At 37.1% G+C, this 72,089-nt stretch overlaps 2 protein-coding genes across 3 annotated transcripts; both read right to left on the minus strand.

Annotated features, from left to right (window-relative positions):
- Nucleotides 1-16,501: 16,501 nt before the first annotated feature.
- Nucleotides 16,502-21,133, minus strand: LOC107760966 (clathrin light chain 2). The gene is made up of 3 exons (XM_016579118.2): nucleotides 20,631-21,133; nucleotides 17,283-17,436; nucleotides 16,502-17,166 (listed from the first exon to the last, which is right to left on the minus strand). The coding sequence occupies exons 1-3, from the start codon at nucleotides 21,011-21,013 to the stop codon at nucleotides 16,738-16,740; spliced, it is 966 nt and encodes a 321-aa protein (XP_016434604.2). The 5' UTR covers nucleotides 21,014-21,133; the 3' UTR covers nucleotides 16,502-16,737.
- Nucleotides 21,134-26,794: 5,661 nt separating this feature from the next.
- LOC107812197 (RNA polymerase II C-terminal domain phosphatase-like 1) lies at nucleotides 26,795-36,736 on the minus strand. Of its 2 annotated transcripts, XM_016637245.2 has the most exons (18): nucleotides 36,598-36,736; nucleotides 35,920-36,230; nucleotides 34,556-35,032; nucleotides 34,089-34,299; nucleotides 33,846-34,003; nucleotides 33,688-33,758; nucleotides 33,334-33,439; nucleotides 33,096-33,179; nucleotides 32,299-32,883; nucleotides 32,142-32,205; nucleotides 31,338-31,468; nucleotides 31,185-31,238; nucleotides 30,804-30,900; nucleotides 29,332-29,567; nucleotides 29,152-29,235; nucleotides 28,052-28,117; nucleotides 27,886-27,959; nucleotides 26,795-27,591 (listed from the first exon to the last, which is right to left on the minus strand). In XM_016637245.2, exons 2-18 carry the CDS (start codon nucleotides 36,205-36,207, stop codon nucleotides 27,480-27,482), a joined length of 2,898 nt encoding a protein of 965 aa, XP_016492731.1. In that variant the 5' UTR covers nucleotides 36,208-36,230; nucleotides 36,598-36,736; the 3' UTR covers nucleotides 26,795-27,479. The 2 variants fall into 2 exon arrangements, with proteins under 2 accessions (XP_016492731.1, XP_075106396.1); XM_075250295.1 differs by lacking the exon at nucleotides 29,152-29,235 and having other exon boundaries at nucleotides 35,920-36,720.
- Between the last annotated feature and the right edge of the window lie 35,353 nt (nucleotides 36,737-72,089).

Genomic DNA, 72,089 nt, shown 5'->3' on the forward strand with positions numbered 1-72,089 from the left:
GAAAGCTTGCCTTACACTCATCCGACCACTTGAATAAAGCACCTTTTTGGGTAAATTTGGTCAAGGGTGATGCAATATATGAAAATCCCTGAACGAACAGACGGTAATAACCCGCCAACCCAAGAAAACTGCGAATCTTTGTGGCTGAGATTGGTCTGGGCCAACTCTTGACCGCCTCTATCTTCTTCGGATCAACCTGAATACCCTTACTAGAAACCACGTGCCCCAAGAAAGCCACCGCACTGAGCCAAAACTCACACTTGGAGAACTTTGCATAAAGCTTCTCCTTCCTCAACTGTTGCAACACAACTTTCAAATGCTCGACATGCTCCTCCTGGCTACGCTAGTACACCAGAATATCATCAATAAAAATAATCACAAACGAGTCGAGATAAGGTCGAAACACGTTGTTCATCAAATGCAAGAACGTTGCTAGGGCATTGGTCAGCCCAAAGACATCATAAGGAACTCATAATGACCATATCGGGTCCTGAAAGCCGTATTAAGAATATCCGAGTCCCTGATCTTCAACTGGTAATACCCTGACCGAAGATCAATCTTGGAGAACACTCTCGCTCCCTAAAGTTGGTCTAATAAATCATCAATACGAGGCAAAGGATACTTGTTCTTGATTGTAACTTTGTTCAACTACTTGTAGTCAATGCACATCCTCATCGTGTCATCCTTCATTTTCACAAATAGAACAGGCGCACCCCACGATGACACACTAGGCCGAATAAACCCATTTTATCAAGGAGTTCCTGAAACTGCTCTTTCAACTCCACCGGTGTCATACGATATGGTGGAATAGAAATAGGCTGAGTGTTCGGCACCAAATCAATACCAAAGTCAATATCCCTATCCGGCAGCATGCCCGGTAGGTCTGCAGGAAATACATCAGGAAAATCCCTCACTACCGGAACAGAATCAATACTAGGAGTCTATGCACTAACATCCCTCACAAAAGCTAAGTATGAGAGACAACCTTTCCCAACCATCCGTTGGGCCTTCAGAAATGAAATCACCCTACTGGGGACAAAATCAGTCGAACCTCGCCACTCAATCTGTGGCACACCCGGCATAGCCAATGTCATTGTCTTAGTATAACAGTCCAATATAGCACGATACGGAGATAGCCAATCCATGCCTAATATCACATCAAGTCCACCATACATAGCAACAAAAGGTCCACTCGGGTCTCCAAACCCCCAATAGTCACCACACACGATCGATATACGCGGTCCACAATAATAGTATCGCCCACCGAAGTAGATACATGAATAGATGTAACAAGAGACTCACGGGGCGTATCCAAATAACAAGCAAAATATGATGACACATATGAAAAAGTGGAACTAGGATCAAATAATATAGAGGCATCTCTATGGCAGATTGAGACAATACCTGTAATCACAACATCTGAAGCAATAGCATCTGGTCTAGCTGGGAGTGCATAGAAATGGGCCTGACCACAACCTGATCGACCTTCCCCTCTGGGGCGATCCCTAGTTTACTGACCCCCACCCTTGGCTGCTTGAGTGGGTGATAAAGTAACTAGAGTTGAAGTCGAGGGCTGATTCCTCTGCTGAGCTAGACCCCCATGAAGACAAGGACACTGCCTCCTTATATGCCCAAACTCTCCACACTTATAACAACTCCCTGGTGCTGGAGACGGGGACTGAATGGAAACCCTAGCACCAGGATGACTAGAAGAAGAACCTGGTATGGAAGAGCCTCGAACTGATAGAGTACGGGATGAACTTTGGGCTAGAAGGGCACTAAGTGATGAATGGCCCTAATGAGAACTGTGAGAACCATGTCCCGGTGATGCCCCACGATGAACTGGATGAGCAGACTAAGCATGTCTGAATGGACGGCCTTTGCCGTGCTGAAACTGGCCTCTCAAAGGAGCGCCACCAAAACTACCAAATCCTCAAGACATCTTGACCTCCCTCTCAGCTCACTCCTGGCGACGAAATGACTCAATCTGTAGAGCAATATCAACAACCTGCTCAAAAGTAGCGCCTGACACCCTCTCTCTGGCCATAAGAATCCAAAGCTGATACGTGAGGCCATCCACGAACCTTTTGATCCTCTCTCTATCCGTAGGAACCAACCAGACAGCATGACGAGCTAGCTTTGAAAATCTTATCTCATACTGCATCACAGTCATATCATCCTGACGCAACTGCTCGAACTGCTTGTGCAGCTCCTCTCTACGAGACTGTAGCACATACTTCACAAAAAAGAGAGTGGAGAACTGCTGCTAGGTAAAGGGCGCTGCATCAATAGGTCTATGCCTCTCATAAGCCTCCCACCAAGTAAAGCCAGCTCCTGAAAACTAGAAAGTAGTGAACGAGACCCCACTGGTCTCCAAAATACCCGCGGTCCAAATCATCCTCTCACACTTATCCAAGAAACCCTGGGCATCCTCGCCATCTGCACCACAGAAAGTTGGAGGCTGAAGTCTACCAAACCTCTCCAATCGACATTGCTCGTTGTCAGGCATAACTGGTACCACATAATCCTGAGCTGGTGCAACCGACTGGGCTGGAGGTTCCCCCGGTGTCTGAAGTCCCTGCACAACTTGCTCAGGGGTACGAGCAGCGGGAGTCTGAGCCAGGACAGTGCACACTGATAGAATCTGGGTTAGGGCCTCCTGAAGGCCTGGAATAACAATCGGCACAGTTAGTGCCAAAGTTGGTCCTGCTGGAGCATCCGCAACTGGGACCTCACCATGAACTGGGGCGGCTGGTGGATTTGTAGGTGCTGCCCTAGCTGTTGTGCGGGCTACACCCCTGCCCCTACCACGGCCTTGACTGCGACCTCGGCCTCTCATGGACCCAACTGGTGGTCATCCGTCCTGACCAGTAGCACGTGTCCTCACCATCTGTGAGAGAATAGAATAATAGAAATTTAGTACTGGAATCAACAGATTCGCACGACAGGAATTTCAAGAATGTGAAGTTTTTCCTAAAGGTTTTGCAGCATCCCGAGGATAAGTACAAACGTCTCCGTACCGATCCGCGAGACTCCACTAAACCGGCTCATGACCCGTGAGACCTATGTAACCTAGGCTCTGATACCAACTTGCCACGACCCTAAACCCCCCGGTCGTGATGGCGCCTATCACAGTACTAGGCCAGCCAAAACAATACGAACAATATAAAGATCTTTTGTAAATTTATTTTTCTTTCGAAACAGAATAAGTCTCAAACCTTTCATTTTTAATATATTAAAAGAAATACGCGGAAACAAGTACGTAAATACATCAACACAACCCGAATCTGGAACTAGTCATGAGCCACTAAATACAACTCAACATTGTATGCTTATTACAAGATAAGTCTGATATATAAAATACTAAGGATAGGAAGGAGAAAGGCAGGGTTGCGAACGCTGTACAGCTACCTTGCAATCTCCGGATAAGACTTTGAAGGCAACAATCATCTCTCACTCGGAGGCTCTGCCACCCGGATCTACACACAAGGTGCAGGGAGTAACGTAAGTAACTAGAGTAAATAAAGTCTGAATGCAGTGGCGAGCATTTAAAATCATATATGTACTCTATCAAAGAATTTCATCGGAAATATCAAGTCAAAATCTGTAGTTCAATAAACGAATATCTCGTAAAATTTCAGTTTCAATGAAAATCCTTTAAAGCATTTATTCAATATTTTTCAATAGAGGCTCAGTATAAAAGAAGAGTGAAAAACAGAAATCTCATAAACAAGCCCCTCAGCAAACCTTTCAGTCACTCGTGACTCAACTCTCGTCAATCAATACTCACACTCAGCACTCCCACTCAATAGACATCTCATAATAATAACTGTTGCGGCGTGCAGCCCGATCCGTAAATATATAGTCGACTACACTCATTGGGAGTGTACAGACTCTGGAGGGTGTCCTACAGCCGAAGCGTTATATCGCTACGGCACACAACCCGATCCAATACATATCGTCGTGACGTGCAGCCCGATCCACATATATATATCGCTGCGGCGTGCAGCCCGATCCGTAATATATATAATCCTCACCATCAGGTCCTCGACCTCTCTCAGTCCTCAACCTCACAACCACTCGGGCATTTCAATAAAAATCAGGGAACTCAGCCCAAACAACTTTCATATTTTTAAAATAGAGTAGTGGAACTGAATCAAAAGTAAACAGGTAAAATCATGACTGAGGATATGCTTTCAAATCAAAACAATGTGAGGAAAGTAGTAAAATACCCCGAAGGGTCCAAACAGTTCGGCACAAGGCCCCAAACATGGCATCCAGCCCAAGTTAACAGATTCATTTCTAAAACACATGGATATCATATAAAGTTTATCAAAATATGCAACTCTACAGTCGCCACAGGACGGACCAAGTCACAATCCCTACGGGTGTACGCCCACACGCCCGTCACCTAGCATGTATGTCACCTCATTTATCAAAACAGTACAAAATTCTGGGGTTTCATACCCTCGGGTCTAGATTTACAATCGTTACTTACCTCAAATCGGATGAAATCCTACTCCGCGACGCCCTTGCCTCTCGACTTGACCTCAACTCGCTTCGAATCTATCTAAAATCAGAATCATAATATCAATATACACTAAGGGAACAAAGCCTACGCGAAAATAATTAAATTACATCAAAAATCGCGAAATTGGTCAAACCCGACCCCCGGACCCACGTCTCGGAATACGATAAAAATTATGTCAATAGAATCCTTATCCTCCCACGAGTCCATACATACCAAGAACATCAAAATCGGGCCTCAAATAGCCCTTCAAATCCTCAATTTTACCTCTCCAATTTCAAGCCCTAACTTTCCAATTTTTCACCCTTAATCTCATAAATTTCCATGTTTAATCTATTGAAATTCACCATAGATACAAGTATAAGTTCAAAAATCTTACCTTAACACGAATCCCTTTGATTTCCTCTTCAAAACCCTCCAAAAGCTTCAATCCCGACTTCAAAAATGGTGGAATTGGCTAAATTTCGCGAGGGGGAACTTATATACTTTCTACCTAGTGATTTCCGCACTTGCGGACAAATTATCGCACCTACGAACCGCTTCTGCGGTCAAAATAACGGCACCTGCGGTTTTCACTTAAGGGTCAACTTCCACATCTGCGGTTAGAACCTCGCACCTGCGGCCCCGCAGGTGCGCTAGAAGCTCTGCACCTGCGATCCAGCTCCAATTGACCAAAACCGCTTCTGCGACCTCCTCCACGCATCTGCGACACCGCACCTGCGGTTCCCAATCCGCAGGTGCGGTTATGACAGAAACAGCAGTTGAAGCTGCTCAACTTCAAATTCTAAACTTCCCGTCAACCTTCCGAATTCATCTCGAGGCCCCCGGGACCTCAACCAAACATATGAACAAGTCATATACCACTATTCAAACTTTTAGTAATCCTCGGAACACTCAAAACAACGCCGAAACACCAAATCACCTTCGGATTCAAGCCTAAGGATTTCAAAACTTCCGAATTCCGCAAAACAATCAAAAGTCTATCAAACCTCACCCGAATGACCTGAAATTTTGCACACATGTCACAAATAACACAACGGATCTACTCCAATTTCCGAAATTTTATTCTGACCCTGATATCAAAATTTTCACTACCAACCGAAAAACGCCAAAATTTCAATTTCGCCAATTCAAGCCTAAATCTACCACAGACCTCCAAAATATATTCCGATCACACTCCTAAGTCCCAAATCACCTAATGAAGTTATTTGAACCATAAAAATTAAATTCTGGGATCATTTACTCTCAAGTCAACTTCCGGTTGATTTTTCCAACTAAAAGGCCAACTTAAGAGACTAAGTGTCTCATTCCTCTACGAAATCACTCCGAACCCAAACTAACCAACACGATGCGATGAAATACAGCTAAACAACACATAAAGAAGCAGAAATGGGGAAAACGGAGCGGTAACTCATGAAACGACCGGTCGGGTCATTACAGGAGGCTATGACAGTATATGAAAGACTTAAAAGATCTCTTCTCATCTATTGTATTATTCTCCCTTTATATTTTTTTCTTATTAGGAGTGTAACTATATAAATTAATTATTTATAACCATAAATTGGTCCCTTATATATCTTCAAAGTGTGTAATTTCATTATTTATTTAATGTCAATATTATCAACTTTCACATGCTTTTTAGATTTATTTACGCACGATTTGTTTAGCAATCACATGTTAAAAGTGCAATTAAAACTAATCTTGAAAAGACTTTGCAAGGACATGAAAAGGAGTTCAAGCTCTTTAAGCCTTAGGGGTGCAAGTATTAAAGAGATTTTTATGCATCAAGAGAAAAGGAGCGAGCAAAAAGAATCAAGAACTCTGTTTCGTGTATGGGCAATTAGGACTCTATAGGACTAAACAACATTTGTCTTTTGATTTGGCTGTTAACGGAACCAAAGTATTATTCTTTTTCTATTTGTCAATTTTAGAGATTTGGTTGAATTGATAAATATTAGTAGTTGTTATGGTTGTTGGGAACTTTCTTTTAATTTCTATTATGGTAAATTTATGCTTTAGATCAGTAAAATTCTTTAATGTTCTATAAATAAGCACCGTCACATACTTTGTTTGGCTTTAAAATTTTAGGATTTTGCATGAAGGAAGTAACTAGACAAAATTGTTCATTTTTACAAATTCAAAAGATACCCGTTTTTTTTTTTTTTTTGCATTCAACTATTACATCAATGTAATAACCAGATGTGGTGTACGCAAGAATTTTTGTAATCGGTGTCAAAATTTGAAGAAGTGAACAAATAAATAAATCACTATAATGATAAGCGGCGTCATTTTTTATATTTATACCAAATATTTTTATTTTTTTATTATGATCTATACATACATATCTACGTTTTGATTTTGACAAAGCGGTGTCACGTGACACCGATTGAAATCAGATGCCTATGTCCGTGGTAATAACACCCGATTTTAATGCTTTAGATAAATAGTTCATTATTTTCAGGAACTCAAATTTTTTTTAGTTTTATTTAAAATTCAGACATTTTTTTAAATAATACCTATAACGTGGCTTTTATAACTCGAACAAAGGGGGTACACTGAGCAAGTATGAGAAATTGGCGCCGCTCCGCTTTTTTAAAAGCAAGGACCACTACGGGAGGTCAAACCAAGGATCTATGGAAGTGAGGGCTCGTCCCCGGTCAATATTGGATCAAACAATAGGGGGTCGTAGCATTGACCTCTTCTTCTTTTTTTTAATTGATTCAATACAATAGGGGAAAAGATCGTACAGTTCCCTACCGAGACAAACTCTCAACGGATCCTTCGCGTGCTGGGAATACCTCTTTCGTGCGTCTTTCTCGTGGCGGGAACAGAACAATATGGAAAGACCCGGCCCAGGGCGAGCTTTATTTATTTAAGAGATTATACTTATTGATACATGGTACACGCGCATCGCGCGTATCCTTAGACTGGTCTATATTATTATAAAAGCACGAATAATTTATGCTAAATGTTGAACGACTAAAATATCCCTGAAATATTGATTGACTTTTATGCCCTTAAATATTTATATAATTTAAGGATCTAATGGTAAATTACCTAATGATAGAATTCTTTTTCGATTTAAACTATACATATACCCGACCCTACAACGTTGATCCTACTTGAATTAGAAAAGTACTGTTCCTAATTACAATTCCTTTATAACAAGGAATGTAATAAAAGAAAGATACGTACTAAAGAAAATTTTAGTACTACGTTAAAGAAAACATCTATAAAATTTTAAACAAAGTTGAAATTCTTACTATTCTTTAAAGTCTTAATTTGTATTTAATACATATAAAGCTACAACTAAATTAAGTTAGTATCTTTGACTTAAATATTAGGAGTTACTGCATATTTCAAACAAATTGAGTTAATTTTTAAAATATTAAATAATAAGAAAATAATTAAATGATAATTTTTTAAAATATAAAATCTAATTTTAAAGTTTTAAAATAATAGGGGAAAGTTTAGATGAATATTTTTATTTTACATGATAATAAAGTGGTGAGATTGTGATCTTTAATTTATTTATTTTTACTTCAGTATGAGTAATTGATTCCTTTACAAATTTCTCAAAGAAAATCAATTGATGTTAGTATAGATTAGGTTTCCTAAAACAAGTTCGTCCAAGTCTCCAATATATCGAAGTTTAACAATTTTTTTCTTTAATTGATTTATTTTCATTAGATGCTCATGTGCCATAACTTGATAAAAAAATATGTATATTTCTCCTAAAAAGTATGTAAAATAAGTATACTATATATAATACGCATATATACAGAAAAAGATTATCTGCTATTATTTTTTGTAATTGTTAAAAATATATATATATTTCTCTAAAATCTTAACTAATCATGGACTTGATTTATCAAACACGTGTATGATTAACATTTTATTGCTTTGAATGTGATAAAGTAGTACTAATCTACTCGGGTTATATCCGACATAACTTAAATTTGACATAATTTTATAAATAACTGAGACAACCTTCACAAATATGTCAAAGTACAATAGTGAAAAAGTAATACTTTTTGGAGGTGATTCAAAGATGGACAACTATATATTTTACTTTTGAGATGGAGAAGCCAAAGTTATAGAAGGAAACATACACCAAAAACGTCCTTTATAAAGTATTAGATATGATACTACCACATTGAATATTTATAGACTAGAAATAGAATATCATTTAACTTAACTAAATTGATCATCTTTGTAGGTTAAGAAGATATAGTTTTGAATTCAAGTATTCTATCTATGTAATAACATTATTCTTTAGCATTTAAATGATTGTTGTATTTTTATCACGTTAATAACTTTACAATGATTATATCATCTTGTAAATAATTACTTACTAAATTTAGTTAGTTGTTCTTTCACATAAAAGTTCCGACTAAATATTTACGTGCAATGCACGTATATAGTAACTAGTTATATTAAAAGTGGGAAGTCCCAAACTAAAAAATTAAATTACCAATATGCCCTTTTAAAATAATAACAATAATGATAATTAAATAACTACCTACAAAAATATTGATATCTATTGTGTAGTTGTGCTCCTTCAATATTGTCAACTACTAACTTTTAAACTAAAGACAGAACTTTGTTATACATTACCGTCATTTTTTAACAGATAAACAAATACTTTTTGGTACTATTTAATCCTTTGAATTCTTTTGTCTCTTGGGCTAACAAATATAAAATGAAGAAATAAAAGTGACTGTGGGCGTTGTTCATGAAAGTTGCCATATAAACTCCACATTTTATCCCAAGTAATATTTTAATAATAAAAATGTCATGAACATTCTTAGCGATGAATCAAGAAGAAAGTAATAAAATCGGGTTCTAACTTTCTTAACTCGCTTTTTATCTTTGTATTTGTTACTATTCTATGTGAATTTTATTAAGGTGTATATATATATATATAAGCATGAAGCTCATAATTTTTTTTTATCAAACATCCTTCTTTTATTTACCTAAATGATCAATTTAACTTAATTAAATAAAAAACTTACAAATAATCGAAAATGCATAACAATAAAATACTTAACGCCTAACCAGATAAACCTAACGCCTAACAGCTTTATCCAAAGAGTTGCCACCATTTTATGTGGCTGATATAGATGTCTATTGTGCTTTCTTCCACATCCATAATATATTCAAGTTCTGTATTATTTTAATTTTTTTTTTTTTTTGATAAATTGGACTTTTATTTAATAGTAATAGAACTAGGGATTACAAAATATGATCCTGGGGTTCATTACTAGTGGTGGATAATCCATGCATGGCATACTGATTACCAATTCTTGCTAGATGGCTACAAGTAGTAATGGAGACAGTCTTTACATAAACATTTCTTCCCTTGTCCGCCAGCATCCTGGCCATGACAAATGGAGGAGGAAAATACAAAAATCTTAAATTATTGAAAATAGTAAGGTGGGCTACTTCATTGCCTTGTTTGAAATTATGCTACATCATCACCGTGCCCATTTGGGATAGAAGCAACCTGCATGAGTAAATAATAGAGTCGTAAGTTATGCAACCTTCTTTGATATACTTAATTACCTGTGTGGCATCCGTCTCTATTTCCAAAGGATATAGTTTCCTTTCCTTGCAATACGTCGCCTTTGGTAGAGGGCCATGAGTTCCGCGTGGATTGGAGCTCTTGAAATTATTTTCATAGTGAATCCTAAAGTCCAATCTCCCTTTTGATTCCTAAAAATACCTCCTAGGCCGCCACTAGCATCGTTCCTATTAAAAGCTCCATCAATGTTCAGTTTGTACCAACCTGGACGAGGAGGAGTCCAGTAGAATTTTATTTTAATTTTCCTATCCCAATTGGATTCACGCTTCATTAGTAACTTATACTCAATGGCCTGGTTCATGATCCATTTTAAGGAGATAGTGTTGGAGTTGTTCTTTATATTATTATTATTTCTATTTAACCATAAATTTCATATAATGAAGGGGAATAAGTTGTACCATGATAGGAGTTTATTTGTTAGGGGAGGGTTTTTTTCGTGAAGGTAAAATAGCCAATTGTCCCTGTTTGGTTGGTAGTTAGTTGTGCTAATACCTAATTGGTTCCAAAGGATTCTAAGAAAAATATGGGCAATTATTTCCGGCTCTTTGCGACATATTGTGCACTGTTCATTGATATTAATATCTATATGTGCTAGGTAGTTTTTAAAGGGTAATTTATTATTGAAGCATAGCCATAGAAAATATTTTATTTTGTTAGGACACTACAAATTTCATATCCAATTGCATTTCACTGATATGGGCAAGTCATTTTCTATGAGATCATAACAAGATTTTGTAGAGAAAGAACCGTCTTCATTGATGTCTCGTATTAGGGTGTCTTTATTACTATCTAGGGGTACAAAGGTGAAAATAATTTTTTGGTGGATCTCGGAAGGGATATTGAAGGAGATTTCACTAAGATTCCAATTGTTATTAGTTCTAATATTACCAATTGTGGGAGAAGATGCTTGTTTGGTTAGAGGACCTATCACATAACTTCTAAGGTTATTTGATTTAGGGATCCACTTATTTTCCTAAATATTAAGAGAAGAAGAGTTGTGGGTAGACCATGTCATACCTTGTTGGCAAATTGTCCAACCTTTGATAATACTTTTCCAAATGAAGGAGGTATTTTGGCTAGGTCTAGTAGAATATTTTTTTATTAAATTATTAGCCCACAAATTCAAAGTGTTATTAGCTAATCTCCATGCTAGGCTGGCTATCAGGGCTTCATTTTTTGTTCTAGCTTTCTTCAAACACAACCCACCTTGATCCTTCTTCCTTGTTACCATATCCCAACTAATTAATTAGGTGTAATTTTCTTTTTGTGTTGTTTGTATACGACACAAAAAATTCCTTTGTATTTGGTCAATTGCTTTAATTGTTTTGGAGGGTAATAGGGTATATTGCATGTAATATGCTGGTTGGCTAGGCAGTGTTGAAGAAATTGTAGTGTCTCTACTTGCTAAATTTAAGTTGTTAATTTTCCAGCCAGAAAGCTTTGTTCTCGTGTTATCAATAATGTGTTGGTAGTCCTTGTGATTAGGATTACCATCAATTATTGGGAATCCTAGATATTTACCAAAGAATTTATAACTTTTTATGCCTAGGTAAGAGGAGATATTAGTAGTGGTGGTGGTATTGCAGTTTTTGAAAAAAATATTCTACACTTCTTATAATTAATAGATTGCCCCGAAATTTCACTTCTTAACTTCTTTCACTATTTCTCCAATTTATGAAAAGACATGCTTTCGTTTTCTAGGTACACATTGGTTCATGACTAACGTCAAAACACTAAATTGTCTCTTATATTGTTGTTTTATCTACAATCAATCAACATGGTTACCTTACTGAGTTCATCCACTGGTGAGACACCTGCACAGCTTGTATACATATTTTTTTAAATATACTATAATTATTGAACTTAATTCTTCCGATTTATTTGTCAGATATTTTAAATATTTATTTGCATGCTCTTTTAAATTTCGTGGTCATAGTGCATGTTTGACGTAGAGGAGAGGTAGAGGTAGAGGGAGACCTAAGAAGTATTGGGGAGAGGTGATCAGGCAGGATATGGCGCGACTTAGGGTTACTGGGGACATGGCCCTAAATAGGGAATTGTGGAGATCGAGCATTAAGGTTGTAGGTTAGGGGAAATTGTGATGTCTTTTCTACAGCGCACTAGAGTGAGACTAGCCAGTTAGGAATTAGTCTTAGGATGTTATTGATCAACTACTGATGATGGGCTTTATCTGCTGTGTATTAATACCTTACATCTTTCTCGTATTTCCTATATCTCTTATATTGTTGTTACTTTGTTATTTTATGGTATTTATGTTATGTTATGGATTTTATGGTATTTTATGTTGTTTTATTATGAGTCTATTGATAGTACTAATATAGTGTCTCTTGTTGCCTCTTTGAGCCGAGGGTCTCCTGGAAACAGGTTCTCTGCCCCTCGGGGTAGAGGTAAGGTCTGCGTACATATTACTCTCCCCAGACCCCACTTGTGGGATTACAATGGGTTGTTGTTGTTGTTGTTGTAGTGCATGTTTGACGTGCTCTTCTTATTTTTTAAATGTTTGCGTGCTTTAACTTTGATCTATTTGCGCTTCTATTCTGGCTTGTGGTTTTGGTTTGTTTCAAAATTTCTCCAGTTGCGTTTTACTTTATCTATGAAATCTGCAATATTATATTTTCTGCAATTTATCTTTCTTCTTTATTTGTTTATCACACTATTTATGTGTTAGTTTTTGTGTTCTTTTATGTTGATTTGTTGGTCGATTTTGTACAACAAAAGGAGTAGCTGACAAGTTTAATCATTTTGTGGAGTTCTAGCTAGAGATGTGGTTGACGTCATAGATGGCAGTTCAAATAATTTCTCAACATTAAGAGTTCCGGTACTTCTATGTCTAATACATAAATTAGGTGAACATTGGTCATATTTTCATAACGAAACAAAACAAAATTTTCTTTACTTTCTGTTTTGTGGAAATGTATTCTCTCACGAGTTATTTAGTCTTTTTTCCTTAGATTAGTGAATTTCACATGAAAACAAATCTTATGTGCGAGAATATATGAGTCGGAATCTGGATTGAAGATATGAATTCATTAATTCTTACTTATCAAGAAAAAAACCTTTGATTTTATGTAGTGAATAGAAGATCAAGTTTAGTTTTTGCTACTGCAAAAAAATGTTACCTATAGATATTTCCTTGTTGAATTTAAGTTGTCTTTATCTGAGTTCTATTTAGTTAAACAAATAAATGGGGAGAGAAAAAAGAGCTCACACTACTGAGAAGAAAGGACCATGGTCATTTGAGGAAGATATCAAGCTCTAGAGTCTTATTTAAAAAATTAGATATCAAGTAATTTTTAATAGTACATGGCATACTTGGACATTTTCCTTAATTTATCTTACTTGATTACCTACTTTGTATTTAATAGATAAAGAATGACTTATTACACAATTCAATCTTTCATAATCGCTGATAAAATTTAAACTCCAGCTAACACTTATCGATGAATAAATATACATTTATTTGATGAAGTTGAAGAGGAATGTACATCAAAATATAAAAAGGAGGCTTGATATTTAGAAGAGAGCAATCAATCTTGAGACGATAATTATGTCGAGGCACAAATGATATTGTTATGGCAGAAGGTATAGAGAAGATAAAATTGATTGAAGAACGTTGCTTTCTGCATTGTCTATTGGAGCAATCAAACTTAAAACTGAAAATATACCAAAGTTTAATTGGAAGTGTGATGGCTAGAAGAATAGAGACAAAGTTGATTGGAGAGTATGTCTTTTGACTTTATTCATCAAACGTCTTAATGTTAGGTGACAGAGTCGGATTTTGGTATCTTTATAACTTATTTTTTCCGAATATATACGCATATTATTAATTATATTTGGTATATATGTTATTTTACTAATTTGTGGATCCTTTGACTCGGCATACACGTGCAATGCACGTGCCGAGAGACTAGTATATATTAAATTAAAATAAAAGATAAAATAGAAACTTTAAAAAATAATTAGGTAGTGAGGGGGTGGGTGGTGGTGAGGGGTCGTGAGTGGCGGTGGGGTGGTTGGCAAGAGGGTTGGGAGTGGGGTGGGGGTGTGATTTGGGTGTGATGGAGGTGGTTGGGTGGGATGGGGGTATAATGTGAAAATGAATTACCTAATCATGCAAAAAATCCGGGCATGGCTGGGTTGGGACGGGGACCGGCCTGTGCCCCATAGATTTTTGGTACCGGTTAACCAGACCGGTACGACCTGTTATGGTCAAGTCATTTGGGAACCGGTTAACCGAACCGGCCCGGACCGGTTCAACAGCTATTTCGATTATTTTTTTTATAAAGTTGATCGTTTGGCAACGGTCAACTGCCATTTTGATCGTTGCCCAACGGCTAATTTGCAAGAATAGCCCTTTTTGGGTTTTTTTCAAAAATAACACTTTTATTATTTACTAATTTAGCCCTTTGAAAAACTATAAATAGACCCCCCCCCCCCTTTCTTCTTCATTTCTTCACTCGTCTCTCAATTATCAAATCCAAATTCTCAATTCAAGTTAAATCATGCCCCGTGCTAGCTCATATGTTTGGGAATAATGTGAGGTGGTAGAAGAAAATGAAGAAGTCCGCAAAGTAAAGTGCAAGAACTATGGTCGAGTCTTAAATTTTCGTCTAAAGCAGGAGGGCACAGGCTGTTTAATGAGGCATATGAAGAGTTCTCTTGAGTGTCCTCCAGAAACTGTAAATATAGCACGGGCTAGCCAGTTTTCGGACAGGTAATTGAAAAATAGCTAGGGTTTGCAAAGTCATTGAAAAATAGCCACTATTTTATTGCAACACGAAAAGTTCCAGCATAATATACTGGAGATTGGTGCACATGTGTATGAATTTCCAGCATATTATGTTAGACCAGTATATTATATTGAAAATTCACATGTAAAAAATACGAACTCCAGTATATTATGCTAGAATATTTTTCGAATTTTGAACAGTTTTTTCGTTCAGATTTATTTTTACATGAAAAGTGGCTAAATTTCGATTACTTTTGAAACTGACTATTTTTCAATTACCACTTGTAAATCTGGCTATTTTTTAATTTCACCCCAGAAATTCGTATTTAAGTTGATTTTAGACAATTTGTGTTATTTTAAAATTATTAGACTTATTTAAGCTTAATGTTTTAGTTTGTTAGATTAATTTGAAGTATTATTATACAATGAAAATTTGAAATGAAACTATGAAATCCTTTGAAGTTTGATCCTTACATATCAAGTTATCAACACTCCAGTATAAGACTTATATTACTCCCTCCGTTTCATATTAAATGAGGTACTTTCCTTTTTAGTCTGTTCCAAAACAAATGACACATTTCTAAATTTGGAAATAATTCAACTCTAAACTCTTTCATTTTACCCATTTACCCTTAATGAGAAGCTTTTATAGCCACACAAATGTCATTGCCCCATAAACTTTTTACCCCTTAAGCTTTTAAGACCACAAGTTTCAAAAGTCTTCTTCTTTTTTCTTAAACTTTGTGCCGAGTCAAACTACATCATATAATATGAAACGGAGGGAGTATAAGTTATATTTTTTTCATGTTCATTGTATTATCTTAAATTCGTAATGAATTTTTCAAATATAAGCCTTTTAAAGCCTTTGAAATTTATTCAAACATTCTTTTTATACGTTAGTTTTTAGTTTTTACATTTTTACTTTATCTTAATTTGTTATACAAAAACAAAAAACAAAAACAAAAAAAAAAAAAAAAAAAAAAAAACCGGCCCAGCCCAGCCAATTAGGCCCGAAATCGTTCCGGTTAATTTTTGCACCAGGGAAGCCCAGAACTGGTAAACCCAATAAAAAATAACCGGAAACCGGCCCAATAACGAAACCGGTCGGTTCCCTTTTCCTCGTTAAAATAGCACGGGCTAGCCAGTTTTCGGACTGGTCATTCAAAAATAGCCAGCATTTGCAAAGTCATTGAAAAATAGCCACTATTTTGCTGCAACAGGGTCCAGTCCAGCATAATATACTGGAGATTGGTGTACCTGTGTATGAACTTCCAGCATATTATATTGGACCGGTATATTATGCTGGATTTCCATTATATTATGCTTGAGTTCCAGTATACTTATGATGGAACTCCAGTATATTATGCTGGAGTATTTTTTGAATTTTGAACAGTGTTTTCGTTCAGATTTATCTTAACATGAAAAGTGGCTAAATTTCGATTACTTTTAAAACTGTAGCTATTTTTGAATGATCACTTGTAAATCTGGCTATTTTTGAACTCCCTTTACCTCTACCCCGACCGGCCCGGCCCGTTGACACCTATATAACATATTCATGACCACTAACACCCAAGGCCCAAGCGACAATGGGATCGTACTTGCACCACAAAATCAACTTTCAAGGAATATAAGGTTCCTGTGAACAAGAAAATAGTGAATTCACCTCCAATAAAGAAAGACCTAAATAGTACAATAACAGATCTCAGACGTTCAGTGAAACAAAATGCAGCAGCTATTGTCAGTCTCGAACCAATAAAATAGTAGTAGAATGGCACAGAATGTAGTAAGTGATACAAAATTCATAAAGAAAAGAGTTATTTTGCAGAGGACAACACATAACACATTAAAGATTAATGAAATGAGGCACAATGGCAATCATTCTGCAGCAGCAGGTTCTTCTGATGTCTGAGTAACTTTGGCATCACTGGGAGGTGCATCTGAAGTTCCATTTGGTGCTTCATCTTTAGCATTCTTGGAATCTTTCCCCTTGCCGTCTTTTACATCCTTGGTGTCTTTTCCATCCTTCCCAGCTTTGGCGTCCTTGGCAGGAGGGGGAGGGGGTGGTATCATGTGAGGTGGTGGGCTGTGCTTAAGCTTCAGCAGTATGTGGCGCATCCTTGAAAGTTCGGTAGGTTTCCCAGGTTTAGGCCCTTGGACAACTGTGATGGATGGCTTCTTATCTTGATCCTTCTTCCTTCCCTTCTTCTCAATGGTGGCCACCTCCTTAGGAATGAGCTCAGCTATGGCTTTCCAATATTGTTTGTCAGCTTCTTTATGGAACTTCTCTTGATTACTCAAATACAACTGTCAGAGGCGAAAGAACTTGTCAAAGTTAGAGATAAAAAAGCTTTTAAGCAAGAGTAGGAAGGATCAAATGCAACTCCAGTTAGTAAGAGTAACTATACTCTCTAAAGCTTCACCTTCTCTTTCTCACGGTTTGTTGACTGGTTGGTCTCAACAGTGAGCTTTCTTTTCTCATAGAATGCTTTCTTATATTCTTCACCTTCCTCAATAATTTGGTTTCTGATTTCCTTTTCCCTCTTCTCCTTCTCCTCAAGACGGATAGCATTTAGCCTGCATTCACCAAAAAACAAGCGAAAAAGGGATTATAGCAAGGCACATATATACGAGCACCTTCAAAATTCCCAACAGAGAATTGCACACATATCCATTATTTGATCTAGTATATGCAAATTAAACCTCCAAAATTTGTCACTCATTTGACATTCTAAATGCATATGAATTGCTCGCTATTCCTCCTTTCAACTATGGGGAGTTAGAAAAATCTGTGGCCAATAAGAAGCATGTGCTACTGTCATGGGATTCTTTTTTATTTATGGGAGAAAAGCAAAAAGAAACATCGCCTAGATGGCTAAAATTCTCTTCTCCAGCAACAGTCGTTCTGCCCTTCATTGTTATCAAAGGCAGCGACTGGTATAAAGCCAAATTTAATGGGACTGTAAATCACAAATCTCAATAAAGCATGTGCTCTAGAGAAGGAAGGCACAAATTTTGTGTGTGTGTGGGGGGGGGGGGGGGGCATAAAAGTAAAAAAATAAAAATGCATATATATTTATTATTTAATGCAAGGAAAAATAACTATAAACACAATTAATAACCATATTGGGAAAGGATTGAGAGAGCTATAACTAAGTGAAAGACAAAGTAAAATCATGTCAACCAAATTCAAGAGCTGTATACCTTTTTTTAATGAGGTGCAATGCAGTTTTAAGTTTCTAATTAGGATCTTAAGGCTAATTTTATTGCACTAAATTTCTAATTTCTTAATTCTAATAACTAAAAACTCATTCACATTAACAATTAATATGTGACTTCATTTACTACAAAGTGTCATGGCGTTCAAGTCCTTCAATGATCTGTAGTCTAAACACGATAAAGAGCCCAACAAGTAGTTCCCTATAGGGGTGGCCATCGGCCGGTTCGGTTCGGTTTTCATGAAGTTCGGTTCGGTTTGTTAGGTTTTCTATTTGGTGCACCAATAACCAAACCAAAATTAGTTCGGTTTCTTCAGTTTTTTCTAATTCGGTTCGGTCGATTTTTGGTTCAATTCGGTCGGTTTGGACTTGTCGTATTGAGCTTTTAAATTGAACTTTTTCTACTAAAAATATGACTAATTTATGTTTTAGTGCAACTAAAACTCGAATACGTAACACTTATAATATGATTAGCTAAATCATTTAGTTGATATAGGAAATATAAATTTATTTGACAAAAATTACTTACAATATAACTATCTCATAGATCGCAACATCGGCAGCACGCAAGTAAAACAAAGATTTGGCAAACATGTTGTTGTTTATTTTTCTTCTCATAAAACAAAAGAAAAAAACGAACTGACAGTGTTGGATATGACTCGGGGCGGAATGGATAATTTACAGAACGTGGGACTTTATTTGATTTTGGGCTTCATATTTTAAACATGTGGAAAAGTTGGGCTAGACAACTTAAGAGGAGCCCAGAAGCTAGGACCCTTATTAGAAAACTTCGGTGGTTTAACGAAAAACCGAGCACCGAACCGAACACCGAAATTATAGAAAACATAAACCGCAAACCGATCGAATAAGCCGAAAAGCCGAAAAACCGAAACTGAATAAACCGAAGTTTACGGTTCGATCGATTTTTTCGGTTCGATCGGTATTATGCCCACCCCTAGTTCCCTATGCACCTAGTTTCAAGGCTGAAGGCATGCATGCCTCAAGTTAACATCACTACTCCCCATTCTAATGTGATCGACAACAATCCTATCCCTTTACTGGTTCTCGTTTATTTCAATCTTTGCTTCTTGTTTTTGTTGATGTAAATGCCTTCATGCAAAAAAAAAAAACTCCCCTATCATTTATTTGAACAATTATTATTAACTACTACATTTGTATAGGTAAAAGGATGGGATCTTGATGGATCAGGAGGATAAAAAGGTCCTGTTGAGCCATTGCACCCCCAGCTCATTTGTTACTACTACTACTACTACTATGACTGAGGTTTTGTCTTTTTTTTTAAAAAGGCAAAAGTATCCCTTTGTTTCGTTCACATGAACTACATGCGTCTTTGTTTAGACTTAAAATGCACATAAGAATAGTTGAAGGTTATATTTGTAATTATTAAAGTACAAGAGGGATATTTTCTAGAATGTCCCTTTAACCCTCTCTATTGCGATAAAGATCAACTGCTATGGAATAGGAGCAACATCTGGTCCTAATCCTGCCAATAGCACCAATAGAATGCTACTCCATATGTATCACCCCCACGCCCTACCTCCTCCATTTCTCTTTTTCCCTTTTTGGAAAAAGTCCCAACCCCCAATTCAAACAAATTGATGATTACCAAATGGAAAAGGAGTTGTACAGAACCAATCAGTCTCAATAAAGAATTAGCCAGCGAAACATGGCCTGATATTTTCCTAAGCTAACTTTCCAGAATATGCTCCTTTAGCACACTACTACCAATAGAACAAAGTCAAATCAACTTTAGATCTCCATTAACAATGAGATGCAACCACTAATTTAGAACTTTGTATCATCTGTCTAAGTTCTTTCTTAAGTTCTTTCTCCATACACGAAGATCTATGAACCAATTCCAGAAATTAATGTAGCTCTTACAATATCTTTTTTTAGCTTTAAATATAACTAACTAGTTATTGCCGCAAACTTTACTTAATTTTACCACTAAAGAATAACTAACTTATTGGGGATATACCCCACTAAAAATTATTCTGTCCCATGGCACAAAGAAGTAATCTTTACACCACTCAATGCAGTAGAAAATCAGCACCAATAAAGGTCTCACAAATTTTTGATCGTTATGCATCACCTCCGGCAAAAGATGACTAGCAACAAAATACTTGAAAAGATAAGATCTAAAGAATCCAATTTTTCTATTTTCAGTCTCTTTTCTCCGCTAAGAAATCATAAGGATGAGCCGCTTACACAACTAAATCTCTTTAAAATGAGCACAAACCGAAAACTAACAGATCTATTAGTACCATCACCAGATCTGCAAATCAAACCATAAAATAAGAAATTGCGGAACTAAAATCACAGTTCGATATAGCTCACTAAAGAGCTTACGAACTATAAAATAAAACTGATCTTATCAATGAACTGGCATTTACAGTAATTAACAATAAGCAATAGATCTGTTAATATAAGTTAAAATCTAAAAAAACAGCTCAATTTCCATTTTTTTCCAATTTTGGCAATAGAGTGAATTAAAATAAATTCGCAATAAAATAAGAATGAAGTAGAACAAACCTACGCCATTCGCGGAGTGCAAAACCTTCCTCACGCATTTCATTAGGAGGAGGAAGGACGGGTCCATCGGAGCTGAAAATTCCCTCAGAATCATCACCTAGATCGTAGGGCTTACCATTCCCATTCGGGATCGGAGCTCCGAATGTATCGGTTTGGTTATCCGACCCGAACCCGTAGGGATCGGGACTATCGACGGTATGAGAAACGTGTTCCACCGTCACTTCCTCCTCATACTCTCCACCGAATCCGCCAGAGCCGTGGTACGGCGGCGTGAAAGAGGATTCTTCGTAGCTGCCGTAGTCTCCGTCGTCGAACGGAGTTGATGCCGCCGGTGGCGGTGCCGGCGACTCACCGTCCATGCTGAACGCATCGAATGAAGCCATTCCTCTTCTCCTTCTCTCTTCTTTCTCTCTCTAGCTCTGCAAAATCCCTGGATTAAGAGATTTTTCCTTTCTCTCTCAATACATATATATATATATATAAGCACACACATAAACGTGAGAATCTCTGTATATATATGTGTTAATTATGTTCTTATACTGTTTATTCGTTTTTTTTACTTTTTGCTTGCAGTCAAAAATGAGGAATTTACTATAGACAAGGGTAAATTTATTACAAGAAGATATGTAGTCAACTTTAAGTAGTTGGATGGAGATTTTGTTGACTAAAGAAGATTTTATTTGTGGTTATGCATTTTTTACTTAATTATGAATAATAACATTTATTTCATGAAAAATATATAAATTTTGTTCGATTTGGTAAAACACCTCGAATGAAAAGAAAAAAAACATTACGTAAGAAGAAAAGAAGAGAAGAATCGTATTTACCTTTTGTTTTCGTATTAATCAAGGAAGAGAAATAAATATTAATTGTCATTGAACACTAATAGCATTAATGAAACCACTTTGCTAGAAGTTTATGGATTTCACTCTTTCAATCTAGTAATGCCTTTAACATTCACAATGTAATTGAATATGCTTCTGATAATAGTTTATTTTGCTTTAATTAAAAATCTATAAGACGAATATTTTTTAAAATTGTTACGATAATTTTTTAACATGGTATAAGGCATGTACTTTTTCAATTTACTTATTTTAATTTCGTTCACCCTTCAATGAGTAATCTTTGACATTTTAATTTTTGTCCATAATCTTGTTATCTCCCTAAAAAGCAATATGAATTTAAATTTATCCATTAGTTATCCTCTCCTCTCCTCATTTTCTTCAATGCAAAAGATCGGAACTTTTAACTAACTATTTCATCTCTCCTCTAAAACAATCATTACTCGTTAGAAGATTGTTGTTTGCATATAGATTCTTCGAATAACATGGTTTGAAAGAAACATCGTTTTTCTTTCTTTAATTTGTTAGTGCCATATTTTCTGTTACTTGTTTATCTTCCTTGGATCACCCCAATTTCTCTATAAACAAACTAATTAGAATTTAGAGCGATCAATGTACAAAAGTGAAAGAAACAATAAGAAGACAAGACAAAAAAATATACTACAAGTTGTTATTATGAAACAATAAAGGTAGAAGAAGAGTATTACAAAGAAAAGTAGGGATAGAAAATTCTTATTTATTTGGAATGATTATAATAGAATAGGACACATCTATTTACAGCATGTTTGGCTTATAGCATGTTTGGCTTATAATAGAATAGGACACATCTATTTACAGCATGTTTGGCTTAAAGGTAGAAGAAGAGTATTACAAAGAAAAGTAGGGACAGAAAATTCTTATTTATTTGGAATGATTATAATAGAATAGGACACATCTATTTACAGCACATCTATTGGCTTATAATAGAAAAGTGACTTATAGCATGTTTGGCCAAGCTTTTTTTTGGCCAAAATTGAGGTGTTTGGCCAAGCTTTTGGAAAGAAAAAAAATGCTTTTGAGGAGAAGCAGGAGTAGTTTTGGAGAAGCAGAAAAAAATAATTTCTCTCCAAAAGTACTTTTTTGAAAAGCACTTTTGAGAAAAATAAACTTAAAAGCAGTTTTTTAAAGCTTGGTCAAACACTAATGGCTGCTGAGAAGTGATTTTCAAATTAATTAGCCAAACACAAACTGCTTCTCACCAAAAGTACTTTTGAGAAAAGCACTTTTGAAAAAAATCACTTCTCAAAATAAGCTGATTTGTGCAGCTTGGCCACAAACAGGCTATTAGCCACCAAGTAACAATCCTTAAAATCTCTCTAAATATAGACATTCACCTTAAATAGAATTATATTTATAACACTCCCCCTTGAATGTCTATTCAACAGATAATGTGCCTCGTTAAAACTTTAACTAAAATAAAACCCAGTGGGAAAAAATTCTAGAGAAGGAAAAAGAGTACACATATCTAACAATACGCCTTTTGGTTGCCTCGTTAAAAACCTTGCAAAGAAAACTCAGTGGGACAAAACCTTGTAAGGAAAAAAGAGTGCAACGCTCATTAACTCCCCCTGATGAGAGTATCAATTCACATCCTTGAGCCTTCGCATTCCAATCGTGTGCACCATTTTTAAAAGGTCGTTGGTAGAGATTTGATAAACAATTAGCCATATTAACTTCAACGAATTTGTTTTACCTTGAAATCATCATCCCTGATAGATGTATTGTCTTCATATGATTTTGTTGGAATCATCATTTCAATATCTTCACATAGGGGTGAAAAATCTTGCTAAATATTATCATACTTATAGTTACAGCAAGATGCATTTGTGCAGAAATTGCACTGAGGAAGTGGTACTTCAAGATCAAGAATTATATATGCTTCAAGCAACTTAAATCCTTCATGGATTGTCATATAAGTTAAGTCATATAATAGACTTTAGTTAGATGCATATTAAGTTCTCGTGTCATGCTAGACAAATAAGATATTGAAAACTGATTGCACATATCATCGGCTTTGTACTTTCAAGTGTTTGAACTACATGTCCAAAAATGTATGTCTTTCATGTGAAACCAATTCTATTTGAATTGTGTCTCTTCTATTTGGCCAGTATTTTGTGTCTATATTCGACAGACTTGAGGTCCTCATCTATACTTAGCGCTATGAGATGCCGTCAACGAACAATTTATATCGGTTCCAGCCTTTTTTTTCATGAAGACATGACATAGAGATATCTTCATTCATATTTTCAGGTACCTAAACCTCTTTTGATATTTTATGAAGTATTATGTCATATGATCTTCTGGATCACCTGACTCCTTTATTATGATTATTTTGATCATTTGCGCATCTTCTTTATCAAGAAGTTTATTTGAAACCGATTTGTCTATATGCTTTAAGCGTACCATAGACTTTGTCCTTCTAGGACTTAATAGGAGCATTTGCAACGACAATATAGTTACTTTTTTTGGGTCAGCAAATGCGTTTGTCATGCTTTGCAATATATTGCAAATGAATTATCTTTGTATGAACTTCAAGTTCATATTATCTTATTCGAGGTTCTAGATGTACAAATGATAATTCATTCCACGTAACTTTTTCTCAACTGTTTATCATCTCTCTCCCTCATGTTAGAAAGACTAACTTGCTTCCTCAACTTTGAAAATTCATCTTTGTACGTTATGGTATTAATCAAAATATACCCCCCACGTTAATAATGATAAGATAGAATTATTTGGTTCTTGACCCTGAACCACTTGTGAGGAGAGAAAATAATATACTTCTGTGAGGGGAGAAAATAATATACTTTCGTATATCAAACTGATATATATATATAACTTTGTTCTCATAAGCAATTGTTTAGCTATTAAGTGGAGGTATTCAATAAATTATTTTGCTAAACCAACTGTGATGTAAACTAACTTATCAAGATGAACTATCTTGAATAAAAAAAATCTGGAAATTATGCTCTAAATCAAATTATTGAGCATGTTACCTCGCAAATACCATGTTGCGGGTTAATAATAATCGCACGTGTAACGATCTCATGGATGCATCTTATGTGATATACATGGCAGGTGAATGAGCTCATATTCACCTTTGATATTTCCAGCATTCATGAGATTCAATCCCAATTTTAGTTGGTCAATTAATTAATGAGAACAGGCAATATAAGAGAATTCATAAAGAAATTTCTAGTTCTTTAATATTTACACATGTGAATTCTCTATTATTTTTGCACATCATACTTAAATTGATATAGCCAAATCAATTATGCCAACTGAATAAATTATCAATATTGATAAACTTCAGGTTTACACCATGACGTGTGCAATTATCAATAAACTCCAAGTTTATTATGATATGGGTTTTTATATCAATAAACATCCACTTTAGTGTGGTATTCTTTTATTTGTATAGTACAAACTGGAGAATAAAGCGGGTAGCTTTTCACATACATATTATCCCACTACAAGTTGTAGTAATAGAAGATATTAAATCTTTCATTTATTTATAGTCTCAATATAATCAATCGTTTTCGCGTATACTTTGGAAACTAAATAAGTTTTTTTGAGACTTACTACAATACAATATCTTATTGGTAATCAATTATGTTTCTCCAAAATAGTATAATTGGCTCTTGTAGAGTTCTCAATTAATTTTGTAATACCACATATTCATCAACATCCATATGGTGAATATCTTTTTTAAAAAGAAAGTTATATCATTATGGTTATGGTCAAAATTATATGCAAGATCTGTTTCTTGCATTACCGTTGTCTTTTAATAATCACAATGCCAAAATATTTTGGCGTACAATAAGTACGTGACGAATAACCATTTATGCCATAATAATGACATTATTTTCTTATATTATCTCAAACCTCCTTCTAGAGGTGAGTGTGGTATATTCACTACTACTAGCACGTTTATATTCTTCCAAGAATGAATATGTATTTATAAATCAGATGTTGTCACATTCACGTCATGAATGGACCATAATCATCTATATGTGCTTTATAAAATCTCATGTCAAATCGATGACAAATATTACTTTTAAAAGTGAAGGATTATTGAATCCTTATTATTCTCGTTATCACAATGATGACGATTATAATTTCGTCTATTTTCACATCCATTGATACCTTCATGGTAATAATTTTGCCTTCTTTCAGATTTATCACATATTGTTATCACATTCTCTTAAGGGAATGAGAATTAAGCAAATTTAATGGGACGGGTTTTCACTTGTGCTCACGATCATACATGATTTTGATCATGGCAAGACATAGAAATTTTACCACTTCGAGTGGTTATAATTTCTTGCTAACTCCATTAGAGTTATAATCAAAATTTATTTTCTTTACTTGTATTTAAAACCAAATTATAGAATAAAAAAAGAAAAATACAATAAAATACTTACCTTAAATCCAGAAATTTAATCATGAAGGAAGTTCATGATACAATTGACAATCATTATGCTCAATCTCAAAGCTTCTACTCAATTGATTAGAGTCTCGTGCTGATAACGTGTTATGAGACAATAAAAGAAGAATAAGAGTATTGCAAAGAAAAGCAGGAAGAGAAAATTCTTATTTATTTGGAATGATTACAATAGAATAGGACCCACCTATTTATAGGGGAAAAGTGGTTTAACCACCAAATAACAAACCCTAAAATCTATTTAAATATAGACATTTACCTTAAATAGAATTCTATTTATAACACAAGTGAAATTATTTTGTGGTTGGTCTTGGTGTTATGTCCCCCTCCTCTGTATCGATAGTTTAACTAAAAAATAGTATGAGTGAGTAGAAGATATATAATGGAACATAATATATATATATATATATATATAAAAGCAAACAAAATATATGATATAATGTGTCCAAATCTTTTCACCTCCCATCCTTTTCGCCTTTATGTCGATTCAACCACAATTTTCCCTCTTTATTCACATCTTTCAAATCCTTGCACTCCAAGTGAAGGGAAGAAAACAAAAAAAAGAAAATCGGATTAAAAGATACACTTTTATCCATAATAACCTTCGGTTTCACCTCTTTCAGTTCCACTCCCATAGTCCCATTTTATTTATTTCCTCTTCATTTTTCATCATTCATTTCCTTCTTTTCCTCTTCTCTGCATATGGAATATATCCAGAAGCGTTTGAAACTCACAATATTTAAAACAAGTCTGTTCCATTTTCTCAGTTCCATTTGACTTTGCTTTTGTTCAAGATTCACCTTTTGCTTTGCCCCGTCAAAATATCACAATTGGGGACTGTATAAGAAATTAAAGGATGTATTGATCAGTTATCCAGGGTTACATTGGACAGTAAATTGTACCTCAGGACTAAAGAAAAATGCAAAAACTAGACTACAATAACCTAATTATAGCTTCACAAAATTTTCCGCTTATCCTATTTGGTATTCTACACCAGGAGAGGACGCCCGAAAAAGAAAAGAAAAGGTACCCTCAATTAGCTATGAAATCGTCAAAATTGAAGTGTCCTCCAGAAAACCCATTGGGCATAGCCATAACAACTTTACATCCCACCACAATTTTGCCTATCCAAATGTACGATGAAAAGGGAATTCAATGCATGTAAGAACTCCCCAAGTATGTGGCTTATGAAGTGGACCTCATTCCAAGCTCTAAGTTGGTTTTGAATCTCAGGGTCAGAAATCCCCGTGGAAAATCACAGGACATCCACACTTTACAGATTTGAACTGCTTGCAAAGGGTAGAGAATCCACCTAGCTGGCTCCCAAGAGGTGGATTCAATTGCTCTGTAAGTCCAGAGACTTGCTTCTGTTGTGGGAGTGCATCCGGATATAGTTGAGCTGGAACAGCAAGGAGAGCGATTCGTGGTAAAGATCCCAATTGGCTTCACACAAATCACAGTGACATACATTCCCATGTTTACAATCTCCATGCAGTTGATGTACAAGCGGAGGTCTTTATATACAGTTCATGGCATAGCAGAAGTGTTCTTTGGGAATCTACCAGAAGATGGTAGTCGCTGCATACCCCGAGAATACTCAGGTCTCAATCTTTTATTGGAGAATCCCTGCTGCAATGATCTGGATCAAAAAGCAACATTAAAATGCATGCAAAGAAACAATAACTGGTTTGCCTCAAACAAAGCCATGAAGAACGCAAATCCAAAACAAAGAAAACATAAATTAGGATCAGATGGCAGCAAAAAAACAAATAAGCAGAAGAATCTGTATATAACCACCCCCACCCCAAAAAAAAAAACCCCAAGACACAGTTTCATTTAGGTTCTCTCTGGGAGGCGACATAAGTAAATCGCCTTCCAAGTAGAGCAAAATACATTAGTCTAGGAAGAAAGTCAAATGGCAGAAATCACTTGCCTCGGAGAACCCTGACGCTTGTGAGAAAATTGACCCAGCTCTGACTTCAAAGCAACTAGAGCCCTTTCAGCAGCCTAGGGAGACAGATGTTCAGCCAAAAATTTTAAACCAAAGAGAAAAGGGATCAAAGAGGAACTAAAAATGTAAGCTCGACAATCTAAGGTACCTGTGCTTTAGCATCATCCCATGTTGAACCAATTCCCTTGCCAAATACTTGTCCATCTATTTCCACCTGTTATCACCAAGGGACACAAGTAACTAAGCAAAATGTCAGCAAGCTAAAAAAAGTATTAACATACATGGCAACTCCGCCATCTCAAGTGCATACTTGTTTCTTGTAACTATGAAAATCACTACTTTGCAAACAAAATTACAAACATATCTCCACCGACCATCTATGCATTTCTAATATCGACCATAATATTAGCAAACAATGCTTTCCAGAAACCTCGATATCAGATTTAACATTAAATATTATTTAACCTACAAAAGAGAGCACTGGACACAAAATTCTTCTGTTGGTGCAGGAATTTCAAGGCAACAACAATGAGGACAGTTTTCCAAGGCCAGACAAGAAAGGTGAATTTATGGTAAGATCCTATGTAGGAGCTTTCCCAGTAGAGAATGTACATGAACAGTTAGCCATGGAGAAATACTGGAAAACTAGTGCACAAGGTGGAATGTTTTTCTTGGTTGGCAGCGCATGAATGTTTGATTGACACACAACAAGTTGCATAAAAGTGGGCTAGTCAATATTCATCCACAACAGATGTTATCCATGTGAGAAGAATAGAGGAAAAACAGTCACATTGAAGTGCGACAGTTTCAAAAATGTCTTCAAGGTTAAATGAACAATGCCAAGACCAACCAAGAAGTAATTTGAATAGAATAACAGAAATGCTATATCTCATCAACTCCCTTCAGGATTAGCAGGGGATTGTCTCTTGAACTTCTGTTGTACATATTCAAGCAATCTCATAGTGATACCTCTAAATTAATAAAAATCTTTTCTATACTGATTATTAAATAGATAGATAAAACAGACACACACACACACACAGAGAACTAAATGCCAATGATAAAAGATGACCAAGATCCACTCCGCCAATGAAGCACAACGTCACAATTAGTGCAAAATCATAAATGGTACAACGCCTCTAAACCATGAGTAAACCAGATGTAAGGAAGAGTTCCTAAAACTACAGCTGCGCATGTTGTTTCGATCGAAAAGCAATAGCAAAGAAGAAAGAGAAGTAAATAAGCAACCTGGGCATATATTTCAGTTTTCCCAGGATTAGCTGAAAGTTGAGGCTGAGTTTGGAATGCCAAACCAAGTCCTTCAATCGCACACTGAAGAATCAAAATAATCAATGGCATAATCCAAGACCTCAAAGAAAAACTGAGGTAAATAGGGTACACTAAAATAGCAAACTTATAAAATCTTACCAGTTCTCTAAGGGAGGCAACTGAACCCACTGACTTCTTCAAGACCTCCAGCCTTGGATCCAACACTCTGGAAGGCTCTGATGCAAACGAATGTGACACACGATCCTCCTTGAGATATGATTGATACCCAAAAGGACTCATGTCGTCAACAAACCCATTATCACTTGCATTTGGAAACCTAAATCCATCCCCTGCTGTGGAACTGGGATCAGGTTTGAGACGTGACAAGTATTTGTCTGCAGATGCAATATGAAAAAAAGTAAGAAAGATCACACACATGGCAACATTAACATCTGACCACGAACATCAAAATCCCCAGATATTGCATATTGCCGGTTAATTTAAAAAAACTGCTCTGCACCAAGTGTCCCGTATTAAGACTAGTAGAGATGGGTATCATCACCAAGAGCAAAGATAATTCGTTATTCCCCCTTAACCCCAATCTTCCCCAACCACAAATCTTATGGCTAATTTATATTTATACCAAAAATAGGTCACATTAGATACCTATAATATCTCTCAAAGTTCCTTAAGACAAGGATTCAACAGCTAAAATCAACATTAAAAAGTCTGAGCAAAATGAAGTAATATGATCACTAGCTGTTCCACTAAAGAAAGAAACTTTCTTCTCTCTCTGGCCTTCTTTCGGGTAAGGGGCTGGTTAACTGACATCACTCACATCGTTCATAGAATATTCTACTGAAGCATTAGGCATACGTAACTAGAAGGATGACTTCTTGAAAGAAGGAAAAAGCAGCATCTATATACACTGCAAAGCCTTCTATCTTTTCTTTTCTTTTCTTTTTTTGGGGTCATTTTGGTTAGGAGGGAAAGGCGATGCGAGGCTCATTTACAAGTGATAAAGGTCACCATCAGCTGAAAATAAAGCATAAATGTCAGAGCTCGCATTGGAGTAACATATGCTTGTAGCTACCCCGGGGGGGAATACGTGTAATAGCCCCGAACAACTTAGTAAATTAGTAGGAAAAATCGAACTCTGTGGCGCGGCGGCATGAAATCCTTTTAGCATGACTCTTTTTATTCCCACCAGGCTTTTCAAGCTTTTTCTTTTTTTCTTTTTCTTTTTTGATAAGGTCCACCAGGGCTCTTCAAGCTTATTCTCAATGTTCAAATAATATTCCCATTAGACCAAACAGAATTCACAAAGCAAAATGTCACTGTTAAGAGGCATCATTTACTGAGGAATCCCTTAGAGAACTTCAAATTCAGCACAAAATGAAAAACCCCAACCCTCTCTGAAGACTGCACAAGAATACTCATACTTCCCAGCAACAATGACATCAGTTCAGAACTTTACTCTATCACCATGTTTGCTCAAAGTACCCTCCATGACCATGGAAATACATATTTGGTCACAGCTAATACAAAAAGATGTGATCTAATTGCAGTAAAGCCATCTGCAAATGCCGAATCATTCCCTACTGTCAATTGTGACAGACAACACAACTTACCTGCCAGATTCATAAGAGATTCCTCAGCAGCCTGACGCTGTGCTTCCCTTCTCGTCCGGCCAATTCCTTCTCCAATTTTTTCTCCAGCAAACCACACCTACACAAGCAATACAAACCACGATTCACTAAGATGGCTAGACCTCAGTAAAAAGAAAGTAGAAAATCAGGAAGGAAGCTCATCTTAACAAAGCTGATGACGAGCAATTACGAGCACATCAATTTTTGACGTTCATGCTACTGAAACATGGCATTACAAAGCTCACCAGAGACACAAGCAAGATCCATAGGAACTTGCAGATTGTGCTCCATGCTCCATTAAGTAAAAGTGAGACATAAAGCTCATTGGAATAGTGGAATGCGGATATAAATGCTCCAACATACCTCCACAGAAAACTGCAGTTCTGGACTTGAAAGCAAACCTGACTTGAATTCCACCTACAAGTATTTGTCATAAGCATTCAGAGACCTCACAAAGAGGAGGGAGGAAACTATATTATAGTGCTGCATGATGATTGGGCATAGGGGAGAGAGTACCTTTGCTCCACACTTGAATGCAATATCCTGTAAAGCTCCAGCAGGTGTTTCTAAATATGGATCATAATGTCCAGGTTCAAGGTCAAGATCCCTGCTGCTGGAAGATGACCGACCCAAGGAGACTTCCTCGCCTGTGAAACTAGAATTTGTGAACACAACATGATGTTCTGGACATAGATTTAGCTTATTTCATGACTTTCGTCCAATGACATTCACTCATTACAGTAGTAGTATCAAAAACCTGTTTGTTATCTTGTTTTTTCTTCCAAATTTCATGTGTACTTTATTAGAACAAAGTGCAGTTAATTAGGCTGTACGCATAAAACACTTCTATTTAGATCAGCACGAATGATAATATCTCATCACCTATTCATGGGCAGAAAAACGCATGCAAATACGCACTCCTATAAACCAAATCACATTTCCCTTTTATACAAGAAGAACTTTTTTTTTTTTGGGGGGTGGGGGGTGGAGGAGGTTAAACCAAAGCACTAAGCACGAGCCCGGACTGCTTAGTTTTGTGTCTCTGGATGTTATAGGAGGTCCATACCCCACAAACTTTGTAATTTCTTGTAAAATAGCCAGTCACTTGTCAGTTAGCTGTTTCCACTTCTGAGCTCTGAGAAGGATTATTGCATTAAAGCATCTATTATGGTGAATTTCCAGTACTTGACAGGCTTTCGGATAGCAACTTAAAAACTAAGAAATAATATTGGTCAATCAGACACTGTCCAAGTTAAAGTGTCAAAACGGTTAGGAAAGATTTTACAGGATGGTGATCTCAAGCATGGTTCATGAGTATACCTGGCATTGAATGAAAACTAGGTTGTGACTGAGAAAATCTCATCCTGTCATCCCGAGGGATTACCTGGAAAAGGAACGCAAACAAACCACAGGTCGTCCATAAGTTCCTCATAAATGAATTTTCAAAGCTGTTGCCGTAAACAAATAGATGATTTACCTCTTTTGGCAGCCTCTGGCTTTCAAAAAGAACTCTATCAGATGGGACAGAGGTCTCCATTTTGGGAAGAAAAGGTGGATGAGGAGGCCGATTCTTGTTAATATGCATAGACTCTGAATTTAAAGGAAATTCCTTGGGAGGCAAGGCTCGATTAAGTTGTCTAGGGCTCATCTCTTCCTCCACTGGAAACCAACCGTGCGGCTGCACCCGAGGTGGTACAGACACTTGTAATGGAGTCCCCATAGGAAACTGTGGTTCACTTGATACTTGGTCTCTCGTGTCTTGACCATGTTGCAATATAAGCAGTCTCCTCCTTGTATCAGGATCTAGTTCAGATTCTGGTACCTCGCCCTCTTCCCTAGCAGGAGAACTTTGCAAGCTTGTGTCCTGAGGACTTAATTGAGTCACTGATGATTTAAGAACAGAAGTGACTTGAGGGAGATGCTGAGCAGGAAAAGGCACCACTGGCGCTTGAATTGTCGATTGTGAAATAGCAGGTGGGACGGGATACTGGAGAGCTGGTGCAATTCTTGGATCCGAATTTGTCATTTGAGAAGGAACACTGGTTGAAGCCAACATTGCTTCCTAAAAGGTCAAGATAACTAAATATTACGCCACAGCATTCGACACAAAGAAAACAGGAGTTCCACTACATGCCAGAAGCAATGATAAACTGTAGAAGCGAAAATTAAAAATAGGGAACAGAAAAAGCACATCCATTGCTTATGAACCTCATGAAAAGTATGAATACAAATTCTCAAACTGAATAAAAGCACTCAGCCATTACAATGTTGTACCTTTAGTCTCCTTTCAACCTCAGTATCAGCCATGCCATCAAATCCAAGTGAATCTTTACTCCCATTTACAGCCGAAGGATCATCCTGACCAGCAAATAACAGATCCTCTCATACATAGTTCATAAACATTTAATTAAAGACGGTGGGAAATTTCATCATCCATATTGGAGATAACCATGAAAAGCTAAGATCTGTTATTGGAGAGAAATGGAAATCTTTAGATTTCATTCTCACAAACCTCCGAAATCAAATAGTTGCTAACATCTGGAGCAGAAGGAACTTGCTTAATGTCATCTTCATAAGCAACTTCAGATATTCGTTGTAATAGGCCCTCATCGAAATCTCTGCACAAAGTCAGGGGAATCAAGTGAAACTCATCAAGGTGCAAATGCAATCAGATTTTAAAAAAAAAAAAAAAAAAACAGAGAGAAAACCAAATCTAAATACAATCAGATAAAATAAGTTGGACAAAAAAGGTCACTGGCACCAGCTTATCTCTAGAGTCTCTTAAAATACAACAACAACAACAACAACAACAACCAGAAACCCAGTTTAATCCCATAAGTGGGACTAGAGTCTCTTAAAATCTTACTTGAAAAAACCACCTCTGACATTGCAGGCTACATTTCTGGCAACACAAAGGACAGGAACAGAATTGTTGCCCTACAGTCAAATTGTTCAAGTGCTTCAGAATGTTAACATAATTTAGCTCAACACCTCAACAAAACACTAGAAAAATGCAGTACATACTTCAGCTTGAGGGGAAAAATACGGAGCAAATGCAGGAACAACGTGCACTCGTGGTTGATCCTTCTCATCCCACACTTTCAAGCGATCATCAATCACCAATGCCATCTTAGGATGACAATTTCCATCTTGGAATACATTGAACAAAGATTTCCTCAAACCTACAGCATATTCATGAGCAATCAGTGATTAGAGAAAGAAAAAGAATGATGGCCCTGGTGAAAGCTAGGTAGTTTAGAAACTTGCCAGATTTAACACAGACAATACGATCCAAGAGCTCTTTTGAGTTAATCAAGTTTGAATCTGGGTCAAGAAGCCTCCACATTTCTAAAGCATAATCTCTTTCAGCCATTGTGCATACATAAACTTCAAAGCGCTTCCGACCCCTTGCAGTCAGATAGCTTCGGAGATCCTCCCAAGCAGGTCTCAATCTCACAAGAACACTAGTATCGCGGATCTGCCACGATACAGATTTCGTTATGGATCCCAAAAAAAAAGGAAGATAAAGCTTCACGCACTGAAACAGTTAAATGCAAAAGAAGAAGGGGGAAGAGAAATAGACAGTCCCATCTCTGGACCCCTTTCAGTGTTGAAGGTAGGATTTACAACTGACTTGTATTCCTCATCTAGTAGTCTCAGCGGACCATAGATGGCACAATTAACAAAACAAGGATAAGAAGGTACTAAGATGATGGAATACAAAATACACATACCATTGGATTAATACGAGTAAGAATAATGTTTCTATCTTGCAACCTAATCAGGGGTCTGACGATAGGTTGGTGATTATCAGACAACGCTGGGAAAACCTCAGACTGAGATTTGATCACCTTTCCATTGTCAATAACCTGATCATTTTCGGCATACTGCTTCAAAAAAATCTTATCCTCCTGATAACGCTTGACCTCAGCCAGCATAGCAGAGGCACGCTGCGGATCTGACTCTGAATTTATTTTTCGTAGCAAGGCCTCTATTCTATCCTCAAATGAACGCATTGTATTCGCAACTATGAGTGTCTCATCAAGATCAAACACAATGCCAAGACATCTAAGGTTTAGCATTGTTAAACAAGAATTGTAAAGCCCCGATGCAACCTTAAATCCCCAAAAGCAAGGACACTGTCCGCCAAAATTCTTAGACTGCATGGCAACTAAATGAAGCTCCTCTCTTCCAAGTGACACTACTGCAGTCTGCATAAACAGAAAGTATGAAGTAATAATTTTGATAAGCAAGAAGATATTTAAATGGGAAAGAGAAAGAGCCCAAATAAATACCAGATATAAAAGGAAAGATGTCTCAGGAAACCTAAGCCACAAAAGGCACATTCACAGAAGACATGGAAGATGCATTTGTGACGACGGTTGCAGCATGTTTATCCATTTGCAACATTTACAGGAGACTTTCAACATAGACTTTTTTATGTTCAGCATATTCGTAAAAGAACTTCACATACTATTCGAGTTTTCGCTTAAATATAGACCCCTTTAGCAAGACCCCAGCTTAGTATTTTTAAAAAAGATAAAATCAGGAACAAAAATAATCTCCCTTAGATTCAGTAGCTCTTTAATGAAACTTCAGCTTGTCCAGTAATATAAGAACAGATTGTGCCTTAATTAAAATCCTACAATAAAGCCCTATCCCATCAACCAACCCTTTTCTCAACTTCACACTGCATGACTGCAATCAATAGACATCAAAAGGCTTAGCCTTGCACTACCCCATGTAGGTCTCAAATTTGATACAAAGCTGCAAAGGGAGTTCTGCAAAAGTCCAAATTTCAAGAAAAACTGCAAAAGGGTACATGCCAAATTAGCATCTCCCTCACAACAATTTTGGTCATAGTCCATATTATCCATAGTCCAGTTCTTACAATTAGGATTTTGATTTTTTAATATGAATGATCAAGAATTTAATTCCTCGTTTTAAAATTTTGTTCTAGGATTTTTTTTTAAACCATAATTAGTCAGTCTTGGAAATGATTCAAGTTCAATCAGGTTTTCTTTTTCCTTTATAACCATCTCAAGTTCAAGTTTTCAAGTTGAATTTGGTACACTGGCAATCAGCAATGGGTTTATACCTTGTTATCTCTGAGACAAGTGGAGTGCAAAAGAAAGAGCGGCGAGTCTTGGGACAGCGACTTTGATTTTGTTGGTTCCAATTTGAAGCTTATTCCATTTCCAGTAGTAGATGATGAAGTAATTGTGTGTAGTACTGCCAGTGGTGGACACCTCTCACTTGGTGGCGAATAGTGAGAGATCCTTATTACCTTCTCTCCCCATACGACACCGTTTTCACCACCATACAACAATTCCAGTTCTCCCACCACTCTTTCTCCTTCATACAATACCACCACCGATTTATACATTTTTCTTTTTCCTTTTTTTTTCTCTGGAATCACAAAAAATAAAAATATAAATCAATTTGTATCCTTTCAGTTTCTCATCATCTTCGATAGATCTTTGAAATTATGCTTTAAATCCAAGAAAAAAAAGTCAAATCATGTCAAATCAACTAATCAAACGTCATCATTTTTCAAGTTTCAGTCAGATTATCCCAGATTTACCCAAAGAATACCAAAAGAAAGTGAATTTTAGGGTTTTTATAGAAGATGATGACGGTAACGATGGTGATGAAGAAGAATTAAAATCCAGAATTCTTTGTTGTCGTTGTTGTTTTCAGTATAGAGAATTAAGAGAAGATTAAAGCTAGGGTTTAGATGATTTCTTGATAGTAGTTGTAGTTGTAGTTGTAGTACGGCGATGAAGATGACGACGCGGTGGCTCTCAATTGTTGTGAAACCCTAGATCCACAGAGAGTGAAAGGTCAATTTTGTACACGCTCTCTCTCTCCTCTCTCTCTTCCTCTTCCACATGTAGATGTCTATGTTGTTGATATAAATAGATAAAAAGAAGAAGAAAAAACGAAATTCGGTGTTAATTAGATATTCTTTCTTGAATTCGGGAAAAGGAAAATTACCTAAGATCCTTTGTTGATAAAAATTACTCCCTAAATTTTTTTTTTACTATAGCAGATAAGCACTTCGGTTACGTCACGTATATAGGGTGGAAAAGGAAGTACACTAATTAAAACAAAACGCACCCATTGGTACCTGAACCCATTTATAGGAAAAAGTAAATAAGGTAGATTGCTTGGTATGTATTTGTTGTATTTTAGATATTCCAAGTGTCAAATCTGTTTTAATTGGTACTTGTTGTTCACATTAAATGTAAATAAATACTTACTGTGGTCTATTTGAAGTGATTTTTATATATTTTTACACATAATAAGAAATTTATTTTTTAACATTAATTAATAATGTAATTGACCATATTAATTTTAATTTGTTCATTGAAATACAATAAATATTCCTAACTTTTTACTCCAAAGCAACTTTGGAAAAAAAAAAGTTAATTCTTTCTTGTATTTGGAAAAATCAAATATTATAGACTACAAAAAAAGGCAAAAAAATCACTTAAAATGGACCGGAGAGAATATCATATAAGTAGTGGAACATTTCTCAAATATTTTTTAATATTGAACTCCTTGTCATCTGAATCCACATTCTTAGAAAAAATGGTTGAATTTTTTTCGAAAAACTACGGAGTATAGTCGCTCCCAAAAATAATAACCGATAAAATATATTATTTTATATATTAATGTATAATATCTATATATTTTTATAAATTTAGCTAGCAAATATAATTATTTTTGAATGAATGGTCGAATGTGTAACTTGCCCCATTTTTTGCTGGCCAGTCAATTTTTTCTAAAACTACTTTTACAAATATATTATTTCACTTTTCCAAGTTATTCAACCCTAATTTTATCTCATTCCAACCAAAAAAAAAGGTTTAATTTATCATCAAGCATAAATTTAATATTTCACTTAAATATGGACTGAAATTACTACTTACCATTAACATGAAGAAATATCATGATTCCATCCAATAGTCCATAAATATAGAGAAATGTATCTACGTAATACATGAAGCTAAAGTTAGAAGTGCAATAAATATTACTTTTTGTGATAAATATCTGGCTTATTGCGAAACCTCTCTATAACAGTTTTATTTATTTTAAATTTTTTTGGATATTATAGCGAAGTGTTGTCATATAGAACATATATTATAACATAGCACGAAAAATCGGTTTCACAAAAAACTTAACTTTTATAGTGAATGATTATTATATAACGATGCTGTTATAGAGAGGTCTGACTGTATTTGGGTTACTGATAAAGGGATGGTACATGGAACGCTTATATCATTCTTGAGTTTCGAATACTTAATGTAAATAACTCTCTCAAACTTATTAATTCATTTTGCTCGAGTTACATTTTTGTAGTACTCTTTGTATATTGACCAATAATATGACTACTTATATTTCTATTTCATTTTAGGAATTGTAACACAGTTCACCACCTAATGTCTTAAATTTTCATAACTCTGAAGCATTATTATTTGATTAAAATAAAGTTGAGTGTTTTCATTATTCTGGCACCAGAATAATAATCACCAGCATAATTATTTTTCGCTTGGCATACAAAATAATCTCCCATATCCTAATATTCAATTGTGACATGTTGTCTCAACCATTGTCATGATCCCTCATATGATGATATATTCTTATACAATTTATAAAAATTCGAGTCATTTAAATTCTCATTCACTCGCATTACCTTATTGGTTTTGTTTGTTGGACGGTTACAATGAGTATTTGAACTAATTAAATCAAGAAGGACTAAAAAATATAAAATGTTGGTGTAGACAATTAAAATTTTATTGAATTTAAATCCATAATAAAATTTGGATTTAATCTCAATTAAATATATTTTAGGCCAAATAAATATTATGGGCTAATATAATTGGATTAGTTATGTAAATCCAATAAGTATAGGTTAAATAAAGAAGTCCAAATTTAAGGCTAGCCCATTTGATTGGGCTACAAGTAATGAGCCTGCTTCATTAAGCCCAAGATGTCATCTTCCTAGAGGCCCAGTTTGGTGCCACGTGTCAAGTGACGTGGCGCGCCAAGTCAAACGGAAGAGCCAATAGGATCATGTCATATGTCAAAATGACAAGGCATGACAAGTCACACTAAAAGGCCAATGAAATCACGTCAAGTGTGCAAGTGACATGTTCTGGCCAATCAAATACGGCCTTATCACACTTCAATTTGATTGGTCGGAAAGAGTTTGTTCTTATCATAACTCTTCCCTCCCACAACTATAAATAGGAGTCTTCGTAACTCAGAAAAGACACCAGAAGTTATAACAAGAAGTAAGAAAGAGCTCGTGGATCAAACGCTGCAAATTCCTCCACAAGTTTCAGGCTTCAAGTTCAAGTTCAAGAAATCAAGTGCAAGTCCAAAAACGAAGAACAAATCAAGGTCAAGTTCAAGCAATCAAGTTCAAGCTCAAGAACAAGATTATCGTTCGAGAAAACAAATACATATTCAAGATCAAGCTCAAAGGCCCTTGAATTTATTTACTATTGAAAAGAAGAATCAGAGGATTCATAGAGATTGTAACACTCAAATATTCGAAATAAAATACTACGATTGTTGTGATATTATTCGGTCTTGATTTTATTTTCTCGACGCAAACTTATTGTCTACAAATTCTGGCATGCCCAGTGGGACAATCTCTACCTCTCATCTCAACTTTTCAATTACCAAAGTTCAAGAATATTGAAATGGCTTCGAAGAAAATCAACTCCAAATCAACATCCACCAAGGCTGCTAACTCCAGGTTCTATGCTGATGTGGAAAGCATCCTCGATGTCACCTTTAGAAGCTTCGGACCAGTTACGAGGAGCAAAGCAAGCTCTTTAGGACAACAAGCACCCCAAGTGTCGTCCGCATCAACCCCTGTTTTCGGATCTTCATCCTCAAAAGGAGCAAGATTTTCCACAAATGCATCTGAAGGAGGAAGCGATGTTGCTGAAAAGATCAAGAAAACTCTTGCTCTGCTTGACCTCTCCGGCTCCAAGCACTCTACTGTGAAGGAAGATGATGATGCTTCAAGCGATGGATCCTCCCCACTTACACCACATAGCGTGACCCAGTCAAGGATCAATCTGTGTGAAAATCCATGCTATGCTCCGTCATCGATGACAATCATGCAAGCCATGGTGACAAACACTTCATCTATGAAGGAGCAGTTGGAAAACTTGATGGAAGCAATCACTGGCTTGACAAAATGCATGCAAAATCAAGAGGCTAGAATTGACAAGCTAACAGACAGGGTGGGAATCTTGATGGAAGAAGAATCTACCCATGCACCCGGCAAGCTCCCAGAAGTTCTAGAGAGTGACTCTCCCCAAGACAAGCAGCATCCACTAAGGCTATCCCTGTCTCATCTGAAGGGATGATTCCAATCGATCAACTGAAGGAGTTCATCGAAGGAACCATTAAGAACAAATATGAAGTTGCTGCCAAATCCTCCCTTACATATGCAAAGTCGTACACTACAAGGGTCGATATGTTGAAGATGCCTGCTGGCTATCAACCTCCGAAGTTTCAACAGTTTGATGGTAAAGGTAACCCAAAGCAACATATTGCGCACTTCGTTGAGACGTGCAACAATGCTGGGACTTATAGAGATTACCTCGTCAAGCAGTTTGTTCGCTCGCTAAAAGGAAATGCTTTTGACTGGTACACGGACCTCGAGGCTGGATCTATCGACAGTTGGGATCAACTAGAGCAAGAGTTCCTCAATCGTTTTTATAGCACAAGACGCACGGTGAGTATGATAGAGCTCACAAATACTCGTCAACGAAAGGGGGAACCGGTTATCGACTTTATCAATCGTTGGAGGAATGCAAGCCTCAACTGCAAAGACAGGCTTAGTGAAGCTTCAGGCATAGAGATGTGCATCCAAGGCATGCATTGGGGATTGCGCTACATTTTGTAAGGTATCAAGCCTAGCACATTTGAAGAACTTGCAACTCGTGCCCATGACATGGAATTAAGCATGACTTCCGCTGGAAATGAAAGGCTACCCATCTATGAACCTCGCAAAGTGAATGACAAGCAAGAAGTCAGGAAGTGGGGCAAGTTCGTACCCAAGTCTGAAAGCAAAGAAGCTATGAATGTCAATACGTCACTTGTGAAGTTCACGACGAAGGAGAGCAAGAAGCAGAGTATGAAATCCACTTCGTTTCAAGATAAGCCAAGTGGGAAGTTGACTCTAAAAGAAATGCAGGAAAAAGAGTACCCATTCTTGGATTCTGATGTGCCAGCCATTTTCGAAGAACTCCTCGAGTTAAATCTCATTGAGCTTCCGGAGATGAAGCGACCAAATGAAGCTGGGAAAACAAATGACCCGAACTACTGCAAATATCACCGACTTGTAAGCCACCCTCTGGAGAAGTGCTTTGTCTTCAAGGATAAAGTCATGGACTTGGCTCGCGAAAAGAAGATCGTGCTTGAAGATGAGAAAGCAAGCGCAAACCAAGTCTCTATCACCTTTGGCTCACTCAGTCTGGATGACTTATGTGGTTTTAAAGAAAGTAAAGATGAAGAATTACTGGAGAGCGACAAAGCTGAAGTCAATCAACCTAATGAGGTTGGACATTGGTGACTCGTCGTAGGCACCACAAAAGGAGCCCTAAAAAATCAATAGAACAACCAACAAGGAAGATGATGGTAAAAAGAGCAATGAAAAAGAATCCAGTTAGGCATTTGAAGAAAACAAAAATGGAGATGCACCATCCTTAAAAGCCAATAAATCCAGTGACCTTGGAGAAGTTTTTACCAAGTTGGTTCCGCACGAAGATTTCCCATGAGGGCATTGATGCCTCTTGTTGCCATGCTGACAAAGGAGAAGAAAAGATTGATGACCTACCGTTGGCACCACCTTCAGAAAAGCCCATTGAGTCCACTCCTTAAGAAGTTAATGTTTGTGAGGAAAAAGTCACGTTCACAAATGACGATATTTTGCTAGGTGACATTCCTCATAACCGCCCATTGTACCTGGTTGGCTATGTGCGCGATGAAAGGGTAAATCGAATTTCGGTTGATGGAGGATCCTCAGTGAACATTTTGCCAATCCATACTGTGAAAGAACTTGGTATTCCCATGAACGAACTCTTAGAAAGTCGTGTGATGATCCAAGGATTCAACCAAGGGGGAAAAGAGCCATAGGCGCGATCAGGCTGGGAATCACTATTGAAGATATGCGATCAAGTGCATGGATGCATGTGATCGACGCGAAGACTTCATACAATGTTTTGCTTGGGAGGCCTTGGATACATGAGAATAAAGTTGTTCCATCTACCTACCATCAATGTTTGAAATACTACGAGGGTAAAGTCGAGAAGACGGTAGTTGTTGATGATGAGCCATTCACCGAGGCTGAGTCACACTTCGCCGATGCAAAGTTCTATTTGAAGAACCGCATTGTGAAGGAGCTGAAAGTTGATGATGGTATGAAAAGCAAGAATGACGAACCCATAACTAATAGAGCTGAGGTGACTATTGGTAAAGCCAAAGTTGTTACTGAGGAGATACCCGCCAACGTGAATAAATCTCATAAAGGGGGTATTGCGTCTTATGGAAAGAAAGTAAGTCATGTGCTCCAATATGTCCCTAAAAGGAAGAAAGACGAGGGCGAATCATAAAATATCCAAACCAAGATGCTAAGGGAGTTAACTCTTCCGGTAAAACAAATTGAGGTAGTAAAGTTGCCCTCAAAGTCGCTTGCAGGGTTTGTAGCCCATAATTGTTTGTAGAATGTGGAACTCCCTACAAAGCGAACAGATGAAGGTTTTGATCCTAACGCTTACAAGTTATTTGCAAAAGCTGGATACAATCCCAATGAGTTGTCAAAGTTAGGGAAGCTCCCATCAGAAGCTGCAACGAGGCAACCCCGTGAAGGTCTGGGATACAAGCAACTGTCACCAGTGCGTATCTCAATAAGAAGGGCAAGTAGCAATTATATCACTGTAGAAGACGAATCTGCCGCTTCTAATAAGCCTTCTGTATTTGATTGGCTTGGAAAATCAACTGTGAGAACTTCTGTATTTGAGAGATTGGGTCCATTAAAGAAGGGGAATAAATTCTAGAGAAATCATCGAAATACAAGAACACCCGCTTTACCCAAAATTCAGGAGATTTTTAAGGATTTCCAAAGGTTGGTTCCTTCCAGAATGAGGCGACAAACAAAACTGATGGTTTCATGTAAAGAAGTACTGAAGGTAAAGCCTTATACTGTGGTCTACACCAAGGAACATAACGAATATGAAGAAAGTGTAGGTTCTTCGTATCATATCATTGTACAAGGCGAGAATGGTGTTTCGTCTTTGATGGAAGATAATGTGAAATTGGAGGATGTTTCGCCGTGTTATCACATATCCTTCAATGATGGGGACCCTCAAGAAGATGAATATGAGAAAGATGCTCCACCTGAACTTGAATAAGGAGTGAAGACGATAGTTGATGCCTTAAAAGAAGTTAACCTTAGCACCGATGAGGAACAAAGACCCACCTACCTAAGTGTTTTACTAGAAGCTGATGAAGAGAGCACTTATATTGAGTTACTCAAAGAATTCAGGGATGTCTTTGCTTGGAGTTACAAAGAGATGTCTGGCTTGGACCTGAAAGTAGCAGTCCATCACCTTGCAGTCAGAAATGGTGCTCGCCCTGTTAAACAAGCTCAAAGGCGTTTTAGGCCAGACTTGGTTCCCCTGATTGAAACTGAAGTTAACAAACTCATTGAAGCAGGATTTATTCGGGAAGTTAAATACCCAACATGGGTTTCAAGTATTGTCCCTGTAAGGAAGAAGAATGGCCAAATTCGAGTATGCGTTGACTTCAGGGACCTCAATAATGCATGTCCCAAAGATGAATTCTCGCTTCCTATTCCAGAGCTGATGATCGATACTACTACTGGTTACGAGGCAATGTCTTTCATGGATGGTTCGTCGGGCTATAACCAAATTCGCATGGCACCAAAAGATGAAGAGTTTACTGTATTTCGCACCCCCAAGGGTATTTATTGCTACAAGGTAATGCCTTTTGGCTTGAAGAATGCTGGTGCTACTTACCAAAGGGCTATGCAGAATATTTTTGACGATCTTCTCCACAAGAATGTCGAATGCTATGTTGACGACTTGGTGGTGAAATCAAGAGAGAAGGGTGACCACATGAAAGACTTGAGGATGGTATTTGAATTGCTCTGAAGGTACCAACTTAGGATGAATCCGTTGAAATGTGCCTTTGGAGTTACTTCTGGAAAGTTCCTTGGTTTCATTGTCCGGCATCGAGGGATCGAAATTGATCAAGCCAAAGTGAATGCCATTTTGAAAATGCATGAGCCTCGAGATATCCATGAATTGAAGAGTCTGCAAGGAAAGCTAGCATACCTTAGAAGATTCATATCAAACCTGGCTGGGAGGTGCCAACCATTTAGTCACCTCATGAAGAAAGGTGTTCCTTTCAAGTGGGATCAAGCTTATAGCAATGCCTAAGTATCAAAACCTACTTGATGAAGCCTCCAGTTTTAGTAGCTCATATACCAGGAAAGCCATTGATACTATACATTGCGGCGCAGGAAAGGTCTGTTGGAGCATTATTGGCCCAAGAAAATAGTGAGGGGAAAGAAAACTCTCTTTACTACTTGAGCAGGATGATGACACCTAACGAGTTGAACTATTCGCCAATTGAAAAGTTGTGTTTGGCGCTAGTCTTCTCAATTCAAAAGTTGAAGCACTACTTTCAAGCTCATGTTGTCCGTCTTATTTCTAAAGCAAATCCCATCAAGTTCGTGATGTCAAAACCTGTTCTTAGTGATCGACTAGCGAGATGGTACCTCCAATTTCAACAATTCGAGATTTTGTACATCCCTTAAAAGGCTGTAAAAGGACAAGTATTGGCAGACTTCTTGGTAGATCATCCGATACCTGATGACTGGGAGCTAACTGATGAACTACCTGATGAGGACGCAATGGTCATTGAAGTTCAACCCCCATGGAAGATGTACTTTGATGGTGTTGTGCATCGTGGGGGAGCCGGGGTTGGCGTAGTATTTGTCACTCCTCAAGGTGAAGTCTTGCCCTACTCCTTCACCTTGACACAACTCTGTTCCAACAATGTTGCTGAATATCAAGCATTAATACATGGGCTTGAAATGGTCGTTGATATGAAGCAATTGCAATTGCAAGTCTTTGGTGACTCCCAGTTAGTGGTCAATCAGCTTTTGGGTAGTTACGAGGTCAAGAAGCCTGAACTACGCCCATATCATAATTACGCAAAAAAGTTGATGGGGTGGCTCAGCGATGTGACTATTCAGTATGTACCAAGGAAAGAAAATAAGAAGGCTGATGTTTTAGCTGTTCTAGCTTCATCATTAACCCTGCCTGACCAAGCGCAAGTTACCATCTGCTAGAAATGGGTAGTACCACCGCCAAATGAGGTCGACAACCCATCATCGACTACTTATGCTATGGGATACTTCCAGAAAATCCGAGGAGGAGGACTGAAATTCGTCGTCGTGCACTTCGCTTCCATACTATAAGGATACTCTATACAGAAGGTCGTTTGAGGGAGTACTCTTGCGATGCCTAAGAGAAGAAGAAGCTCTCCAAGATTTGCAAGAGGCACATTCTGGGGTATGTGGGTCACACCAGTCCGGACCAAAGCTCCACTTCCATATAAAAAGGATAGGATATTATTGGTCAACGATGGTAAAAGATTGCTTGGACTACACTCGAAGATGCAAGTCTTGTCAATTCCATGCGAATTTTATTCATCAACCTCCTGAAGTGTTGCACCCAACTGTTGCATCCTGGCCATTTGACGCTTGGGGATTGGATGTTGTTGGACCACTACCAAAGTCCTCTGGTGGGCATCTATACATCTTGGATGCAACTGACTACTTCTCAAAATGGGCTGAAATTGTTGCTCTTAAGGAAGTAAAAAAGGAAAATGTTGCAAGTTTCATCCGAGTAAACATTGTTTATCGCTTTGGCATACCTCGTTACATAATAACGGATAATGGAAAGTCATTCGATAATAGGTTGATGAACAGGATTTGTGATCTTTTTGGCTTCAAGCAACGTAACTCTTCGATGTACAATGTTGCCGCCAATGGTCTAGCTGAGGCATTCAACAAGACTCTATGCAACTTGTTAAAGAAAGTTGTTTCCAAATCCAAACGAGATTGGAATGACCGTATGGAAGAAGCTCTATGGGCATATAGAACGACTCATCGCACGCCAACACAGGCGACTCCTTATTCACTCGTTTATGGAGTCGAAGTTGTCTTGCCACTTGAGTGTCAAATACCTTCGTTACGACTGGCTATTCAAGAAGGGATCACTGATGAAGAAAATGCTCGACTTCGATTAGCAGAGTTGGAAGCTCTTGATGAAAAGAGATTGGAAGCTCAACAGAGTCTTGAATGTTATCAAGCTCGATTGTCTCGTGCCTTCAACAAAAGAGTTCATCCGAGATCCTTTCAAGTAGGAGATCAAGTCCTTGCCATACGAAGACCCATAATTACTTCCCATAAACCTGTAAGGAAGTTCACTTCAAAATGGGATGGGCCATATGTCGTACAAGAAGCTTATTCAAGTGGGGCTTACAAGCTGGTTGATGCAGATGGTATGAGAATCGGCCCTATCAACGGCAAGTTTTTGAAGAAGTATTATCCATGAAGTTGCAAGTCATGACGCTCCTTGACGTATGAGCTTAAACTGCAAGTCACGACGCTCCTCGACGTACGAGCCTAAACTGCAAGTCATGATGCTCCTCGACGTACGAGCCTAAATTGCAAGTCATGATGCTCATCGACGTACGAGCCTAAACTGCAAGTCATGATGCTCCTCAACGTATGAGCCTAAACTGCAAGTCATGATGCTCCTCGACGTACGAGCCTAAATTGCATGTTGCTACACTCCTGGCTCGCAAGAGTATAAACTGTGTACGGCTAAAAAAAGTCTGCTAGGTTGAAAATCTCGAAAGAGGCGGCCTAGGCAAAAGTTAGGACGTAAAAAAAAGAGTCCGCTAGGTTGAAAACTTCGAAAGAGGCGGCCTAGGCAAAAGTTAGGACATAAAAAAATCACCCAGTCTGAACTACGGAATGACATGATCCTCTTCACCGAGGTACGTAGGCAGCTTAGAGTTTCATTCTAAGTTCAGTCGCACAAGTTCAAAAGATACATATTCCCCCAATTATTGTCCAAGTGAAGTATGGAGGAATGCAAAATTAAGCTAAAATGTCATCCTCTTGTGGAACTTTGATCTCATTTGATTTAAAAGGAGCAACCCTCCATGGTAAATTGATATCTTCAAGTCCGTCGGTACTCAAGTTGAAGTCCCTAATTTGAAATCTTCAACTCCGTCGGTCTTCAAGTTGAAGTCTTCAAATTCGCTGATCTTCAAGTTGAAATATTTAGGCCCTCCAAGTCTCAAAGTTGAAGTCTCCAAGTTCGTCGGTCTTCAAGTTGAAGTCTTCAAATTCGTCGGTCTTAAAGTTAAAATATTTAACCCCCCAAGTTGAAGTCTTCAAGTTCGTCGGTCTTCAAGTTTCAGTCTTCAAATTCGCCGATCTTAAAGTTGAATTGTTTAAGCCCTCTGAATCTTCGAGTTAAAGTCTGCAAAGTACGCCAAATCTTCAAAGTTTCCAAGTGTTCAAGTCGATGTCGTCTTCAAGTTGAAGCTTTATAACTTTCCAATCTTAAGGTAGACATATAAGTCCCGTTGCACCTTAAGTTGGCCTCTTTGTGGGTTTGTCCTTAAAAGGAACTATAACTTTCCAATCTTAAGGTGGACATATAAGTCCCTTTGCACCTTAAGTTGGCCTCTTCGTGGGTTTGTCCTTAAAAGGTACTATAACTTTCCAATCTTAAGGTGGACATATGAGTCCCTTTGCATCTTAAGTTGGCCTCGCCGATAGTTTGGGCCACATTGAGAGTAATCTCTCCAAGAATTGGGCCACATTGAAAGTAATCTCTCCGGTAGTCGGGCCATTTTGAGAGTAATCTCTCCAAGAATTGGGCCATTATGAGAGTAATCTCTCCAAGAATTGGGCCACATTGAGAGTAATCTCTCTGATAGTCGGGCCATTTTGAGAGTAATCTCTCCAAGAATTGGGCCACATTGAGAGTAATCTCTCCAGTAGTCGGGCCATTTTGAGAGTAATCTCTCCAAGAATTGGGCCATTTTGAGAGTAATCTCTCCAAGAATTGGGCCACATTAAGAGTAATCTCTCCGGTAGTCGGGCCATTTTGAGAGTAATCTCTCAAAGAATTGGGCCATTTTGAGAGTAATCTCTCCAAGAATTGGGCCATTTTGAGAGTAATCTCTCCAAGAATTGGGCCATATTGAGAGTAATCTCTCCAAGAATCGGGCCATTTTGAGAGTAATCTCTCCAAGAATTGGGCCACATTAAGAGTAATCTCTCCAAGAATCGGGCCATTTTGAGAGTAATCTCTCCGGTAGTCGGGCCATGAAAGTAATCCCTCCGATATTTGGGCAGGGATGAGTACATATCCCCTCACACCCCAAGATTATCTTCTTCATGTGCGGATCATCTTGTTGAACAAGAACATATCTTTCTCGCTTGACCTACAAAAGAAAAAAAAAACGACAAAGGAAAACAAAACAACTAAAAGAAGAAATTACCTTCACCGTTGCTTCCTAGTCGTTTGTTGACAAACTCAAAGAGATGTAAAAGCTGCTGATTGATACTCAAAATACATGAGAACATGAGGTTTATATAGATTCTTCAAAGTGGCTGTTAAGGGCAAATTTGCGATGTGGGATAATTACCTTAACATGTCTCCTGCTTGGATTTGGTCACTACTTAGTAGTGGCGGTGGCACAAGTCTTTGAAATCCAACCCGACAAAATCATTGTGAAATCACAATTATGATCAAAGACAAAGTAGAATAGAATTGTTAATTACAATGAAGTCTATATAATAGGGTCACGTGGAGGCAATAAGATTAACTCTTGTTAATCATTACAAGTGAAAGCAATTTTTTTTTTAGTTAAAGGAAATTGCAAGTCCAAGTACTAAAAGTTTAATACCTATGTGGCACACTTGGAATTTGTATATTTTTTTATACAACTAGAATTGCTTACTTGAAGATAAATGCTACGTAAGCTCAAATCCACCAAAGCAAATTGAGTTTTAGTAGGATTTGTTAAGAGTCAAAGTAGAAGACAAAGAAGTTACGTGGATTGGGAGGTTTGTTTTAGCGTTTTCATTCACTAACAGATCAATGTTAAGAAGTTGATTAACGAAAGATAATTCCAAGATTCATGAGTAAGTTGCTCACGTGAAATTTTATGGCAAGGCTCATATTTTTAACTTCTGATTCTTCTCAAATTACATTAGAAGAACAAGTGCACGCGAGAGATCAACTGAGCATTGGCAAGAAGTCAATTGAAATGAAGTAATAATTGCATACTTCAAGTCTCGTCTTAAATTTCGACTGTCACACCTCCTTTTTCCGCACCCGAGAGGGTACAAGGGAGTTTTTTCCAATTAAAGGACAATCGAAACGAGATTTGTTTAATTGTTTCCGAGACGCCACTTGGGAGATTTAGGGTGTCCCAAGTCACCAATTTTAATCCCGAATCGAGGAAAAGAATGACTTCATATTACAGTCTGCGTATCAGAAATCCGGATAAGGAATCATGTTAACCCGGGAGAAGGTGTTAGGCATTCCCGAGTTCCGTGGTTCTAGCACGGTCGCTCAACTGTTATATTCGGCTTGATTATTTGATTTTAATATAAACATGAACTTATGTGCAAATTTTTATCTTTTACCGCTTTCATAATTATTATTATTATTATTTGCAAGGAATTTCAACGTTGTAAAAATGTGTCTCAAACCGCGTCACAATCAATGTACCCGTGGTCGTTGACACACTTTGACTCTGTTGAGATTTGGATTTGGGTCACATAAATGTACACCCGTATTTAAGAAGGTTAAATTATTAAAGGTGCGCCTAAAGCAACTAGCGTATTGTTATTTTGGGAAGGCCATAAAATTCGCTAAACGGCCTGTCCCGAATTCTAAGTATTTTAATATATACATTTAGAGGGCCCCGCAGCTTGTGCATTTTTGTTTGTCGAGGCTCGTCTCATTTTTATTTAAAAGGATAAACCTACAGCGACTATATTTTCCTATTAAGTTCGTCTCTAAAATAAAAGAAAATCTCTTCATTAATTACATGCTAAAAACGTAACTTATTAGTTATTAGTTTACGGCTAATGCGAATGGAAAATTGCGATCGAGTTTGTACAAAGAAAAACTGCTTTCATTTTATATTCTGTTATTCAATAATACTAGAACATGAGATTGACCATAATATCAAAACAGATTAATTATTCTCCGATTAATTTAAACTAACATTATTAGATGAAGAAAGTATACATATGCAACCTCATTATTCATTAATCATTCAACTACATCTTTATACGAAGAAAGAAAAATTATATTCAACCACAAATCTAAACAGGAGGAATTCAACAAGAACAAAGCCTGATTAATATTTCATTTTTGCTTCAAGCCGAGATTGTACAAATGTGTACCTGGAAACAACAGTACAAGAACAAAAGAAGTAGGAGTCAGCAGCAATAATACTACAGCAACAGCAGGTTCAGCAACACCGCAAACCAGTAACAACCAGTAGAATAACCCAGTAACAGATTGAAAACTCAGCAATACCAAAGTGCAATTGTAGTCAAAGCAGAAGAGAGACGGATACAAGATGCAGTAGTTTACTGATTTTCAATAACACTCGAGAAAAGACAAACGGAATTTATTCAAGTAGAAGTTCAAGTTGTCTTTCTCTTTTACTCTCTAACACTCTTGAAATTTTCCAGAATGTATTACTCTAAAAAATATTCTCCCAATAATCTCTAAGTCTTCCTTAATATTCACCTCCTTCTTAATGTGTCAAATGACCCTATATATATAGCAAGACAAGTCTTCAATTCCCAACCCCAAATTATTCCCCCAATGGCATGCTTTGTCCCACTTATTAATGTTTTCTTTATTTTAAACATTGTCCCCCATGCCTTCATTAAATAAATACCACATTCTCAACCCATTATAATTTGTCTCCCATGCCTACATTAAATAAGTACAATATTCCTCCCCATTATGTTTTGTCCCCCATGCTTACATTAAATAAGTACAACATTCCCTCCCATTATAATTTGTCTTGTCCCCCATTATGTTAAACAAGTACATCAAAAACCACCTCATTATATTTTATCCCCCATGCTTAACATAAAGAATCAAAATAATGTTCAATTACCAAAATACCCCTCCGGCCTTATTGCAATTACCATTCTACCCTTGAATGCAATACAATTTACCAAACTACCCCCATCAGCTCTAAACACTCAATTAATCATAACTTAACCAAAATATAGCCAAGATGACCAATTTCTCAACAATCTTCAACAACAAATTATACGAACACGATGAACAACACAACTCCAAATTAATGGGAATAAATCAACCATATCGGGAACTAATCCTGGTTAACTTAGACCATCAATGGATGAACAAAGAGACAATAATACAAACAACAATATGCATGATTCAAATTAAATCAACAAATCAAAAACCAAAACAAACTCCAATTAAATTACTGGACGAACTTCAAACAATGAATAAACATGCATTAAACTCTATTTTAAGCCACACACATGACGGATTCAAACGATTCAAACAACATTAATAATTTCTGGAAAATACATAACAACACATGAAACAAATTGAAGAAATAATTAATTAAATTTCAATTTGAATCCAACAAATATTAAACTAACAAATATTTACCTAAACAATAATACAAACATGAAATAAACATGAAAAACAACTAATTAAACTTCCATTTTGAAATCTGAAAATTAATTTATCAAAACATATAAACATGAACAAAACCAAAAAAAATCAAATGTCTACTAAACGGATTGAACGAAATATGTACGGACTATTTTGACGAACCTCGAATGGGAATAAATCTGTCCGGACTCAACGACGAACTCAACGACGAGCTCACCTCCCTTTTAAACTTGATGAACTCAAAACGACGCTCGACAACCTCGACTAGAACTCGCCCAAACGAGATGGTTGAATCTCGTTTTGGGACTGAAGGCGACGAGAAGAAGATGAAGGCAGCCACCATGGACGACGATGGCAAAGCCTGAAGCAAAGCCTGGAGCAGCCTGTCGACGATGCTGCCATGGTTAGCAGTAGAAACGTGAGCAGCAGCAGTCCATCGAGGGCGGTGACATCGTTAGTAGCTGCGTGAGCTTGAAGCGGAACTGAGGTTGCAAGTTTGGTCGATGGGGCAGCAGCTCCTGCTGGGTCCATGGCGGAATTGAGGTTGCAGCAGACGACGCAGTAGTCCATGGCGGAACTGAGGTTGCTGGATCCAGGGTAGCTTTCTCACAGGATGAAGCAGACGACGCAGAGGTCGTTCACAAAGCAACTCGGAGAAGATGAAGTAGAAAGCAGAAGCAACGGGAACGGAGATGGAGCAGTTACGCGGGGAGGAGGACGAAGAAGACGAAGCGTTTGGATGGTGAAGATAAGGGCAACCATGGTTGGAAGCTTGGAGTTTTGAAGGTTTGGAGAAGAAGCAAAGGTGGGGGAGGCGGGTGTTTTCTTAGTTTTAGGGTTTTTTGTTCTTTTTTTTCTTTTGTTTTGTCTTTTGAAAAAAATGAAGAAGGGGGTTGGGTATTGGGTTAATGGGGCGGACCGGGTCGACCCGTTCTGAAGTGGACTGGGTCATGGGGAAGATTGGGCAATTATTTGGGCCTGAGGTTGAAATTTGAAGAAGTGACCCAATCCGATTTTTCTTTGTATTTTTGTTATCTTTTCTTCTTTTATTTTCTAAAACTAAATTATAAAAGTACTTAAATTATTATTAAGAACTAGATTAAGTTATAAAAGCGCTAATTAACTCCCAATAACAATTAACGCACAATTAACTAATAATTAAGCATAAAATTGTTCATTTGGACATTAAATGCTAAAAATGCAAAAGATGCTTATTTTTGTAATTTTTAATTTTTGTAAAACTAATTTAATTACTAACAATTGTAGAATTAAATCCTACATACGAAATGCGACATATTTTTGTATTTTTTATTAATTTAACAAATAAGCAAACACAGACAAATACAAATAATTATCCAAAAATGTCACAAAAATACTCAAAATTGCACACCAAGGAAAATCATTTTATTTTGCATTTTTTTTGGGAGTATTTCTCATATAGGGCAAAAATCACGTACTTACAGCTGCCCCTCTTTGCCCGAAGACACGAAGGGTTTTCGTGCAAAGATAAAGCGAGCGATTTTTTGCCCATCCGAGTGCTCCGTGTGAAGCATTATTTTGAAAAAGATTTAACCGAACCTTTGCTTCAAAGGTTTCCTACATATCCCTGGCTAAAGGGGAATCAGGTTAATGTAGTTCGGGAAGATTTGGTAGCTGGGACTACCGTGGGACTGCAATGTTACTGCTGTTGCATACTGTTATCACTGCTTACCGATCTCCTTATTACACCGTGCTTAAAAGAAAACAAGAAGTTAGGCTAGATTGAAATTTTTCTTGTTGCCTTGCTTTCTTGTTGGCTTGTGTTTCCTCCGGTGCCTTTCTTCCGTGAATTTGGGAATGATACTAGCCCTTTGCTTTTCTGAATACCAGTTTTCATCATTTTGCTTGGTCCGCTAGGGACATGGCTTTATTCATCAAGCTTTTCGGCGGTTCCTCTGGTGGGTACGGCTCTCTTCATTAGACTTGTTATGCTGGGCATGATTTAATGTTCACCAGCTGCTTCTTTCAAGACGCGTCCTTTCTTCCTTTTGACTCGTGCGCCTGAATTTGTGCTGGGACCTCTTGTTACAACCTTTTGCTTCCCGGTGCTGGGGATTTTTATTGTTTCCTGCTGGGGATTCCTGTTGCAACCTTCTACCTTCCGGTGAGGTTACAGATTTCAAGATCTGCAGTATAAGACTAACAAGTATTCCTCTTGTTATACAGGTGGGCGCCTGACTTCAACAACAACTTTTAAAAATAAAATTCCATTCCTTTCTTTAGGTTGGCGAGATTTTAACAATTTTTTTTTAAAATAAAATAAAACGCCTTTCCTCTCTTCAGGCGGGCTCCTGATTTCGACAAACGACTTTTAAATAAAATGTCATTCCTCTCTTTAGGTTGGCGAGATTTAAACAACTTTAAAAATAAAATATCCTATTCGAGGGCGGATGAACCCAAAATATCCTATTCGAGGGCGGATGAACCCAAAATATCCTATTCGAGGGCGGATGAACCCAAAATATCCTATTCGAGGGCGGATGAACCCAAAATATCCTATTCGAGGGCGGATGAACCCAAAATATCATATTCGAGGGCGGATGAACCCAAAATATCCTATTCGAGGGCGGATGAACCCAAAATATCCTATTCGAGGGCGGATGAACCCAAAATATCCTATTCGAGGGCGGATGAACCCAAAATATCCTATTCGAGGGCGGATGAACCCAAAATATCCTATTCGAGGGCGGATGAACCCATCTTCAAAAACTTGGAATTGTCTTACCTCCGATTGTTTTTCTTAGAATCGTGTTGTCTTGCTATCTCTTAAAACTTGAATTGATTTCCTCGTTCCTTCGAGAAAATTTTCGACAAATGGCAGAAAATTTTCTGCCCCAGTTTTGGTGCTTTTCCTTGTGGCATGTTTTTTCGCCATTAACAAGATTTCCTTTTCCTGCTTCAAATCAAAGAAAATTTGTTACTTTTAACACATGGTGAGTGGTCGTGCCACTCCTGCTGGGGATGGTTTTTCCCTTTCTCTCTTCCCCGCTCTGTGCTTCATTACGCTATCAAAACTTGCTGGGGATTATTTTGCTGGGAATGAATTTTCCTTTTTTTTTTCCTTCCCCACATCTTGATGATCTGTTGGGGACCCTCTTGGAATTAGGTCCACAATTTTTCTCAACTGTTGTTTTCCTGTATTTCTCCAACTTCCCTTGGACATTTGGTCCTCTTGGGATCTAGACCCATTCAACATTTGGTCTTGCGACCAACTTCTTTTCGCTTTATCGCCTTATCTTTGGCCTGTCCTATTCTCATTTTGCTTTGCATCATTTTGGCAACTGGTAGTAAGCTCTGAAAATCCTTTTCAAAAACAAACTGCTGGGGAGGTAAAGTCTTTAAACCAAAAAATGAAAAAGTGATGATTTCAAAAAATAGAAAAACAAAAGAAATCTTCCTGAACAAATGCTGGGGAAAAGGAAAGAAAAGAACTTATCTGAATGATATAACCGATCTCAACGATCATGTCGCGCATTCCGGATTAATCAACCTAGTCTATTTGTATCAACCAACCTTTCGGACGGCCTCATGTTGCTGGGGATAAACAAGCACTCAACTCTTTGCCAAATGCGGATTCTTTCCGCCAATCTTGTCTTCTCACCTCATAGTGCCCTTCGAGGGGTTTTCGCTAATAAGACTTTCTCATTTTATTTTTTCTCATCTTTCGTCGCCTTATGGTGCCTGTGAAGGTTTTCACCGATAAGACTCTCTCATTTTATTTCTCTCATCTTTCGTCGCCTTATGGTGCCTGTGAAGGTTTTCACCGATAAGACTCTCTCATTTTATTTCCCAGCTGGGGATTGGAGTGCTGCCGATATGACTCTCTCTGCTAGGGATTCTTTCGGCTATCAATTCATTTCCAGCTTATGATATTCTTCTCTGCTGGGGATCAAAGTGTTATTCCCGACTTCCATTTGCATTGATTTAGCACTTCTCGGATACTGATCGGGAGGTCTTTTTCGGACGTCAATATGGCTTTTCGTGTATGGTTAAAAGAAAAAGGGTAACAAGAGGTTCAAAATGATTTTGATGGGTAAAACATTACAACTCTCGGAATCAACTTCTGCCCCAGTTTTTCTTGCTTGGGGATTTTTGTTTTTTTTGTTACACTATGACCGAGCCGTGAGGCGCCTACGTATCCTTCTTTGAGGAATCAGGTCAAACGTAGTTCCCAATTCCTTTGTTTTTTTTGTGACTTTTCTTTTGTTCTTATTATCATTACTTTTTTTTTCTTCTCTTTTTCTTTCATTTTCATTACTGATTCCAAAAGAGGGGTATGAAAGAATAAATAAGGCTCAAAAGGGGAAGCAAAGGTTAAAGTGTTTGGATAGAAGAAAGAATTGCCTCCGTCATTCCATTCTCTGATAAATGCTAAATACAAACAAACAACAATTACAATCATACATAATATCTCTTAACTGCGTCAGAATTGATAGCCATGTCGACGCATTTTCCTTCGATATTTGTTGATCACAAAGCGTCATTGGGCTTGCTCTGTTTAGATTGCGATAATCAACACACACCCGGATTTTCCATCAGGATATCGAGCGACCCGAATAACCTTAGCATTCAGCTGTTTGGTTACTTCTTCCTTAATCTTCACACTCACGTCGGTTTTGAACTTCCTCAATTTTGCTTGACGGGGGGAAATGCCGGGTCAGTGGGCAATTTTTTGAACAACTAGATTGGTGCTTCAACCCGGCATGTCGTCGTATGACCATGCAAAATGTTTTGAATTCAGTAAGTGCTTTGATTAGTTCTTCCCTGATGTTTGGTTCCATATGGACGCTTATCTTAGCTTCCCTGATGTCATCCACATCCCCTAGATTGACGGCTTCCGTGTCATTTGAGTTGGGCTTTTTTTTTCAAATTGGCTCAACTCTCTGTTAATTTCTTCGAAGGCTCATCCTTATCGTATTCCGACTTATCATCACAATCTTGTACTATAAGTTCGAAATCAGATTGATTTTTTTTAGACTAGGTTGAAGATCCGTCGTGCATGTCATGTCATTAGAACCAGTATAAAGAGAACTATTCAGAAGAGAAAAATAAGAAGAAAAATTAAAACAAAATAAGGAATGAGGAAAAAAAACTTTCACTTTATTAAAATACGGGATAGCAAGGTTTCACACTTTGGCGAGCACAAGAAAAATCTGGATTACAACCCTGGAATAATCCAGACAACAAAAAAGAAAATCAGAGCCCACTACCAAGACTCCCTTCGTATAGGAAGAGGAGTAGCCATTCAATTGTTGATTTTTGCTTTCAACCCCACAAACTGCACATCTGCCTCGTTGGACCCTTTTCCCAACACCATAACTGGCTTGTCATCCACCTTTTCCAACTATACCACCGCTTTTCCACTGGTTAACATTTCTTTTGAACCGACACGGATCATCATCACTGTTTGTGAGGGTTTCTTTAGCTCCCCTCCTTCGTGCACTAGCTCAATCATGTGGGTTTCTAGGTGTGCCGGCAACGGGTTCTGATTGATGTTGGGTGCCTCTAGTGTCTGAACCTCAATCTTGTTGGTGTCAATAAGATTTTGTACTACATGTTTCAACTTCCAACACTTCTCGGTATCATGTCCGGGAGCCCCCGAACAATACTCACAGTCCATATTTTTGGGAAGGGGATTTGGCAATCTGGGCTCAACAGGACTCAACAAGCCTAACTGCCTTAATTTGTGGAACACGGCAGTATAGGTTTCTCCCAATTCAGTGAATGTTCTTTGTATTCTTTCATTTCTGAAAGCCTGATTTCCCCGGAAACCTGCCCCTTGAGGGTTCCTGTAAGCTCTTAGCGGTGGATAGGTGTTTTGCGATGGTGTATGTGTGTTCTGGGGAGCCGGCGCGCGCCATTGCGGGCGAACCGGAGGCTGAGTGTATGTTTGGACTTGGTGCACGGAGAAGTGTGGTTCTTGAGGTGGATAGTAGTGCTGTGGTGGGCTGTATGGGTAGTTTGGTCTGTGGGATCTGGGTTGGTTGTAGTATGGTTTACCAGACATGGACCAACTGCTTGCCTCAATCGTGGCAATTTCTTCTTTCTTCTTTCTTCCCAGCGCACCTCCCGTGCCGCTCTGAATAGCCTGGGTTGTTGCCTTGAGTTCTAAGTAATTCAGGATTTTGTCAGACCTCAGACCCTCCTCTATCATAACCCCTATCTTTACTACTTCATTGAAGGATTTCCCAACCGTCGTCACCAAGTGACCAAAGTAAGTTGGATCCAGTGTCTGCAAGAAGTAGTCCACCATTTCTCCCTCTCTCATGGGAGGATCAACTCTGGCTGCTTGCTCTCTCCAGCGGAACCCGAACTCGCGAAAACTTTCCCCGGGCTTCTTCCCGGTCCTCAACAATGTGAGACGGTCAGGGACTATCTCGAGATTGTATTGGAAATGACCTGCGAAAGTCTGCGCCAGATCATCCCAAGTGTACCATCTGCTGGAATCCTACCTGGTATACCATTCGAGTGCTGATCCGCTCAGACTTTGGCCAAAATAGGCTATCAGCAGTTCATCTTTACCGCCTGCCCCTCTCATTTTGCTACAGAAACCCCGCAAATGTGCCATGGGGTCACCGTGCCCTTCATATAAATCAAACTTAGACATCTTGAACCCAGCCGGGAGTTGGACGTCCGGGAAAGGGCATAGATATTTGTAGGCCACACTTACCTGGTTGCCCAATCCGTGCAGGTTCCTGAAGGATTGCTCCAGGCTTTTGAACTTCATCAATACCTCATCTTGTTCTGGGACTTTAACCGGCTTTTCAATCTCTACCGGTACCTCCAAGTGCGGATTGTAGGCATGTGGTTCGGGGGCATGGAATGTGGGCTCAGGGGGATAGTATTGCGTATCGTGAGCCTGAAACAACGGCTCGCTGGAGGATCTTTGCAACGTGGCTGGCGGAGGTGCCCCGACGACGGGGACGATTGGCGGAGGAGGGTTTTGTTTGGGTGGTGGAGCTTGGGGATTATAGGAAGTATCCCCTTGGTAGTATTGGGCAACGGGGGAGCTCGTTGAAGGGCCGGGTGAAGGGTATTCCGGTGTGTGTCCCGGTGGGAAAGTAGGAGTGACGAGTGGTTCGGGCCCCTTTTGCGCCTTAGCCATGGCTAGCTGCATTTCATGCATTTCTAATCTCATTTTTTCTATATAGGCCATCGCCTCCTTCAGCATCTGATGTGTCGTCCTTTCCGACTCAACACTATTTTCTGAGCCAGTCATGTTTTCTGGTAAAATCCCTTTTGATCTTGTTTGATAATGGTATGGTGCCAGTACGCTTTAACAATTAACTGTTTGGATTTGGACAAACAACAAACTTGTTAGCGTTAAAATTTTAACAAATATTGCAATTGCATGTTGGGAAACGCAATATTCTTAGGCAGTTAACCATGTCTAACATGTTTTTTTTTCTACCGCGTGCATCCTCCCGGCTGGTTTTTATTCGTGCCTTTTCAAGTGTTTCGGAAACCCTCCATTCCACCCTTTTTATTTATTCTTTGTGCCTTTTTTATTTATTCACTTTCTTTTTCTTTTTTTTGTGTTGTGGTCGAATCTTATGGAGATTGCCTACGTATCATGACCCTGCATGAATCAGACCGAGCGTAGTTCGTGACCAATAAAAGATAAACAATACTAAACATTTTTTTTCAATTTTCATATTAAAATAAACTGGGTTTCAAAGGTTTGAAGATGACCTACAAACTCGAAAATCAAACAATCAAATGCATCCAAATGGCTATTTTTTCAAATGTGGCCACTTCCAAATTTCACATGAATTTTGAGGCCGGGGAGGATTATTTTACAAACTTGTCCGTTCTTTTATGAAAATAACCTTTCACTTGACCGTTGACTCTTTGTTTTTTTTTTTCCAAATTACAATAAAACCTGGTGTTGCAAACACGGCCCTTCAGCGCCCCGGGGACGAAGATTTTCAAGGCTGTGGGGGTCAACTGGACCAAATCTTAAACATGACCCAAAAGGTGGCTGTTTATGCAAAGTCAGCCTTCCGGCGTCCCTTTCGGGAACATTCGGCTATGTTTTGAAAAAACAGCATCACCCGACTTCTTTATGACAGAATTACAATTTGATATGTTTTTTTTATTATTACTATTTATTTGTCTTTGTCTGTTTTAGCAAAAAGGTGGGGTTGGACCCGATGAGGGTTGCCTACGTATCTCACATCCGGTGAGAATCAAACCCGCGTAGTTCGGGCAGACCATGAATAAGTAAATGAACTAACTTTTTATTTTATTTTTATATATATTATTTTTTGAAGGAAAGACTTATAAAGAAGAAAGGGAGCATTTTTACAAAGAAGGATTTCTAAGAAAGAGTTTTTTTTTTGGAATTTTAACTTCAATGAAAGAAATGCTTCTAAAAGTATTATTTTGAATTTTGAATTTTCTTTTCAATTTTGAAAGAAGAATCAAAATATTTTCGGATTTTTTTTTAAAAGAAAACATTTTTATTATTTTTTTTATCAACAATGGAAAATAAAGATATTTATATATATTTTTGCAAGGCATATCTTTTTTGGAATTTTACTTTGAATTTTCTTGGCATGACAAATACTCTTTGCAACAAATAAAGATATATATATATATATATATATATATTTTGGAAGTAAAAAAAATACTTTTTGGATTATATATATATATATATATATATAATATGTATAAATAATAAAACCACGTTAAACGCACGACTTTTTTTTTATTTTTTTTTTATTTTTTTTTTATTTTTGGCATTTTCATAGACAAACAAAATAAAAATAAAAATAAAATATTTTTAAAAACAAGACTCTTTTTCATTTTCATTTTCATGGCAAAACAAACTATTTTCTTTTCTATTTTTTTTTTTGAAAAAAAACAAGACAGAACAATGATGATTTTTTTTTCTATTTTTCCTTTGCTTTTAATAAAACAAACTAATAAGACATTTTTTTCTCATTTTCTCAAAATCTCGGGAGAGTTTTGACAGTATTTGGGTATTGTTTTTTTTCAAAAATAATCAATCAATTCCCTAACCGCTATTTCTTTTTTTTTTTCAATTTCAAAATATTATTCCTGATATTCACAAGTCAGTCAACACACAAGTCAGTCAACACACAAGTCCGAATCAAATAAATGCGCAAGTAGTAGCAAGTAAGATGCATCAGGATGGTCATTTTCATTTTTGGTACACCTGTCCTAGACAGACCCAACCCCTGTGTTGAGCCTCCAAAGTCAAATGCACGTGATGCAAACAAACGTTCCTACTAGGGATCCGGCATGAAGCTGAGTTATTCTAGGTTCATAACCTGGGTATTTGTTCTAGACTGTGTACCCGAGCGAACAACTCGAGTCGAGGAGGGGGCTACGTACCGGGGACCCGCGGGGTCGTCCAGCTTTGTAACTTATCCGGCCTCTTTCTTATTTCAGGTATTGACACTAACAGAATAGGGAGTCTCGACCAGCGAGCTTCTCCCCGGAGGTAAGAAGAGAAAGGTTTCGGCACAGTTTATATGTACAGTTCAAATAATATCAAAGCGGTAAAAGTAGCATTTAGCACATTAGGCTCAAACATGTAAAAATCAGATAAAACCAAATATAACAATTTATCTAAGCTCGAATTTCTAACCCTGAACTAGTGGTTCTGGGTTGAAGTCCCCAGCAGAGTCGCCAGAGCTGTCACACCTCCTTTTCCGCACCCGAGAGGGTACAAGAGAGTTTTTTCCAATTAAAGGACAATCGAAACGGGATTTGTTTAATTGTTTCCGAGTCGCCACTTGGGAGATTTAGGGTGTCCCAAGTCACCAATTTTAATCCCGAATCGAGGAAAAGAATGACTCCATATTACAGTCTGCGTACCAGAAATCCGGATAAGGAATTCTGTTAACCCGGGAGAAGGTGTTAGGCATTCCCGAGTTCCGTGGTTCTAGCACGGTCGCTCAACTGTTATATTCGACTTGATTATCTGATTTTTATATAAACATGAACTTATGTGCAAATTTTTATCTTTTACCGCTTTCATAATTATTATTATTATTATTTGCAAGGAATTGCAACGTTGTAAAAATGTGTCTCAAACCGCGTCACAATCAATGTACCCGTGGTCGTTGACACACTTTGACTCTGTTGAGATTTGGATTTGGGTCACATAAATGTGCACCCGTGTTTAAGAAGGTTAAATTATTAAAGGTGCGCCTAAAGCAACTAGCGTATTGTTATTTTGGGAAGGCCGTAAAATTCGCTAAACGGTGTGTCCCGAATTCTAAGTATTTTAATATATACATTTAGAGGGCCCCGCAGCTTGTGCATTTTTGTTTGTCGAGGCTCGTCTCATTTTTATTTAAAAGGATAAACCTACAGTGACTATATTTTCCTTTTAAGTTCGTCTCTAAAATAAAAGAAAATCTCTTCATTAATTACATGCTAAAAATGTAACTTATTAGTTATTAGTTTACGACTAATGCGAATGAAAAATTGCGATCGAGTTTGTACAAAGAAAAACTGCTTTCATTTTATATTCTGTTATTCAATAATACTAGAACATGAGATTGACCATAATATCAAAACAGATTAATTATTCTCCGAATTAATTTAAACTAACATTATTAGATGAAGAAAGTATACATATGCAACCTCATTATTCATTAATCATTCAACTACATCTTTATACGAAGAAAGAAAAATTATATTCAACCACAAATCTAAACAGGAGAAATTCAACAAGAACAAAGCCTGATTAATATTTTATTTTTGTTTCAAGCCGAGATTGTACAAATGTGTACCTGGAAACAGCAGTACAAGAACAAAAGAAGTAGGAGTCAGCAGCAATAATACTACAGCAACAGCAGGTTCAGCAACACCGCAAACCGGTAACAACCAGTAGAATAACCTAGTAACAGATTGAAAACTCAGCAATACCAAAGTGCAACTGTAGTCAAAGCAGAAGAGAGACGGATACAAGATGCAGTAGTTTACTGATTTTCAATAACACTCGAGAAAAGACAAACGGAATTTATTCAAGTAGAAGTTCAAGTTGTCTTTCTCTTTTACTCTCTAACACTCTTGAAATTTTCCAGAATGTATTACTCTCAAAAATATTCTCCCAATAATCTCTAAGTCTTCCTTAATGTTCACCTCCTTCTTAATGTGTCAAATGACCCTATATATATAGCAAGACAAGTCTTCAATTCCCAACCCCAAATTATTCCCCCAATGGCATGCTTTGTCCCACTTATTAATGTTTTCTTTATTTTAAACATTGTCCCCATGCCTTCATTAAATAAATACCACATTCTCAACCCATTATAATTTGTCTCCCATGCCTACATTAAATAAGTACAATATTCCTCCCCATTATGTTTTGTCCCCCATGCTTACATTAAATAAGTACAACATTCCCTCCCATTATAATTTGTCTTGTCCCCCATTATGTTAAACAAGTACATCAAAAACCACCTCATTATATTTTGTCCCCCATGCTTAACATAAAAAATCAAAATAATGTTCAATTACCAAAATACCCCTCCGACCTTATTGCAATTACCATTCTACCCCTGAATGCAATGCAATTTACCAAACTACCCCCATCAGCTCTAAACACTCAATTAATCATAACTTAACCAAAATATAGCCAAGATGACCAATTTCTCAACAATCTTCAACAACAAATTATACGAACACGATGAACAACACAACTCCAAATTAATGGGAATAAATCAACCATATCGGAAACCAATCCTGGTTAACTTAGACCATCAATGGATGAACAAAGAGACAACAATACAAACAACAATATGCATGATTCAAATTAAATCAACAAATCAAAAACCAAAACAAACTCCAATTAAATTACTGGACGAACTTCAAACAATGAATAAACATGCATTAAACTCTATTTTAAGCCACACACATGACAGATTCAAACGATTCAAACAACATTAATAATTTCTGGAAAATACATAACAACACATGAAACAAATTGAAGAAATAATTAATTAAATTTCAATTTGAATCCAACAAACATTAAACTAACAAATATTTACCTAAACAATAATACAAACATGAAATAAACATGAAAAACAACTAATTAAACTTCCATTTTGAAATCTGAAAATTAATTTATCAAAACATATAAACATGAAAAAAACCAAAAAAAATCAAATGTCTACTAAACGGATTGAACGAAATATGTACGGACTGTTTTGACGAACCTCGAATGGGAATAAATCTGTCCGGACTCAACGACGAACTCAACGACGAGCTCACCTCCCTTTTAAACTTGATGAACTCAAAACGATGCTCGACGACCTCGACTAGAACTCGCCCAAACGAGATGGTTGAATCTCGTTTTGGGACTGAAGGCGACGAGAAGAAGATGAAGGCAGCCACCATGCACGACGATGGCAATGCCTGAAGCAAAGCCTGAAGCAGCCTGTCGACGATGCTGCCATGGTTAGCAGGAGAAACGTGAGCAGCAGCAGTCCGTCGAGGGCGGTGACATCGTTAGTAGCTGTGTGAGCTTGAAGCGGAACTGAGGTTGCAGGTTTGGTCGATGGGGCAGCAGCTCCTGCTGGGTCCATGGCGGAATTGAGGTTGCAGCAGACGACGCAGTATTCCATGGCGAAACTGAGGTTGCTGGGTCCCGGGCAGCTTGCTCACAGGATGAAGCAGACGACGCAGAGGTCGTTCACGAAGCAACTCGGAGAAGATGAAGTAGAAAGCAGAAGCAACGGGAACGAAGATGGAGCAGTTACGCGGGGAGGAGGACGAACAAGACGAAGCGTTTGGATGGTGAAGCTAAGGGCAGCCATGGTTGGGAGCTTGGAGTTTTGAAGGTTTGGAGAAGAAGCAAAGGTGGGGGAGGCGGGTGTTTTCTTAGTTTTAGGGTTTTTTGTTCTTTTTTTTTCTTTTGTTTTGTCTTTTGAAAAAAATGAAGAAGGGGGTTGGGTATTGGGTTAATGGGGCGGACCGGGTCGACCCGTTCTGAAGTGGATTGGGTCATGGGGAAGATTGTGCAATTATTTGGGCCTGAGGTTGAAATTTGAAGAAGTGGCCCAATCCGATTTTTCTTTGTATTTTTGTTATCTTTTCTTCTTTTGTTTTCTAAAACTAAATTATAAAAGTACTTAAATTATTATTAAGAACTATATTAAGTTATAAAAGCGCTAATTAACTCCCAATAACAATTAACGCACAATTAACTAATAATTAAGCATAAAATTGTTCATTTGGACATTAAATGCTAAAAATGCAAAAGATGCCTATTTTTGTAATTTTTAATTTTTGTAAAACTAATTTAATTACTAACAATTGTAGAATTAAATCCTACATGCGAAATGCGACATATTTTTGTATTTTTTATTAATTTAACAAATAAGCAAACACAGACAAATACAAATAATTATCCAAAAATGTCACAAAAATACTCAAAATTGCACACCAAGGAAAATCATTTTATTTTGCATTTTTTTTGGGAGTATTTCTCATATAGGGCAAAAATCACGTGCTTACAGCTGCCCCTCTATATCCCGACTAGTCTTGAAGTAGGGGACATTTGTAGACAATTAAAATTTTATTGAATTTAAATCCATAATAAAATTTGGATTTAATCTCAATTAAATGTATTTTAGGCCAAATAAATATTATGGGCTAATATAATTGGATTAGTTATGTAAATCCAATAAGTATGGGTTAAATAAAGAAGTCCAAATCTGTTGGGCTAGCCCATTTGATTGGGTTACAAGTAATGAGCCTGCTTCATTAAGCCCAAGATGTCATCTTCCTAGAGGCCCAGTTTGGTGCCACGTGTCAAGTGACGTGGCGCGCCAAGTCAAACGGAAGAGCCAATAGGATCATGACACATGTCAAAATGACAAGGCATGACAAGCCACACTAAAAGGCCAATGAAATCGCGCCAAGTGTGCAAGTGACATGTTCTGGCCAATCAAATGCGGTCTTATCACACTTCAATTTGATTGGTCGGAAAGAGTTTGTCCCTATCATAACTCTTCCCTCCCACAACTATAAATAGGAGTCTTCATAAACCAGAAAAGACACCAGAAGTTATAACAAGAAGTAAGAAAGAGCTCGTGGATCAAATGCTATAAATTCCTCCACAAGTTTCAGGCTTCAAGTTCAAGTTCAAGAAATCAAGTGCAAGTCCAAGAACGAAGAACAAATCAAGGTCAAGTTCAAGCAATCAAGTTCAAGCTCAAGAACAAGATTATCGTTCGAGGCAACAAATACATATTCAAGATCAAGCTCAAAGGCCCTTGAATTTATTTACTATTGAAAAGAAGAATCAGAGGATTCATAGAGATTGTAACACTCAAATATTCGAAATAAAATACTACGATTGTTGCGATATTTTTCGGTCTTGATTTTATTTTCTCGACGCAAATTTATTGTCTACAACTGGTTCTAGAGACAAAGAACTAATAAAGTGCACTAGTAATCGTATGTGCGCGATACATGGTCAATATTAAAAAAATATTAATAGAATTAAATTATGGTCGGACTTGTTTGAACAAATTAGATAGTATTGCTTTAATAAATTTCAATTGTCATCTTATTTGTCAATGTAATATAAGCAGTAATAAAATCACTATTAAATTAAAGGAGCTTGTATAGTAATTGAATAACCTTTTTGTTCTATATTTTTCTTTAATAACTTTTTTGTTTTGTATTTTTCTTTATTACTCTATCCAATATTTAGTATTATTGGATTATTAATAGAAACTTTTATAAGCATATTACTTTATTTAAATTTTTGCATGCTACTTTCTTTTTATAATATAATAGAAGATACATATTTTTTATTTTTTATTTTATTCTATTATTCTCAATAATATTTTTTGAATAAATAAACTTTTTATTTTTAAAAAGAAAAACAAAAATTATTAAAAAACAAAGAAATTTTAAAGTGGCAGTTTTTTATTTTATGTAATTTTAGGTTTTTATTTTAAAATAATTTTAAAACTCCAACTTGAAACTACTCTCCAATTTTAGCAAGCAATATGTAATGACTTGGACCATATTTTTATATATTTTCAGAATAAATAATCTTTTTATTTAAAAGAAAACAAAAATTATTTTTTTTAAAAAAAGAAATTTTAAATTGGCAGTTTTTTTTATCTGCTTTCCGATTTGAATGGGAAGTTTTTTATTTTAATTTTAATTTCTATTATAAAATATTTTATTATTTTATATATATTGAAATTCAAATATAATAACTAATAACTAATTATTAACTACTTGTGTCATGTGGATTTTTTTTAGGCTACCACTTGACTCAAGGAGAGGGCTTTTTCCTCTCCTTTTAATAATATATAGATATAGATTTCTATTATAAAATATTTTATTTTATTATTTTATAGATATTGAAATTCAAAAACAATAACTAATAACTAATTATTAACTACTTGTGCCATGTGGCTTTTTTTTAGATGCCACTTGACTTAAGGAGAGGGCTTTTCCCTCTCCTTTTAATAATATATAGATTTGAATGGGCAGATTTTTATTTTAATTTTAATTTCTATTATAAAATATTTTATTATTTTATAGATATTGAAATTCAAAAATAATAACTAATAACTAATTATTAACTACTTGTGCCATGTGTCTTTTTTTTAGCCTGCCACTTGACTCAAGGAGAGGGTTTTTTCCTCTCCTTTTAATAATATATAGATATAGATTTCTATTATAAAATATTTTATTTTATTATTTTATAGATATTGAAATTCAAAAACAATAACTAATAACTAATTATTAACTACTTGTGCCATGTGGCTTTTTTTTAGGCTACCACTTGACTTAAGGAGAGGGTTTTTTCCTCTCCTTTTAATAATATATAGATATAGATTATTTCATGTGAGATAGTGGTTATAAATTGGCAAGAAAGTGGTCATTATTTTGGTATAACTCATGACCGCTAATGCCATGATATACCACTTATTACCCACTAAAAGTTATATTTTATAATCACCAACCCATGTTCTACTATTTTATTATCTCACTATCTTATTATTTATTTCAAGAAAGAGATTCTACACCTTTAAATTGTGGTGTTTCTTCTTTGTGTTGAGTATCAAAAAAGTGTTATGGTGTACATAAAAAATGTCTGGCTAGTATTGTGAAAAAGAGAGTTAAGAGAAAGAGAAAAGCCAAGTCTCGAACTTTTTCTCTACAAAAGATAACATTATCTTTGTTGAAGGAAGGTGTTCATTTTGGTGGAGCTTTGGACTCAAGAACTTGTCCAGAGTTTGTTCGAGTCATACGACATTGTTTGTGATGACCCCAAAGGTCATCTTGTGTTTTAGAACTCAATTCCGCACTTTTAAGCCCTAAAAATCTCATTTTTCCCCTACTCGATTTTGCGTGCGCAGTCCAGCCGTATTTCTGGAAAGCTTTTTTGTGTTAAAAGTCGATAAAAATAAAAAAATTTGCCTAAAACTTTATTTGAGTTGACTTCGATCAATCTTTTTGGTAAACGGACTAGGATTCATGTTTTGACGGTCCCGATGGGTCGTATCGTGATTTGGGACTTGGGCGTATACCTGAAATCAAAATCGGAAGTTCCTAACCCGAGATATCGGACTTTGTCGAAATTTGAAAGTTAAAGACTTAATGAAATGGAGCTGTTTGACCAAAGTTTGACTTTTTGGATATCGGGTCCGTATTTTGGTTCTAAAATTCGGTATAGGTCCAATACCCTATTTATGACTTGTTTGTGAAATTTGGTGAGAAACGGAGTTGGTTTGACGTGATTCGGACGTCCAGTTGAGAAATTAGAAGTTTCAATGTTTTCTTGAAAATTTCATTTGATTTGGTGCTAAATTCGCAGTTCTAGGTGTTATTTTGGCGATTTGATCGTGCGAGCAAGTTCGTATGATGTTTTAAGACTTGTGTGCATGTTTGATTTGGAACCCCGAGGGCTCGGTGAGTATCGGATAGGCTACGGAGTGATTTGAACTTAGAAAATTTTTGCTGGTATATCTGATCTTGTTGCAGGCCTCTGATCTCGCATTTGCGAGATCAGGCATCGCAATTGCGATCTCTGAGAGATTCGCTTTTGCGAACTTCTCATCAAAAATGTGAAGAGGAGCTGGGACACACAGGTTTCGCAATTGCGAAACAAACTTCGCATTTGTGAAGTTGGTCTGGGGAGGGTAGCCTTCGCATTTGCGACGGTTGTGTTGCATTTGCGGTCATCCAGTGTTCGCATTTGCGAACTATGCAGAAATGAGAAGGGGTTTGCATTTGCGATGCTTCCTTCGCATTTGCGAAGCCCAAGTCGCAAATGCGACATCTGCAGGTGATGAAAAGAGACTTAGACTGAATTTTTCTCCCATTTTTCAATTTTGCAAAACCTAAAACACAAAACGCGATTTTCCAAAGGCCTTTTCTTCCCCAAATCATAGGTAAGTGATTCTAAACTAATTTCTTTCAATCTTTCACTTCATTTTACAAGATTTCAACCTAAAATCTAAGGTTTTCATGTTGGAATTGGGAATTTTTGGGTAGAATTAGGAATTTCGAAATTTGGGGATTTAGACCTCAAATTGAGGTCGGATTCCAAAATCAATTATATATCCGGGCTCGGGGATAAATGAGTAATTGGGGTTTGATCCGAATTTCGGGTTTGGACCAAGCGAACCCGAATGTTGACTTTTGTTGACTTTTTTTCAAAAAATGGCCTAAACTGGATCCTTTGCTATTGTGGGTAGTCTCTGAGGCTTAAATTGAATCGTTTGGTTGGTAATTTACGAGATTTTTATTGGTCCAGTGCTTGTGTGAAGGGAAAAGGGATGGTTGAGCTTTGAGTTTTGGCCGTTGGAGCGAGGTAAGTGTCGTGGTTAACCTTGGCTTGAGGGATTAGGTCTTATTTGCCTATTTGTTACGTGTTTGAATGTTAGGTACAACGTATAGGTGAGGTGACGAGTACCGATGTATTGTTGTCGAGTTATCGCATGCGAGTGGGTCCTATTCTTGCAATTGTTGCTTCTTTGATCTTATTATCCATGTTTGGACTAGTTACTTGTTATGTTTAGCAATCTTATCATGTTTACGGACCTTGGTATTGATTGAGTATTGACTCAAAGTTAAGGTTGATATTGTGGAATCAAACATTGAAGTAAGACTTGTTGTTGACATTTCTATCTCCCTATTATTATTGCACCTTGTTTTGTGAGGGAGAGTGTTAATTCACGAAGGGTAATGTCATGCCATATTTTGTGAGTGTTAATGCATGAATGGTGATGTCATGTCATATTGTGAGTGTTAATGCACGAAGGGCGATGTCGTGCCATGTTATAAGAGAGGTAATGCACGAAGTGTGATATCGTGTCGTTCCTATTTGATTCATATGGTGAGGATGAAAGTAAAAGCACGCAGGGTGATGCCGTGTACTTTCTTGTGTTGTGGTTACTTGTCCTTATCTGATTATATCGGTTGATCAAAGTTCTAGTTTTTGCTGTGATCCTTATTTTGTGATTCCCTCAGCATGTCCTCATAGTTGTATTCCCCCACTGTATATCCCTTTCCCATTATTTCGGCGTTATTGCTTTACTTACTGTTGTTGCCACTAGCATGATTATATTGTTCAGGTTATATGTGGGAGTCTTGTCCTAGCCTCGTCATTACTTCGCCGAGGTTAGGCTCGACACTTACCAGTATATGAGGTCGGTTGTACTGAAGCTGCACTCTGCACTTTCTGTGCAGATTTTGATACCGGCTCAGGTTGATCGAGATTTGCTACTGGTTCGCTGTTCTGAGACTCAAGGTAGATTTTTCGGCGTTGCAGACCCTGAAGTCTCTTTCTAGTCTTGTTATTTTACTGTTTCTTTTCTTTCAGAATAGTGTATTATCTTTCAGACTCTGTTTGTAGTAAATTATAGTAGCTCGTGAGTTGTGACTCCAGATCCTAAATGTTTCAGATATTTTGGGTTTTATAATATTCCGCAAACTTTGTTTAGCTTAATTAATTATGTTATTAAAATTTGGCTGAAGTTGATTTTGTGAATTCTCTAACGTTGGCTTGCCTAGCAAGTGAAATGTTTGGCGCCATCACAGTTCTGAAGGTGGAAATTCTGGAGACATTGTCGGGTTGTTGTATCTTGGAGGGGACAAGTCAAGAGTATTACTGCTGGACCGGTGAAGATACTACTGCAGTAGGCTTGAATCTTCATAAAGAGAGCGAGATATTCGCGCCTCATCCCTATGAATATTTATTTATTTTTTTCATCTTATTTTTCAACTGTAATTACTTGTAATTTCACCAATAATTTTAAGGAGATTCAAAAAAATTTATGCAGCTGATAAAATAACGGATATCAAGATAGAAGTTCCCTCTCTTTATGAGATTGAAAGGTAAAAAAAAATTATATGGTTAACTCAAGCAGAGCAAAGGTAAAAAAAATTACCTTATATTTTTATAAGTATGTGATTATATTATTTATAATTTTGAATTTTCATAATTCTAGAAATAGTGGGGGTAAATAATGATAAAAAATTCTTGCATGAAAATTTTGAATATTCATGCATGAGTTAAAGTTGATTAAATCAAAGAGTATGATAAGTGCATCTATCATAAGTCTTGGAATAATTCACATATAATGTTTGCCTCCATGTTGATGATTTGCTAATATTTGGCTCTAACATGAATGTGATTGGAGAAACTAAAGGCATGATGAGTAGCCATTTTGACATGAAAAATTTGGGTGAGGCAAATTTCATTTTCGGAATGAAGATTACTAGAACATGTGATGGAATTTTCCTTGACCAGTAGAAAATTTTGAAAAAATATCATTTTATGGATTGCAAGCATGTGGTAACCCTTTTTGATTCAAGTTTTCGCTTATTTCTTGTACAAAGTGATAATGGTGATAAATCAAAAGGAACATGCTAGCTTAATTGGAAGCTTGAGAATATATGACTGATTACACTTAATTTGAGATTGCATACGCAGTATGAGTACTTAGCAGGTATACAAGCAAGCAAGGTAATGAACATTGGCATGCCATAACAAGAGTTACGAAGTATTTACTTAATAAAAAAACCGATCTCTTATCTTATAAAAAACATCCTGCTGTACTTGAAGGCTTTTCTGATGTAGATTGGAACATTTTATCTTTGAGAGGTGGTGCTATTTGTTGAAAATTAAAAAAAATTGCTAACTTTACTATGGAGGCTGAACTAATTGCTTCAGCTTCAGCTAGTAAGGAAGCGAATTGGTTGAGAGATTTATTATTTCAAATTCCTTATTTTGAAAAATCACTTCTTCTTGTTTTAATTCATTATGATAGCACCGCTGCTATTGGTAGAGTACAAAATTGTTATTACAACGGTAAACCCAAACATATAAGGAGAAAACACAATACCGTGTGATATTTGAAAAGTGGTAAAATTAATG

The sequence above is a fragment of the Nicotiana tabacum genome, chromosome 3, assembly GCF_000715075.1.
Source record: "Nicotiana tabacum cultivar K326 chromosome 3, ASM71507v2, whole genome shotgun sequence".
NCBI classification, from domain to species: domain Eukaryota; kingdom Viridiplantae; phylum Streptophyta; class Magnoliopsida; order Solanales; family Solanaceae; genus Nicotiana; species Nicotiana tabacum.

Coding starts and splice junctions, on each gene's coding strand:
- LOC107760966 (XM_016579118.2), bottom strand. CDS start 21,013: ATGGCTTCATTCGATGCGTTCAGCATGGACGGTGAGTCGCCGGCACCG. Junction 17,437..20,630: donor GCACTCCGCGAATGGCGTAG/GTTTGTTCTACT, acceptor TGGTGAATGCAG/GCTAAATGCTATCCGTCTTG. Junction 17,167..17,282: donor CAAACCGTGAGAAAGAGAAG/GTGAAGCTTTAG, acceptor CGCCTCTGACAG/TTGTATTTGAGTAATCAAGA.
- LOC107812197 (XM_016637245.2), bottom strand. CDS start 36,207: ATGTATAAATCGGTGGTGGTATTGTATGAAGGAGAAAGAGTGGTGGGA. Junction 33,440..33,687: donor GTCAGAGGTGGTTTTTTCAA/GTAAGATTTTAA, acceptor GACTTTGTGCAG/AGATTTCGATGAGGGCCTAT. Junction 29,236..29,331: donor TTGCCTCCCTTAGAGAACTG/GTAAGATTTTAT, acceptor TTGATTCTTCAG/TGTGCGATTGAAGGACTTGG.